At 40.4% G+C, this 60,948-nt stretch overlaps 2 protein-coding genes across 3 annotated transcripts; both read right to left on the bottom strand.

Moving 5' to 3' along the window:
- Positions 1-772: 772 nt before the first annotated feature.
- CAV1 (caveolin 1) lies at positions 773-36,416 on the bottom strand. 2 transcript variants are annotated; one of them, XM_063309473.1, is made up of 3 exons: positions 36,294-36,416; positions 34,349-34,513; positions 773-4,772 (listed from the first exon to the last, which is right to left on the bottom strand). In XM_063309473.1, the coding sequence occupies exons 1-3, from the start codon at positions 36,321-36,323 to the stop codon at positions 4,431-4,433; spliced, it is 537 nt and encodes a 178-aa protein (XP_063165543.1). In that variant the 5' UTR covers positions 36,324-36,416; the 3' UTR covers positions 773-4,430. The 2 variants fall into 2 exon arrangements, with proteins under 2 accessions (XP_063165543.1, XP_063165544.1); XM_063309474.1 differs by lacking the exon at positions 36,294-36,416 and adding an exon at positions 35,954-36,229.
- A 6,826-nt stretch (positions 36,417-43,242) lies between these two features.
- CAV2 (caveolin 2) lies at positions 43,243-54,998 on the bottom strand. The gene is made up of 3 exons (XM_063309478.1): positions 54,785-54,998; positions 54,084-54,271; positions 43,243-45,555 (listed from the first exon to the last, which is right to left on the bottom strand). The coding sequence occupies exons 1-3, from the start codon at positions 54,935-54,937 to the stop codon at positions 45,405-45,407; spliced, it is 492 nt and encodes a 163-aa protein (XP_063165548.1). The 5' UTR covers positions 54,938-54,998; the 3' UTR covers positions 43,243-45,404.
- Between the last annotated feature and the right edge of the window lie 5,950 nt (positions 54,999-60,948).

Genomic DNA, 60,948 nt, shown 5'->3' with positions numbered 1-60,948 from the left:
CCCTTCTGTCAACACCAACTGGAACTGGCCACAGAGGGAGGAAAACCACTGTAATATGGTGCCCCCTACCCCAAACCAGCCATTCCAGAGAGATATCATGTTGATGGTATTGAAAGCTGCTGAAAGATCAAGAAGCACAAGGATGCATGTACTTCCTCTATCCTGGCTCTGCCACAGCTTAACAACTGCAACCAGTGCTGTCACTGTACTGTACTCCAGTCTGAAACCCAACTGAAATGGGTCCAGATAGTTTGTTTCCTTCAAGTGTCTTGCAGAGCATCAGTACTAAAGAGGAGGTCAGGCAGTATTTTCTAAATATGGCAATTATTATGCAAGAAATGTCTGCGGCAATCATTATGCAAGAAGGAGCATAACTTATTCTCTAAATTCCCGATGTCTTGATTAGCCCCAAAAGATTGGGAATTTGAGCCACTGTCCTAAGTCATGATGTGATTTGGTGGTTTTAGCTTAGTGTGTTGTATGAAATCAGCAATTGTGGTTTAGAAGCCATGGTCTATGGGTTAGTGTTGTGTCAGTCAGATAACTGTGGCTTATTCAGTAAACCATAGCTAAACAGACCATGGCTTAGTGCAGTGTGTGAACCTGGTCATTCTTCATCAAAGTGTGAACACAGTCAATCTGCATACGTATACAAGGTGTGACAAACTACTATATGGAGGCTGCAGTGAACAGACTTAGTTTCTCGAAACTATCTGAAAGCTTGTACTAATGACTAGAATTTTTTTAAAGAGAAGAATGATTCAGGCCAGTGTTTGTATTAAAACAGCTTTTATTGTGCAGACTGTAGCCTTGGCTATTGAACATGCAGAATAAAAAAAATGTCAGTTACATCTTATAAGCATATGTGAATATCTTGGATCAACAATGTTATTTGCTTTGGGGTGCACTTTCTGAATACAACATTCTAGGCAATATATTTCAAAGTGTTCTTTTTAATTATATAAAACTAATATATATCTTGTTTACATTCCCAGCAAAAGTGTGTTGTTGCTGTATTGCAACATATATAGATATATATCTAAATAGTATATCTCATTTATATACATTATAAAAATTATGGCCAGACCAGTGTTTGTTTTAAATGCAAAAGGAAAACATATAAAGTTATTAGATTTCAAAAACTGGTGTTCCAAACATGAAAGAAGCACTGTTATAAAATGTCTACTTGTAGTGTTTAGAGTTACTGAAAACTGATTGAAATTTTATAGAGATTTGCTCCTGAGTAAAACTGATATTTGTGGGCAGTACTCTATGTTAATTTCTTGGCCAACTAAGTTTATGCAACCTTGCATTTATTGAGTGAACTGTATATAACTACATTCTCATTACTTCACATGATTTCAAGCTGATCTCAGTGGTCTGAACTACATATCCAACCACACCTTTTTCCCTGTAATGAAATGAATACATTTTATATTAACCATTTTTGAGCAAAATATGTGATTAAACACCACTACTGCTATATCCCTTACCAGCCTTCTACAGCTTGATGTCCTCCTCAGCTGTTGGATTTCAGTTCCCATGATTCCTTACCAGCATTCTAGTGGTTGGAATTTATGGGAAGTAGAGTTCAAAACATGTATAGGGTACCAGTTTGGGAAAGGCCATTCCACACCCCATAAAGTTTAGTTGGGAGGTAAACCGTGTTAAGTGTAGAGTACACACTAGAAAGAACTGACAAAAGCATTGGGAGATCAGATGTAAATGAAATGATAGGACACTTTTGCTAGGAAAATGGGAAGTGGGCCTGCTGTGCTCACTATTTGTTCCCTTGACTGAATCACTGTTGCCAACAGCTACTGCTAGTAAATTAATGTGATTTTTAAAAAAGTAATCCAATGGATAGGATAGAATTCTGTCACTTATGAAGCCAAAATTGTATTGCAGTCCAAATATATAAATGAATGCAATCATTGTCAGAATTGCATTTCTCAAGCAATAAAATGTTAGTCAAATGCAGTTGAATGTACTTCTTATACTGTACAAGATAAAGACATCCTGAAGTTCAGCTTGACATGTCCATACATTTTTCTTGACAATAATGTGGTATGTAATTGTTCTCTTCTGGGATGTTTTTCAGCTTCCCAGTTTAGTATTCTACTATACTATTAGTATAGCAGACTGATAAAAGGAAATGTGATTCTACACCTGTATCTGCTGCAGCAATTGTCTATTGTGAAATCAAATGCTCATCATTTTATTCAAAAGAATGGGCTGCTATGATCTTGTATCAATGCACTTGGCTATGAAAGATCAGTCTAATCAGCTAAGGCTATCTTAGTAGAAATGTAATTTAATGAAAGACGCCAAAGCCAATCTTAATAAATCCCAGGTTTGCAAGATGCAAGTTGTTTATTACCCAAGTAATTCTGGTGAAATTTTAGTCTCAATTACCATGGTGACATCCCATTCAGGACTGGTCCTATCATACAGCAGGATGAAGCGGCAAGGAGACATGAGTTGGTTTTTATTTTTATTTTACAGTGATGGCTTTAGGAGGGTGAAGGGGAAGAGAATAGCCATCTGAGCTCCAGTTTAGATAGCAACACGTTTTGGATCAGCGCTTGCTTCCCTCGGTTGACTAAGACCCACCTCTTAGTGAATATGCTTAGGTTTGCACTGAAAAACAGAAAGGTTGAAGCAATCAGATGATTTAAAAAACTAGCCAGGGCATTATTATTAATTATGCTTGAGCTGTACCTGGAAGCTATTCTAGATACTCAAGATCCAAGTAAGCCCTCCCTGTAACTAGTTTCTAACAAAAGCACAGCAGGCTTTGAAATTCCTCAGTTTATATTTAAGGAAACTCACCCTGGTTAATAGCTATTTAAAAAGCAACAGATTCATGCAAAACCAATGAATCTATTCTCTCACTGCATTGTCACTGTGGTGACAGTAAAGATTCTATACTACAGTATGAAATAATGCTATAAATGCTTTATTTCTGTATCTTTTGGTCAGTTTTATGCACTTTAGGCTCCTTGAGTTATGTACAGCTCAGTCTAGAAGGGGTCAAAATGGTGAATCATAACACAGTGCCGCCAAAACCACTTGTATGGATGATTAGGGTGAAGTTAGCAATGCATAAACAGGACTAGCAGCCCTGCTGAACTTGGCTGATAAGGAGTCTTAAAGCCGCCCCTCGTACGAAACAGCCAAATCACTCTTACAAACCCAGTTTCTGGTTGGCATGATTCGACACTATCTGTACATACCTTGATATGTACTTTTAAGAGAACAATTACTCCCTTTGTAATAAGTTTGGCTTACACTAATTAGAACATCTGTTCATAAGAACATTGCTAAAAAAATTAAGCACAACAGTGTCCTTGTTATTTTAATCTAGGGATAAATTAACATGCAATATGGGCAGCGCCATAAGGATTTTCTTGATAGAAGCTTTTGCGGAAACTAAATCCAAACCTATTCCTACCTTGACTTTTGATTTGTATATGGAAATTTTTAGAAGTTATTGTTCGGAGATAAAACAAAATTGTGTTGCAGTTCTAGGAAGCTCTTTGTCCTTTCTAGTTAAGAAGATCTCAAGGGGAAGGGGCAGTTCTCTGCATCAGGCTTCACATGCAAGTGTCATCAGGGTTTCATAAATTATTCAGTGAAAGAAAGCATTAAGGTCACCTTCTGTTCTCTCTTAGTGACATATAATAAAGACATTATATACTGTATGTATTGTAATCCAAATAATATCTCAGGGGGAACAACAAAATAAGACAGAAGCAGCACAAGTAGCTTTTTGTGGCCATGAATTGTTGAGTTGAAAGCTTTGTCTTTCTAAAGACATTTGATCTCTTTTTCTCAGCACATACGTTACAGTAGTTATTTCTTGAAATCTGTGGGTGGCAATTAGACATGGTCACTACAGAAAAGCACTACAGTCAACTGACAATACATCTATAAAAGGAACATTCTGTTGACATCTGCCAGCTTGTTGTCTTGTCCATAATGCTGCGGTAGCTTTTACACCTCTTTTGCTCGCAGTAAAAGGAAGAGCAGTGTAATAGTGCTGGAAAGCGTACTTGCAGTTCTGCATTATAATCATTGTGAGTTTAACGTGCAACAAATGAATGGAAGGGGTAAGCAGAACATGAGTCAGTTCATCAAAGGGTCAGCAAAACGACAGGCAGGTAGAATGGGAGAGCAGCTATTTAATTTGTTTGTGTTTGTTTAATGCAAATTGACTTTCCTCCTGAAAAGAGTGAATAGCATAAATCCAGGAGGGATTAAGTAGCAAAGAAAGTTAAGAAAGCAATTCTTTGCTGCATTCAAGTTGGCTGTTTTGTTGAGTGATGCTGTTACGTGCCGGTCACTTCATTCATTTATGGCAGCCTTGAGAGTGGCACCAAAAAATGAGGGAGGGGGAAGACTCATTCTTCAGCTCCTTGAAATGTCATTTACACTTCCTTCCGTACTGTTGCTCTGATAGAGCTCAGCATTTTGCCAACAGACTCATAGAATGGGTCACAGAAGGTATGGATACAGATAGAATAAACTCGGCCAATGCACTGGATCTCAATTAGGTAGCTTCTGATGCAAGGCACCACAGCCCAGATGTGGAGGAATGACAAAATGGCAAAATAAATGCCCCAGATAAGAGCCATGGGAATGCCAAAGATTGCAGACAATAAGCGATAAAACCAGTATTTTGTCACAGTGAAGGTGGTGAAACTGGCCTTCCAGATCCCATCGAAACTGTGGGTTCCTGCAGGTTCGGCAATCACATCTTCAAAGTCAATCTATAGACAAAAGATTACATAAGTTAGAATGAAACTCATAACAGATGCTCAGACACATGCACTTTTAAGCCACAATCAGGGATGTCCACAAAGGGAGGCCAAAAAGGTCAAAGATCAAAGTCCCACCCCTTTTTTATGTGTGTTGCATAATCTGGACGTTTTTCAACTCTCCTGAGGATGCCCCTGGCCACAAGCTAAATAAATGGACAAACATTTCAGTGCCATATATGAAAAAGAAAGCCACATGCCATACTCCCTTTCAAATCTTCTGTCTTCCACACCACAATTTTTACTTACATCCTAAATGCTGATTACATTTACATCTTCTGTAGCATGAAAAGCAACAGAGCAATCGCGAGTCAGTCACAGCCTTTTTACACTTGAAATGCTAAAGGGATAGAACTGTAGTAGAAAGATCAAACTAGTAAGTTCAGTCATGCCTTTCAGCAAAATTTCCATGCACTACATCAACAGTGAAAAAGAGTGTGAATAGAGTGCCACACAGCTTAGAGTTTCTGCACAGGCAGATCCTCCACTGACACCTTACTAAGCTTAAGTGAGCATGTGCACTCTGTGCATTGTGGAGCTTTTGGAATGCTTCTGAAGATGAAGACTTGCTGCATTTATGAAGGCATCCTGAATCTCAGTATCAGCAGGAGCTGAAACAGTTCCACTCAAAGCGGCTGCATTTTGTTTCATAGTTGAACCAAGATGCACATGGATTTTGAATACAAGCTACCTCAGGCATTTTGAACAAGCAGGGTTTTACACACAAACACCCAGAGGTATACAGGCCTCATATTCTTAGGCCTGAAAACCACCCATCTACACTACCACCTCCTTATCTGGATTAGCTTTAGTTTCTTGACCATACCCCAGTCCAACACAGCCTCCAGGCACCTGTCAGGAAGCTGCACAGCTTCTCTGATTCAGGTGGGAAGGAGAGAAAGAAGAGCAGAGGTTCATCAGTGTGCTGATGACTTGGAATTTCAAATCTCTAGATGACCATCCAACCCCTTTCAGAAACTTTGTTATTGTTTTAGCATTATTTCTGGAAGTAATGTAATGCATAAAAATAATCTAAATATCTTGTGTGATTCATCCTTTTATTGTGGAAGTATTAATTTGTTCCTATATGAAATGCTGGATCTTGCTTTAAAAGATATACATGTAATTTGACTATTAAGAAGAAATAGTCAATTTCTTTCTAAGTCCATTTCTTAAAACAATTTGGAAGCTTGATATTGCTATCCAATGAAAGAGAAAAATGTTATCCAAGGAAGTACATATTTCATTATTTTTGAATGAAATGCCAAAATATCCAGGAAGTTTGTCATAACATTTCCAAAAAGAAAATTAACAGAAACATGTTGAGACAAAAAAGCACCTCTATGCATCACATGACCATGTCTTTGATATAATCCACAGCACAGGATATTTATTGCAGTCAAAATAACCAAATAATAGAGGTATGTCAAGTCCACAGGAAAAATGTAACAGAGAGTCTTGGATTTAATAAGCTATACACTGAATATGTGCACAACAGACCTTCTGAGAGACTTTTCAAATAAAGTTTCTCAGACTCCTGAGAAACAGCTACTGACAGCTGGGGAACCTACTGGAATTAAACAAGACAATACAGTATCAGCAGTTTGGGAAAGATGACTATTTTCATAATCTATTATTCTTGGTCAAGCATCTGGAATTCACCAGGTTGTTGTACTGTTCTTTAGTAGTAGTATAATATGTCACATATATCTGAAACATGCTTTATTGCTTCACAGTGGATACAACCTTCTACATAGAGCGTTTTCTATATGTTCATTGGTAAAACTGAGAAAATTCAGAACTGAGGATATCAGGTACTTTGGCAGTAGATTCATGTGACAACTTCCCATATCTTAGGTGTCCACTGGCAATATTTTATTTTTCTTCAGGAGGATAGGAGGATTCAAAATGGATCCTGACATGTAGGATTATGGTGTCTGATAGCCATTTTTCAAAAATCAAATATGCTTCAATTAAATCTGCCAGTATGATATCACCCTGAAATTAGAAAGTGTGTTAAACTACCTATAAGCCTAAATTTCTTCTCAGTAATTAGAAAGCAGAAGCTGACAAGTAACTTCATATATGGAGATTCTTCAGCTTTATACTGTATAACTTTTCTTATCAGGCCGAGCAATATCAAGTCACAAACAGAATGCATTGTCCTGCACACCACATGGATGAGAGTGTCTCTGCCTATAGATAATGTTTGTCAGGCTACCAACCAGTAACTCTTGCATAGCTGAGTGTTTTCCTTTATAGTAAATTTTATTAAGTTTCAAAGAAAGAATAAAAACTACAATAAAAAGAAAAAAACTACGAAAAAAGAAAAAAAACTAAAAAAGTGCAGAAACACAAGAGAAGAAGATTTTTTAAATTTCCAAGATGTGGTTTCCAACTTTTAACAGCACGGATATACAAAGTTTCCATAATCAACCTCTTACTCTATACTAAACCAAAACACCACATTATTTCTATATATCATTGCCCTTTAACACATAATAAAAATCACTACAGTAAGTACAGTTACTCCTCCCCCTTATATTAAAATAAAGAATTTTTTTAATAAACTTCCTAAACATCTTTCTCCCCTCCAAAAGATAAAACATGTTTAATTATTCCCTTCCTACCACTATTCTATACATTTCTGTCTACTATAATAAAAATCAAATTAAAAGGCACATAAGTTGTCAGCTATTATACTTAACGGTATAACAATTTTAATAAGCCCAATCTTAATAAACACAAAATCTTAATAAACACAAAAAACAAAGCCAATTCAAAACAGTAAGTCCAAATCTTTACAGGCAAATAACATCAGTCAAATCCTTAAAGCAAACCAAATAAACATTCTTCAACCCTTATCCCACTTCACAATAAACCAGAGCAGTTACATGTTCCCAAGACAGGCACAGAGCTTTCTTCTTAAGAAAATCAAGCCCAGCTGCCCCCCTCCAAAATTCCATGTTCTTTTCATGGCATTCCAGCAGATCGACTCTATTTATGGCTTGCAGATCACTCTCTCCCCTAGATTTCTCCAACTCCATTATCCAATCTTCATACAGCATCTTGACAGAAATCCCAATCTCAGTCTTAAAAGAAACCTTTCTATTGCTCTTAAGATTCCTCAATTTCATCCACCACATCCCCAACCTGATGGCGCATTTTAGCTCTCATATTTTCCACACTGTCCTGGATATCTTGCATAACGGTTTGAAAAAGCCAAAAGATATTTGTTTGAAGCCCTGATGAAGGTCAGAAAGGATATGTTTGAAATCCTCCATGTCTCACAGTTGATTATGGCACCCCCTAGGAACTTAACCAGCAAAAGTCTAAGATATGGAAGAGCTCCAAAGTGTGTTTACACAAAGTGAGAGTTAGATAGCAGACAGTTTTCAAGGGAAAGTGAAGACAGAAAGCTGAAGGTTCAAATCAGCCGATTCAACATATAGGAAAATGCTAATATATTCAAATTTAATACAAAAATAATAAAAGGAAGACATTTATTCAATCTTTGAAATTTCCTTTGGAAGGAAAACAAAATCCAAAACTTTAAAAAAACTTTAAAAAGTAATCCCAGAAATAACATTAAGCACCAAGAGACCAGCTTCTCCTTGCTGTAAAAAGCCTCTCTTGGGTTACATATACTGTACTTAAAACACACACACACACACAAATTGGTGATTTAGAAATGGGGTGGCCAGTCTTAGCGTCCCTTTAAGGCTACAGCATGGCTTGGAAATAGTGATATCCCTGCCTCCTGGGTACTCTTACCAGTCAAAAGCAAAACACGATCTTCTGGCTCCATGCTATCATTTCGGAGGACAAATAGGATAATTCCAAGTATCCTCCTTAATCTGGAGAATGTTTGGACTTCAGGAAAGCCTTCATAAGCCCCCCAAAAGTTGCTGCGCTGTCCACTCCACCCGCTGAGCCAGCGGACACAGCCGTTCAGTCTGCCATTCCCACCAGAAGCCCTTACACAGCTGAGTGTTGCAGGCAGGATTTTCTCTAGCAAATGTTTTCAGAAACCCTCTGTTTGGAATTTATGCATCTCATAAAGAATGACCCCAAATAACCTGAAGAACTGAAAGGAAGCAAATATGGCTGATGTGTTCTGGAATAATTTATCTGCTTTATCACTTCTCTTTAAACAATGTTTCCTGGAGAAGTATTTTTTATAGAAGGCTGATTAGTCAATAACAAATTAAAATACATATATGAATTTTAAAATTATTTCATAACATTATTATTAGTTTGTGTTTCTTTTCTCTTTACAAATAAAAATCGGTGAAAAAAATTCTAGTTCGTAGAACCTCACTTAATTGGAAGGAGGAATGTTACTGAAAGAGAAACATACCTGCAACTAATTAATATCCTAGATCTCCATAAAGCACTAGGGAAAAACTCTCTTTGCTCAGGTTCTAGAAAATAATTTCCACTCAAAATAGACATAATCCTAAACTAAGTACATCAATGAGTTACTTGCTGTAATTCAATTTCCTATGATCTATGTCAATTCAGTGTTAATCCCCATTGTCTTTAGCAGACCTTTTCCCAAGTAAATGGATATAGGATCACAAAATGGAAAACACCAAAACCAGTAAAATTAGTAAGGACAGGAGGAAACCTTTCCTACCCATAAACTACCAGAAGTCTCCAGCCACCAACATATTGTACCATCACTGATAAAGAATACAAGGTGGCAATGTGTATGACTGAACTTGCTTTATTTAGAGTGATTAAGATAATAGGTTTCTATATTCTGTGACCTTTTTAGTAATGGCCCATGTTCCTTAAAGATCTTACGAGTAGATTGTTAATGAATGTTGTAATATTTCTTGTAGGAATGCTGGGTGTTGTGTTTCTACTGAATTGTGACCCTGGGTAATGGCTGAGGAGACAAATACCAGACCCTAGATCTGGCATTTCGTTGGACAAAAGTATGAAGGTCATCCTATTGTCATGATAAAGTTTAGTTAACTGAGAAATGTTTATACATTGTGTTGCTGGTAGATAAATGTGGGCAGAGAAGACCTGTTGAGATGTGGAGGTGTTCATGTCTTCTGGTTGAGGTTGCCCCATGTTATCTCAGCATTGGCCTTTTCTCTGTCAGCCATAAATTAATTATTCACAACATCTTTGTGACACCTTTATATCCTCCCCTTTCTATATATTGGTTGTTCTCTGAAATATTTGGGGCTCTCACCACCTTTGGCTGGGGGCCTGGTGATACCTGCTTTGCATGTAAATCTCTAACGAAGTTTCTTAAAGGTGGGAGATTTTACAACACTCTCGACATTTTTGAAAATTTTAAACTTTTTGAAACATTTTGAAAAATGTAAAACGAATGTAAGGGACACACTGCTTTGCTGGCAAGAGTGATTCGACTTCTTTCTGTGCTGCATGTCCAAGGAAAAATGTACTCCAGCAAAGGATTTCCCCTGGCAATCTGGTGCTGAAAAGATTATACTTTAAGATGAATCATAAATGAGAATGAAAACTTTGATGTAGTACACTAGTTTATAAAACACTTTGATTAATTTAAAAGATACGTCTTGAACCACAGTCTGGATGGATTTGTTTTTTCAGTAAAAATGGTCCTTTCTTGATAGGTTTGACATTACTTAGGTTCAAGTGGACTATTGAACAGTGCTGAATTTGGCCAAAAAGACTGTTTAGGGCTGCATTATGAAAAATCCATTACTTGTGTGGGGAAAATCAAACAAACCAGACTTCTTTGGTAAAAGATGATGGTTTCACAAAGAAATCCTATGATTTAAGTTTTTTAATGTGGTGATTTAGCATAGTTGGAGATACACTGGGTACATATTTTTATGGATAAAATCTCAGCCATGCAGCTTTTCTATGGCCAGGGCTCTGGTCCCAGTGTTTCAAAATGCCACGTAAGTGATAATACACTGTATAAATAAATATTTGCCTGTACTAGGTAATAAAAATAGAAACTTCCATCTCTATCTTCCAAATATCTTGCATTATCAGAATAAGTAATCCACCTGTTAAATAGCTCCTTAACTAGTTTGAAAAATGGTCAATCTTCAACTGGCATGATAAACATGAAAAAACCTTTACCTTTGTATCATTATTGATCTCAAAAAACTTCATTGACCTGCTTGACATTAGCTGTATTTAAGTATTTAAATCTAATTCTTGTTTTAAAGTACTAACATACAGCGGCAAGGCTAAGACTAAATTACTTCTAATAGCTAAGTCTAGTAAGCATAAGGCACCAATGTGCTATTCAAGGCTGTGTGTGTGTTAAAAGAGAGAGAGAGAATGCTTTAGAAAATTTTTTGTTAAACACTGTATCGATTACTTTGTGCTATAAATTTTGTGGTAGTGACATATCCTTGGTCTTAGGAATCTACAAAGGCAATTGTAGCTAATTACATTCCAGGTTATAGGCTGACCTCAATAAATGTTGATCATTATTGCTAAGAGATAGATAAGGCCCTGAAAATGCTTTATCTAACATCAGGTGAGGCCTATTTGCATTCCCTCCCCGCAAATTATGGCATCATAATAGCATCATAATTCATTTCGAAGGACAAGGCAAAGACAGTTATTCAAGAAGTTCCCGTGTCATTCTCATTGTCTGCATCACAACATTCTGATGAAAGCTGAATGACCTGTCATTGATCCGTAGTGCACATACGATAAAGTCTTTGGGGGATGAGAAATTAAAATTAAAATAAGCAGGAGAATGTTGCCAGCAGAGACCTTCTTTACCTCAGTATTATCCAAACATTTAGCAGAATAAAGCATTTCTGATCTAAACAGCTGGATAAGGCTTCCAAGATTTTGGACAGCATATTTTGAGCTGGAAATCCCAGCTGTCTTTGATTTATATCAACAAAACAACACTAGACTGAAGGGATGAAATGCTAAAACTCTTGTAATTCTATTACAACTATTCTATAATTATACTTTTAACTTGGTTATTAGGTTTTCGTAGATAACACTGTTTTTTTTGTACATTTAATTCTTCTTTCCTTTGAGTACTTCAAAATAGTCTGTATGGTTCTTTCCCTCTTTTTTTATTATCCCAACAATGCTATGAGGAAAAATGAAGACAGAGAGTGGCCGTGTTCACACATTGTGCTAACATAGCTTGTTTTACCAGAGGAAGTTAACTGGGCTAACCATACTAAGCAAAAATCAAACAACCACATTATAGTTTAGTGTTAGGTTTGATCCCAATTCATAAATGCCCAAGGTCACCCAGGAAATCCTGCAGTTGAGTAAGGATTTGAACCAACATCTCCCTGGTCTACTGTGATAAGCTCTTCAATTTGGGGTCTTCCATGTATTATCAGTTTCATAGCCAGCATGATGATGGTGGGACCAGAGTCCAATAATCACTAGAAGATGTTAAGATTGAGGGAGGCTGTTTTAACAACTTCATCACAGAAATACAGTATATTTTTTCCTAATAGTTTTCTCAGTTCAACTCACCGGATTTGCCAATATCTATTCATAATTTATTTATGATACATGCTGTTTAAGCTCATAAATGGGCAGACTCCTACCCTTTAAAATGTAAAGAACATTTTCTAGTTTCTGCAGGAACTTCTGCAGACTCAGGGCATGTTATGAAGTGACCCTGACATTTAAAATGCTAATGGTACTGTAGTAAATCATAGGAAGAAAATAAAATACACTTTGACTAAACCAATAAGCTTTGTAAAAACCATTTGTTTGGGGCAAAAGGTTTTAAGCTGCAACAGCTTCTCTTCTTCATTTGCAACCCACTTCCTGATCTCATTGCTTCTTTGTTTCCTACTATTCAATCTGGATGTTATTTTTTACAGTGCCTTTTGTTCATTTCTGCTATAAGAAATGCTAAAAGCTAGTTTTGCATTTGGGTCATGATTTACCTTTTTTTAAAATCGATGCTGTGAATTCTGGTATTTTAATCAGGGCAAACATGAGCATTCTCGCATGAAAATTGAGGTTTAGACCCTCAGCCAAGAATTGTGTGTGGAAAACAGGGACTTGGTGCAAAAACAGGTTTCCAGCCAAACAGATAACATACTGGAGGCAGTGCCTGTCACCAAACTAGAAGGTTAGCGGAATGTCTTTGGCTATGCATAATTCTGTCACAAAGATCACCAGCTTTCCTTGAAGAAGATCAATTAGCAAGGCATTTTGACTGGCAGTATACAGTTTCAGCGATCACACTGAAGTGCACACTACCAAATAGATGAGATACATTATCCCTCGTGAAGTGTCATATGATGGACAGCAACTTACTTATTTATCAGCAGCATTTGTAGATCATCAACTCTGCAAAGATTCCTGCTTGCATCAAAAAACAAAAAAACCATGAAACAATAAGTAATTTATAGCATCCAGCATCCGTATGGGTGCCACCACCCAGTTAAATACAGGTAGTCCTCAACTTATGACGGCAATTGGGACTGGAATTTCCATTGCTAAGTAACACTCTCTAGGATCCACGGACAGCATTATCTGATCCAAGGCCATTGTCACTCTCTCACTCCAAGTGGTGACTTAAGTCTTAGTCGAATCAAGCATCAGAGTCTCAGGAACAACCAGTGGTTCCCTCTGAAAGCCAATCATATCCATTAAGCACATGGGGTGGACCTATGAAATGGGTCCTTCTTCCCTGTGGCAGGGAGCAGCTACAGAGAACTCCCAAACTACCAAGTGATCTGACCATGACAATAACTGATATTAACTAATGATAACATCCACCAACTCTAGAACATGAGGTCCATGGTTGCCATGGTGGCCATGAATTCCTGAGTCACCTCTGACTCTGCATGCAGGGAAGGCAAATTGAAGTCCCCCAGTACCATAAATCTGGGGAATTCCACTACCAACCAGCCACAGCATGAAGCAGTTCAGGTAGGAAAGACACTATGCAGCAGGGAGGCTGAGACAATAGCTGCAATCCCATCTGATCTGATCCCTTCACAGAGTCTCACATCCAGTTATTTGAAGAGCAGTGCCTCTGAAACCACTCTCAAATGAGTATAGCCACACCCCACCTTCCTGGGAATGCAGCTGATGCCACATTCAAAACAAAGATGGGCTGGAACCCCCTTTGTGCTCATCTAGGTCTTGATGATGTGCATCAAGTCAGCCCTCTCATCCATTGTTAAGACCTGAATGACGGGGGCTTTATTATAGGCTGTCTTGGCATTCAGGAGTAGTAGCCAAAAGCCCATGTCACTGAGGATCCAATGACTGGGCACTGGAATAGTGCCCAGAGGCTGGAATGTGGAATCCATATTAGCACAGAGACAGCAGATCCACAAATACTTCTCTAACCCCCTTATCTCCATCTCTGAAAGTAAAAGTTAAAAAATATTTTGTTGTTGTTTTCTGATACCCAGAATAAATTGACTGAGACGTCTGCCTTGTTTTGCCCCAGGTAAATGTGCCAGAAAAACTTTCCCATTCTATAACATAAAGCTGCCATATGCAATTTCCTATAAGAAAAGTTTGGGTAAATTCCTGTTATTTGGAAAAGAACGTATGGGTATTCCTCTGTAACATCCACTTCCATCTAAATGGAGGGCAAAAAGAGATAGGTAGTCCTCGACTTACGACCATTCATTTACCAATCGTTTGAAGTTCCGATGGCTCTGAAAAAGTGACTTATGACCGGTCCTCACACTTATGACCATCACAGCATCCCCACAGTCATGTGATCAAAATTGGGGCACATATTTATGATGGTTGCAGTGTCCCAGGGTCATGTGATGGCCATCTGCAACCTTCCCAGCTGGCTTCTGACAAGCAAAATCAATGGGGAAAGTGGGATTCAGTTAATGGCCACGTAATTCACTTAACAACTGTGGTGATTTGCTTAACAACCATAGCAAAAAAGGTCTTAAACTGGGCATGGCCACATGATGCTTCACTTAATAGCTGCATCACTTAGCGACTGAAGTTCTTGTCCCAACTGTGGTCGTAAGTTGAGGACTACCTGTAAGGAGAATGACTGAGCCAAATTTGAGAGCTATTTCCAAAGCATTAAAAAAAATCAAAATACATATTTTCCAGAAAGCATGTTTAACGTATTTCTGGAATTGGCTGAAGATACTTCTATAAAAGTAGAGTGGAATACCACCATGAATATTTTTTGCCCCCTCCCCACCAGTATGACACTTACATAAGTTGACCTCATCAGATGAAGTACACAGAAACAAAACTGACTATACTGTTGGTATAAGAAAGTGAAGAGCTCAGTTATAACAGCAAAGTTGTGGCCAGGGTCTGAGTGTAGAAGAGATCACAAAGTTCTCGTGTGCAAGTCTCAAGCCAAGCTAAGACAGAAAAATAAAGTCAACCAGTTTCCACTTTATGATCTTGCACATATACCCACCATTTTCAAGGACAACATCAGGAATCACTCTGAACTCCTGAACCTCATTGACAGAGAACCAGAGGAACTGTACAATGTAATCAAAGAAGGATGAATGTGAAAAGAGACTGTCAAAGACCCAGAAACAGAAGAAATCAAACTGGATGTCAGAATAAATGGTGGAAATTGCCAAGAAGAGAAGCAAAAAGCCAAGAAAGACAAAGGAATTTTAGCACAGACTTTCAGAGCGTTGTTAGAAGAGACAAGAAGTAGTATTACAACTTCCGTAAAAGCATCAAAGATAGAAACAAACATGGAAAAACAAGAAAACTCTTCCAAAAGATCTCTGAACTCAGAAGGTGGTTCCAACTTCAAACTGGTAGGTAGAAGATGCCAATGGATAGATAACAGATTCAAAAAAATTCAAACAAAGATGGAAGAAGTATATTGAAATTCTGTACAGTAGAGATGTCAACATCCAAGATAACTTAGAAGACGTTCCATAGTTACAAGAACCTCTTGTACTAGAAAATGAAATTACATCAGCACTCCAGGCACTACCAAGTTAGAAGGCTACAGGAATGGATGGAATATCCACCAAAATCTGGCAAGCAACAGAAGAAGAATCAGTAAAGGTTCTAATCAAACTATGCCAGCAAATCTGAAGAATGATACAATGCCCTACAGATTGGAATCTATATACCATACCAAAGAAAGAAGGCTTAACAGTGTGCAAAGTATCACACAATAACCTTAATTTCATATGCTAGAAGAATAATGCTTAGTATCATCCAACACGTATTGAACCCTACATGGAAAAATAGCTGCTAAATATTCAAGCTGGGTTTAGGGAACATTATTATAAAGGACATTATTGCTGATGCATACTGGATAACTGAGAAGGTTAAAAAAAAAAAAGTCAACATGTGCTTCATTGATTATAGAAAGGCCTTTGACTGTTTGACCATATCAACTGTAAGGTGTCCTTAGGAAGATGGGAACCCCAGAACATCTCATTGTCCTCATGTGAAACCTATACATAGAATTGAAAGTCACAGCCCAGATTGAACAGGGTGAAACAGACTGGCCCTACGGGAGGCTACAGTGGAAGAAGATAGCATAGTTTTAAAACTGGAGGAAGAAACATCAGTAACCTGCACTATGCTGATGATACTACCTGATAGCTGAAAATGCAGATGATCTGCAAGCTCTAGCAATAAAAGTCATGGAGCATAGTGACTACGATTAAATATAAAAAAGATCAAATTAATAACAGGTACAGCAAACAACCTTTAAATTGAGAGTTAAGATACTGAAGTGGTGGATAGCTTCTGCCTTTAAGATTGATTAACAGTGAAGGAATTGGCAGTCAAGAAATACGCCTATAAGACTAGCACTTAAAGGGTAGCAATGAAGGCCTTGGAAAAGATATTCAGATGATGTGATATATCTATACCTACAAAGATCAGAATAGGGCAGACACTTGTTTTCCTCATGACATTCTATAGAAGTCAATGTTGAATTTTGCAGAAGCACAATAGAAAGAATATTGACTCTTTTGGATGTCCATGTTGGAGAGATCCTTGAGAATACATGGATAGCCAAGAAAACAAACAGATCATAGAGCAAATCATTCTAGAGTTCTCAATCAAGGCACGAATGATCTGGCTGAAATTATCTTATCTTGGACATATTATACAAAAATTTAGCTTCCTTGTGAAGTCCATGTAGCTGGGAAATGTGAAGGGAAAAACAAGAGGATGATGAACTTGATTATAGTGGCGATGGGTACACGTTTGGAAGACCTGAAGAAGCAGATTGGGAACAGTTTATTGTGGAGAAGGTCTGTCTGTGAAGTCTCAAAGAGTCAACACTGACTTGATGACATATAATCATCTTAAGCCCTAGTAAATTTGGCTAATGGAAGTTAACCTATCTTAAGCCTCCCAATCTTATATCTACTTATCTTGGAATAATACCATTTTACCTTTTGGGCCGTCTTTGAGAAAACAACAAAGGTTACCTAACGTTATACTAACGTTATTAAACTATGTAATAAGCAGTGCTGATGATTAAGAGTTCCTGTTCAAAGAGCTGATACTCTTAATAAATGAGTAGCTTCAATCTTTACTGACATGATCACCTACATTGTTTAAATGTTTATTTTTGTGTGTGTAGGTGTGTAAGTTTACATTTTTTATTGCCATGAAAACCTGACACAAGCTGGTTGTTTTTGGAAATCATAGAAATCGGTCAGGTCCAGGGCAGCGTTCTTGCATGGTTAATGTCCCAAACTGTACAGCTGAAAACAGATAAGAGTATCACAATAGAAAAAGATTGTTATCGTACTCATGTTCCCATACAGCCCAATTTCCTTTTGTGACAATTAAAATGGATAAAATAGGCATTGCTCACAAAATGGTCATGAGTGACTCATAAAAGTCTTGACTTGAGGAGAGGGAGCTACCAAATATACAATGCTGCCAAACAGTTGGTGTATTTTGCCAGTTCAAAAGGGGCAAAAAGGACACTGGATTCATCCATAAATTCTGAGATGATGATGGTGATGATGATGACAATGGCATTAAAATATTAGGAGAACCTTGCAGGTTAGACCTAACCAGTAAACAATTTGTAGTGAATTGCAAAAAGCTACAGAAGGATTTCAGAAAAAGTAATGGAGCTAGCAAAAGTTTTTCTGACCAGCACTTTTCCACTTCCTTTGGAATATACATGTAACCCGCAGACTTCCGAACATTCACTCCACTTATCAAAGAAACATTGCAGTTGAAGAGGAAAACTATGATAGGTCAACTGACCACATGGCTGCAGGAAATAATGTTCAGGACAATTATGTGGGTTTGATTGTGTCTAAAACATTTAGTGCTACAACTACATGATCAAGCTAATTTGGCAGGCAAATATTATTGAGCCTTGTAAATCCCTATACAAAACCCCTCACAATATGTACCTCTGTGTGTGTGTGTGTCTGTATATATACATACAGCATGTACACATTTAGACATAAATACATCTCTCCCTCCCTCTCTCCAAGTCATACCAAGTCAGCCATATTGCATGGTAATTCAGTGGCCAACAAAGAAGGCCAGAGGCTGTTTGAATTCTCTGTCTTTTAGAAGTGGATCTGAAGTTGTACAGACACCTGTCAGTATCAGGAAGTTGGAGCTGTGCCAGGAACTGATTCAAGGGAACAAGACAGAAAGAATATGCCAAGGCCATGAAAATCTTTTTGCAAAAGGAAGCCTTGTGTACCCTTTCTGAGTGGGTGGATCCAGTTGACATAATATTTACTAATAGGAAGACATGCAGGCTGAAGTTTTACAAGCTCAGCACACGGAGCAGCCACACCTAAATATTCTTGATCCTAGTTATAGTGGGTCCTGGCAATGGTTTTATTCATCTGATACTGGCTGCAATGGCACATTACACTGAGGAGGATTTTTAAACCAAGATTTGTTGAGTGAGCCATACTGGTCTAATTTGCACATAACACTGCTTAGCCATATGGATACAGGTATGCACATCACACTAAGCTAAAAAGGAACAAACCATAATACTGAGCTGGATTTTGGAAGGTCACAGTAGAGAAGATGGATTATCCTACTCCAAGATCCAGTTTTCTCTCTCTGATTTTCATTACTTGAATCTTTCTTTGCTGAGGTATGATTTATTGTTAAAATGAAGGTTAGAGCACCACCATAGACATCAACATCTCCCAGAAATGTTTTACAGACAGCTTGTTACATCACCAATCTTTTTCTAGTCCTGTTAATCCCATTTCTACAAAGAAAGAGACTATTTGCCTCATTTGATGGGCAGTGTTAAATTAGAAACAAGCACAGCTGTCATAAACACATTACAAGAAGATCCTAGATGCACACTTGAGCATAGGGCTTAATTCAGGGGGAATATGTCAGTATGTTCTTTCACTTATTTTCTTCTGCAAACAAAGTAAGTAAGTAAATCTTCTTCCAACTGAGTTTGATGCCTGGTGACTTCATGGACAAGCCCATGTAGTTTCTTAGCAACAGTACAGAAGCAAGTTGCCACTGCTTTCTTCCAGGATAATTTGTTTGACTCTTCAGCCTAGCCTAAAGCCCTGAAATTTGTAATCCAAGGACTAACCAGGTCCAGCCCTGCTCCTTTTTTTGAGACCAGCCAAAGTTGGCTGTGTGCTGCCATTTCAAGGATGCATCATCCAGCTTAAATGTGCCTGCTGCAAATGTTTGCTTTTGCCATACAGTCTGCACAAACACGAAGAAAAGAACATGCAGATCTTCAACTCCTTTCACGTCCTTTAAAAATCTTTGCTTACGTAGGGAGCAGACTGACTAAAGAATGCGGCACTTTCACCCTTAGCTGTGATGGCATCTTTCTCTTTCCTATTTGAGGAACTGACCTTATCAGTCCCCACTTCGTTGAAAATTAAGCAAGTGCACCAGATATAAACAGAGCTGTGGACCATTTTCATCTCTCATGTAATTCTTACCAAACCCATACAGTTCTACATCCTGGATGCATTTGGCCTTCACTCAAGCTAAGTCTGGAGTTTAAAGCTGTGAACAGAAATGTACTGAAAGGGAGAGCAAAGTGAAGTACTGTACACTGCTTGGCATAGTGTCCTGAAACTTTTAAATTAGTATGCTTATCTCTTTTTTCTCTGATATCAGAAAATCATGTGGTAATGGTTCTTGATTTAACCATGCATAGAATAAGTCCAAATACGAAATCCCTTCAGTCAGACACGTGCTGCCCTCCTTTCATATATTGTTTCTCTACCCTTTGGAAGAATACCTATTTATATCTGTGAATTAGAAGAGCCTGGAATATGTACTCATAGTCTGTGCATTTTGAGATCATACCTATTTGGCCTGCCCTACACACATTCGACATCTGGCTGCGAGAGCTGGACCATAAGGAAGGCTGAGCGAAGGAAGATCGATGCTTTGGAACTGTGATGTTGGAGGAAAATTCTGAGAGTGCCTTGGACTGCAAGAAGATCAAACCAGTCCATCCTCCAGGAAATAAAGCCAGACTGCTCACCTGAGGGAATGATATTAAAGGCAAAACTGAAGTACTTTGCCCACATAATGAGAAGACAGGACACCCTGGAGAAGATGCTGGTGCTAGGGAGAGTGGAGGGCAAAAGGAAGAGGGGCCGACCAAGGGCAAGGTGGATGGATGATATTCTAGAGGTGACGGAGTCGTCCCTGGGGGAGCTGGGGGTGTTGACGACCAACAGGAAGCTCTGGCGTGGGCTGGTCCATGAAGTCACAAAGAGTCAGAAGCGACTGAACAAATAAACAACAACAACACACACATTCCACAGACCTTTCAGTTATCTCTGTCTATGGGAGTTTGAGTGAGATCGGTGAGTCTGCATTTTTGCAAGATGCCAGACAGAACGTACAGAAAGGGAATGGAAATTTACATATTCCCTCACTCCCAGGGTTGAATGAGAGCGCAGGCACAGCGTATGTATTTTCATCCACACAACTCAGAATCCTGATTGTGTGAGATTACTGATTTCACAGAGAAACAGGAGTGCCCCTTTGCTGGAAAGTCTAACAGACATGTTGAGGCAGAAGGTAGAGTCCACCATTCTGATCCCTCTCCTTGTGTTTATTGAGCATGTGGAAAGGGACATATGAAGTGGCTACGTTCTACTGAATTCACAAGATCTGTTCAATGTGGAGGGCAGCAGGCATAGTCCAATTATTCACTGTACATGCCATATGCATGAACAGGATTAGATAGATGACTGTCATATTTTGAAAAATCTATTGTAACAATTTTCTAGTATGAACTTAATGCTAGACTGTCAGCAGCTCCCTCAAGCCAAATAGATGATGCTTATGCTTCTTATCTTCTCTGCTACCTCCATAGCTATTAAGCTTGGTGGATTTTTCCCTCCATGCTCCATACATAAAGGTGCTAATAAAGAGTGTTATTGGGGGTGGGGGGGAGAGCTGGATTCATCAGTAACAACTACCAGTGTTTTAATTCAGTATTCTGGCACGGCTCATGCAGCAAATGCTACTTTCCAGGATGTGCTGCTAAGGTAAGAGATGGATGCCATAATGAAGTGGAAAAAATATTTTTCACGAGATAGGTTGAGTAATTTTGTATACCTGCAAACGTATTTTCCTTGATCCAATAATATGGGTTCCATAGGCTGAACAACTGCATGCCAAAAAAGACACTTCTGGGGACTGCCTTGAGTGTGCCATTGGTTTTGTTCAGTAAATTGATCTTCTGAATTTTCAGCACAGGATTTAAACATAGTGAAGCTGTTACTATAGCAAATCGACATGTAATTATGTTTATAATTATATATGTACATAACTATGTTACAATGACTTATGGGCACTGGTTTTAAAAATATGTAAACCCTTTGCATAAGGGTTTGATTATATTGGGGAAAAAGTTAATAAGCAGCATGAGTCTTTATTCAGAATAAACATAATTGCTTTATTTCATGAAACCCACGCTAGATAAAATCCTGAGTTTTATATCAGTGGGTATTTGAGTAAAACACACAGACCTGAGAAATGATAAAGCTGGCCTCTGAATCAAGTCAAACACATCAGTATCTACTTCCTTCAAATTTAGCTAACTCCATAGCCTGATCATATCTTTGAAAGCTAAAGATAAAACTATATCCAGACATGAGCAAGTAACTTCTCAATACACTTACACATATACACAGACTCCTAAAATACTGTTCAGTTGAAAATAGTATGTGATATCAGGAAGCGAAAATACAATAGCAAGGCAAATCCTATGTACATACATCAGAATGAGAGCAGATGGAAGGTTAGGAACAGGAGGGCAAATGTAGGGGATGATTTCTGCTCCACATCATCTCCCAGCCAGAGTTTCTCCTCCATTCACAAGAATTGCCAACAGATGACCACCCTTACAGACAAACTGTGGAAGACAGTTTTGGGTGTGCATGATCTAAACTTTATGTATTTACATTATAACTTACTCCAGAAAAAAAAGGCTGCTGGTATCCAGTGAAATCCTATGCGTGTTTACTCAAGGGACAGTCTGATTAAATTCAATGGACTTAGTTCTGAAGTACTAACACAAGACTTCAGCCTTAGTAAATGACCATCAAGGAAAGGATTAAGCACCCCTACCTCATGCCACTTCCTATTTTTACCCCTAAAGCATTTAGGGTTTTTAAAAAATGGTGTACTAGTTAAGGAGCTGGACTAGAAACCAGGAGACCGTAAGTTCTGGTCATCTCTTAAGAATGAAAGCTGGCTGGGTAACTTTGGGCCAGTCACTCATTCTCAGCCCAATCCACCTCACAGGGCTGTTGTCGTGGGGTAAATAGGAGGGAGGAGCATTATATATGCCACCTTGAGTTGTACAAAACGATGATGGGATATAAATCTAATTAATAATATAATAATTATAAACATCAGTGTTGTTGGCTTAGAGCCATATACAAGGGATGAGACATCTCTGAGTTCTACCATTAAAATCAAGGCTTTAGCATACAGGAGCCTGACTGGGGGGGGAGGGGGAATGTCTCTCACATCAGGATTATACCTCATGTTTGCTGCTAGTTATGCCCCTTCAATCACAGCGCAGTATTCCAGCATTGGCCCAATGCAAGCAGCAAAAAATAATAAACAAACAAACAAGCGCCTGCTTTACAACTATGGGAAACTACATTTTCCCCACCCCATGCTGCTGTGTCAGATGGAATGCGCATTCCAGCATGTTTCTCCAGTGCAGTTGTTTTTCACTGGAAACACTGCCTGTCTGCCACATTCCTGCCTCCCCAACTCATGTTTCTTAGGCATATGTGTGGTCTGTGACCATAATAAAGAGTTGATTTGATTTGATTTTCATTCAGTCAGCAGTAGCAAGAACCTGAAAGTGTTCATGATCTGCAGTAGATGAGGACAAAGTGAAGGAAAAGCAGGTTGGATTTACAGTGCACTGCAAAGGGCTTGAACGGGTTGCGGTGTGGCAGATGCGTTTTCTCAGCCCATCTGTAAGGCCAGAGTTACAGCAATCCAACTAAGGTAGGATTTTCCAAGAGATTATCCTGAGGAAATGCCCATCGATTAAATGCAAAGGCTAACGTTGCAGGGACACGCCCATCAGTAATTCTAAAGGTAACTTTAGCACAGTAGCGTAACAAATTTCATCGATTCCAGAAGCCAACATACCCAGCTGGGGCTGGCAAGAGTTTGTTAATCTCCAAACTAAGAATCTGGACTATGTCTAATCCTGATGAGAGTTAAATACCAGACTGTGGAAGAAGTTGCTCAAGTGGATGACTTGAATAACAGAACTGCACTTGTGCAATGGCTTAATGTTGCTGATCTTCAAAACAAATTGAGATTAGCAACACCAAGTCATTCCACGCATGTTTTTGAATGGCTTGATTGCTTCTGATCAAAACAAATGTGTAAGGTTCTTAGAACCTTATCCCAGACTTCTTTGGAAGTTAATATTAACCAACTGCAGAGGCATTTATTCTGCAGTAAGTATGCGCTTTCATGCATAGGATTATAGCTTTAGTTTAGAAACAACTAAGAGGAAAAAAGTTATAGACAGCCATGAGTAGGAGTTGGCAAAGGGCACACACATATACAAGGGCCCCTTTCTCTCAGCCGCACCCTTTCGAGCGGCAGCATAATTTGACTGGCTGTGCTCAAGCAGGCTGAAAACAATAATCCGTTAGTGCATCTGTGGCAATATTTACTGATTCAGAGAAAGGCCATGAGTGGGTGTAAAGAGAGGCTGCACTTGAGGAAGGAACAGAAAAGCCCTGGAAAAAAAAGATGAATGCATCAAACCTAACATATAGACTTATGTGCTAAACTCCACAGCTGTTTTATGCATGGATGGAGGCAAGTAGACTCTGTGTAATGACATTTTTCCAACGATTCTCTCTCTGTCGTGTACTCTTTACATGTTTCATGCTACAATTTTAAGTTTTTTTTAAAAAAAATATTTCCCCCTGTTTCTCATTAGATCATGTCTGTTTTAGATTTCTGATTTTAAATAGTGGCTTTCAGCTCTTCATTGGGAACTATAAACTTCAGACAAAAATAAACAAATATTCATTCCCTCCAATTCTAAAGGCACTTGTGTGAGTCCTAGGGGCTGTATAATATGATTATATAAGACACATAAAAAGCAAAGCTGCTATGCTGATTTGTAAGGAAAATCCACTATCAACAGAATGTTTCTGGGGGACTAACCATCATCTTATAACCAAGCAAGTTTTTAATTTCTCCTAGAGCTTTGAACAGCAGAGGAAAAGTTCTCAGCAGGAGCTGCAAGGGAGAAGTGTAGTATGAAGGTGACAGAAGAAAGTGCAAAAGCTGGGTTGCAGTTAAACCTCAAAAAAAAAACCAAGATTACGGCAACCAGCTTGATTGATAACTGGTAAACAGAGAGAGAAAACATAGAGGCAGTGACAGACTTTGTATTTCTAGGCGCAAAGATTACTGTAGATGCTGACTGAAGCCAGGAAATCAGAAGACGTTTAATTTTTGGGAGGAGAGCAACGACAAATCTGATAAAATAGTTAAGAGCAGAGACATCACACTGACATCAAAGGTCCGCATAGTTAAAGTAATGGTATTCCCAGTAGTAACATATGGCTGCGAGAGCTGGACCATAAGGAAGGCTGAGAGAAGGAAGATAGATGCTTTGGAACTGTGGTGTTGGAGGAAAATTCTGAGAGTGCCTTGGACTGCAAGAAAATCAAACCAGTTCATACTCCAGGAAATAAAGCCAGACTGCTCACTTGAGGGAATGATATTAAAGGCAAAGCTGAAGTACTTTGGCCACATAATGAGAAGACAGGATACCCTGGAGAAGATGCTGATGCTAGGGAGAGTGGAAGGCAAAAGGAAGAAGGGCCGACCAAGGGCAAGATGGATGGACGATATCCTAGAGGTGACAGACTCGACCTTGGGGAAGCTGGGGGTGGCGACAACCAACAGGAAGCTCTGGCATGGGCTGGTCCATGAAGTCACGAAGAGACAGAAGCGAATGAATGAATAAACAACAAGAAGTGTGAAGTGGCTGAAGATTTCTTCCACCGACTGATCAGATACCTTCTCCTAACCCGTCAGCCAGATCATTCCAAAAGTTGCTTAAAATTAACAGCCTTTCCTGCCCTCTGTCTCAGGTTTCAGATATTTACAGGTAGCTGCCTTTGACCCTGGATTCCATTTGGGCTATATTGAGCTATCACAGCCTAGTTTTGTTTTTTTGCTATGGCTTCCACTATTTTGATACAGGGAACAAAATGATGGCATAAATCCTACAATAGCCCCAGCATAATATTGAAAAGAACCTCTCAATTCCCCCAAACAGGAAGAAAATAAAAGATAATGGACCCACTCATTTGCATGATCACCCCATCAACTGTTCCCTCCAGAAATGCTAATTGTGGCTTCTGGTCACCAAAACTTTGCCCAATCCTGGTTTAATGAGGACTGTAACAATCCAGATGACCACTAGATGGCAGCCAAGAGAAACAGAAAATCCTAACTCCACTACCACTGAATGGATGTCTGGATTTTTATAGCTCAGATATGGTAGCTTAGTTTAACACAATGTCTAGCCTGGGTCAGTGATTTTACCATAACTAGCTCAGAGGATCTTCTGACTTGCTTTTAAGTGTGTTAGTAATTGTTGGCACACTGTGACCTAAACTTCATATCCAAAATCCATACAATCTATATAGAGGATGCAAATCAAAACCTTTTTTAGTTTTTGTAAACACCCACTGCTCTTCACAGATTGCAAGTCAGTTAGTTTTTGAAACAATACTGAAGTCATCTGAAGAACTGCTTACCTATTTTACTTTGCATGAATTATTCTTCTATTAGATATTGGAGGGCCAAAGAGATATAGGCAGCGTCAGCAACCCAACATACAGCCATTGTCCACGCAAACTAGCATCATTTATCCAGCAACATGGAATTTAGTTCCTTCTGGGACTTCCATCTGTGTGGTTGGGACTTTCTGCCTTGGAAATGTCTCTGTCCCCTTTGGCATGAAGTTTATGCACTTGGCACACTGGGCACCCGTAAATAATGAACGAGTACATAACATTATGAGGCATTTTTTGAAACAATACCGAAGCCATGTAAAGAACTGCTTACAGGGCAGATTCCTTGCTCTTTGCTTAATCATCTGTCCATGTTTGGCTTTGCTTTTTTGACACTATGTAGGTGTTGGCAGAATGTAAAAGCCCTAAACAAATGGCTATAGTGCACAGCATCTAACACAAACCAAATAATTGGAATAAACCATGGATCCTATACATGCAAAAATGTGATTTTGAAGAGTGTAAATCAATTAACAGTAGCTATACTTTTATATCTTCTATTAATTAATCTAGAAAACTGACTAAGCCTACATATTCTTCATTACTAGATCTCTCATTTCCCCCTGTATGCATACAATGAAACCTGGAAACACCTCTTCTCTTCAACAAGCCTACTTGTATGGCAAAAGGCCTGGCACCTGTACCAGGCATCTTTAAGAAAATGTTGGAGCATAAGCACCCAACTGGACACATTATTGACACTGGCCGTGGGCCACTGGTAGCAGTCAGGTAGGTGTGGGACTGCTATTTCATAATTCTCACCGTGCTGTATGGCATTTGTTATGATTTTACTCTAGAGTATTATAGGAAATCAAGCACGGTGGCCCGGGGTCACTCATGCGATGTGGTGCGCTGAGTCCCTTCAAAACAATGAATACAGAAAATAGATTTTGAATACAGAGCATAATAATCACTTTATAATGATAAATACTCCAAAAGTGCTTCCATGAAATAAAACCCTTTTTATTTTCCATTGCCACAGAAACTAGGACCAGAAATAATACGTATGAGTTATACTTTCTTAACTTTCATTTAAACATAAGAAAGAAAAAAAATCTTCATGGTAAGATCCACATAACAATGGAACAGTGTACCTATGGAAGATGTGGGTTATCCATCTCTGGAGGTTTTTAAGAAGAGCCTGAATAGCCACTTCTTCAGGAAGCTCTAATTGGTTCTCCTGCGCATTGCAGAAGGCTGAATTTGTTCTACATTACTATTGAAACCCAAACACCATTTCCTAAGTTACAGCATGAGCTAAGCTATGACTGGCTGAATAAAGGAATGGTAGCATCTGCTGGTAGGGGACCTGGGAGAGCAAATAATGTTACAGGCATCATGATGTCATCTTGCAAAGGACAGAAATTATATACTTGCATCATTTATTGTCATGACACTGTGATATGCATGTCATTATGTTAACAACTTTGGGGCTTATAATAGATGCCTATGAAGGGAACATGAAGAATTAACCGACAGGAATGCCTTCAGAAGTTGTCCTTGCCCTTTAACTGGGTTGAAAACAAAATGCATATTTTGGGGGGAGGGGGGAGGTGCTGAATGATTGTCACATCTGCCACACCAGCAAGAAACCATAAAATGTGGTGGATCCAACACTGAAGGAAACTAAGAAGACCATTAGAAGAGAAGTGAGGGCCTGCTCCTGACAGAGGTATTTCTGTACCTCGAAGGTCCATGTTTATTTAAACAAGTGTAGTTGTAAAAAAACAGGACAAGGACACAGGTAGAAACTTCTCACAAAAAAAGAATTATGCCTTTCAAGTCAATGAGATATGTGACAATTGTTAGGACGTTCTTTTCTTTAAAATCATTTATTTTAGAAATGTCACTTAGCATAGTTACCAATCCCATGCATGCTTACTTAAAAGTAGAACTCAGTAATTCCAAGAAAATTTCATTCTAGATAAATGGGTATATTTGCTGCAAATTACTTGACACGCATTCAGTTAATCGGCTATGGGCCACCACACCCAGCTAACCTTGTCTGGGCTTGAAAGCTAAGCAGGATTGGGTCTGGTCAGTTACAGCATGAGCTAAGCCATTATAGTATGAATTTTAAAAAAAGGCATCTGCTGGTAGGATAGGAGACAACCATAAAATACCATAGCTGTGAGTAGACTGAGAAACTGAAATACATTTGAAAAGAAAGCAAATTGCCTTGGTACTCTTCAGGACCTTGACAGGGAAGTATTTTCTCTGTCCTTCACAGAGACAGAAAGTATCTACTGGTGTTCCAAACTCTTGCAGTTCAAAAGTAACATTTAGTTCATTATCCCTGTTAGACTGGGCAGAAAGTAAGTCTGCAACCACTTGTAGATCTTTGGTGATCTGTTCTGTATCAGCAAGGATTTCTGATCTTCAGTTTTTAACAGTAACAGCAATGTAATTTTCTCTTCCCAACAGCAGCAACTAAAGAATGCGAATCAAGTAAAGGAAGCTGTAACCAAGTTTTTTTAAAAAAAGAAATGTGGTAAAGGTGTAAATTTAGTTCAGTTCAACAAATTCTGAAGAGATCCAGAATTTAATTCTATATGGGCATCTTTTGCACCAGACTCTGGCCAGAAGGTCTAAGGATTCTAGGAAAAGTCAAAGTACAGCCTGCAAATCTTATGTCTATCCACAATTCATCAACTGCTTGTGTAGAACCAGCTGCATTGCCATGTGTGTGTATGTCAAAATCAGCAAGATGGCAAACATAGCTTTAGGATACAAGCTGTGCCTTTCTTAATCCATGTGCAAACATGGCAGGCCTTGTATTTCTGTCCAACATCTTGCTGATGTTGAAGTTTCCCTTGCCCCCTGGATGCCATGGCGTAGAATGGCAACTTTCAACTTGGATGCAGAACTTTATCACAAATTAGGTCTGTCCCCTAGTCACTGCAATCTAAAATACGCTGTGCATAACATTGCCCAGTTTATACCTGTAATTTGGACCTGACTCTAAAATATCCGTGAAGGGGATAAAAGAGTTGCTGGCTGTTTTATCTGAATGAAAGAACAGCAGCAAATTCAATGATCTTCACCTTTTTTTACCTAAAGAAAATGCTGCAACCTCCCACCCCCCCAATATGATTTTAAGAATTTTAAAAACAAGACACCAGTTGAAACTATACTTTTAAAATGCCTCACCAGCAGCATGTAGGTACACAGAGATGGGGGGGGGGGCTTTTGTGTTTAATGGGTCCATAATCTGAATCTGTTTACAGCATTCCCACTTTCCTTTAGGACACTGGATATAACTGACATCTTTAATATCTCCCTCAAGGAATGTTTGCAAACGTTTCCTCTAAAATATGCATTTTTGCCCTTATTTTTCTTTCTTGGGAGCTGCTTCCTATTCCCACTAGGATCCGGCTCTCTCTGTTTGGTTATGTTGTTAGAGAGCAAATGCAGATTCCATCCAGCCTTCTTTATATAGTATCACTGACCCTTAGAAGATTTTCTTGCTTTGCAAACTTCAGTTGCTCTGCAGCACAAGCTAGGAAGTTATGTTCTCTGAATTCCCCAAACACTCCCCTTCTTCCCAAGCCTATTTTCATTCCCCCAACTTAAAAAAAAAAAGAAGTAATGTTAGAGTGTTAAGCTACTTTCTCATGCATTATTCTGCATGAAATCTTAACTTCAACTATCTATTGGGGGACAATGTTGCCTCATGGTGAGAAACCCAAATCCAATTCAGTGTGTTGTTACTAAAAAGAAAGTCTCTCAGTATCTGTTGGTGCTTAGTTCCACCTAAGAGTATACTGGAATACAGCCTTAGATTCAAGTCCTATCTCTCATTCTTGTTTTTCAATGGCTGAAATGAGAATATTTGACTTGTAGGGAGAATTCTGCTGAATGATTGTTGGGCTTGGAAGAAGTACCTACACGGTAGTGACTAGTGGAAGGGTCTAGAGTAGAAGGCCCTTTGGCCTCTTCTAACAATGATTCTCTGGTGGCGAAAGAAAGGGAATGTTGCCCATCCTTCTCCAAAAGGTTAAGAACTAATGGAAATATAGAGGAGAAATGTGACAAGGCTCACTTTAGTGTAACACTATAGCAGTGTTTCTCAACCTTGGCAACTTTAAGCTGTGTGGACTTCAACTCCCAGAATCCCCCAGCCATCATGCTTGCTGGGGGATTCTGGGAGTTGAAGTCCACACAGCTTAAAGTTGCCAAAATTGAGAAACACTGTACTATAGAATGCAGATATAGAAGACAGTGTTGATTGCCCACTTGGCAATCAACTAAAAGAAAATCCGTGACAGAATCTCAGAAAAGTGGGTTGTGGCAGTAGGAAACATCTGACGTGCAGAAACATTCAAATATACAATCTCCAATATGTGCTTCAAACCAGTTCACTGAACCACTTGCACTATGGAAGGAAATATTTGAATTAGCTCTGAGGCTAAATAAATGTAATAATGCAAGTAAAACATTGTGAACAAACTGAATGATATAATTTCCTTTCAGGATATGAACTAGCTTAAGAACTAGTTCAAGCCAATGAAATACGAGCATGCCAGATTTTCGAATCTCTGTTGAAAAAAAAAATCTACCTTGAAAGCTCTAGTCACATATCCCAAATATATGGCATCTGATTATTCAGCTGTAATGGAAACACATTCCATACATACCCAGGCATCAGGGGTATCTGCAGGGGTGGGTCAAAAAACTCAAGATGGAGGTCACAGTTGTGCAATCCAAGCCCCAACCTTTTAGTACATGTGTTGATGTGACATGCATGTGAAATACGGTGGAGCTGCAATCATGTGGTCATGACCACCATCTGATTTTTTTGACCTCCTCACAGAAGCTACTGTCCATATATTCTTGTCCTATTACAAATCACATGAAATTTTTATAAAGCTAAGTAAAACACAAATAATTACAGTCAACTTGAGCCCCCCTCAATTTCACTAAAAGGTCTTCACAGAAACTTGGAAATTAGAATCCAGAAGCACAAATTCAGTTGCTCACCAGCCTAAAAAAGACCTGCTTTTTCCATGGATATCAACCTTCCTCAGAAAGGCTGGAGAAACCTTGCCTACTCCAATATTCCAACAACAGTGTAAACTCATGTTTTCCCTCATAGAACTTCCACCAGGCAGCACTTCTCTGTAACATGGGCTTCTCTCTCTTACAAATAGGTTTCAGCACTGAGGACTCTCTAAAGCCTTAACTGAGACCTCCAAATCCTTCCCAAATTTGCCACCAAATGGTAATTGCTCATATGGAAAAAGGTGAAAAATATTTAAGACACTGAGAGAAATCACATTAGCTATATTTAATCAGTTTCATCTGGTTTTAATTAATTACATTAAATCAAACCATTTTTGTTCTAGCCTTTCCCCCTTTTTGGCCTGCTCTTCAGAGTACAGTCTCTGGCATTCCACTGAAAAGCCAAGTACAACTTTTAGCTGTTGCTAAAATCTCTCTGTTTTAAATCAAGTACACTGCAGAAGGACAGGCTTCCTGAACTCAACAAGACTTCAGCTATACCTCCGTTGTCTTCAATGGTCACATCCCCAAACACAAATACCCACAGTTCTCTTTGATAGTCCCCAACAGAGCCAGTCCCCAACTGAGCCAGATCTGTTGGAATGGACAAAGTCTGACTACCAAGGTGAGATCCAAAAGAGCCCTTCTACCCACTCATTTACTGCAATAGTTTTCCTTTTTCTTCAGGCATGTTTAACTGGAAGAGGAATCTACAGGCGGGGTCTGGCCTGATGAAGCTGGAAATGGCTCTTTGGCAAAATGTCTTGCATGAAATCCAGGCCAATAAAATGGAGGCAGGGCAGGGCAGGTTGAACCTGCAACACCATATGGCAGTATAGAGTCCTCTCTGCAAGATTCCAGCCAGGCCCTTTCCAGCCATCATTAATGCATTGCCCCAGGGCTGGCCTGGACATTATTGTAGGCATATTGTAGGTACATTGGCTTATTCAGGCAGCAGAGGAGAAAAAGTGAGGAAGAAGAACAGATTGGAGTCAACCCCTGTCCTTATCCTCCTCCCTGTTTCTCTCTCCCCACACTGGGTGCTTACTGCTGAGCCAGGCAGCTGTTCTAGTGGCACCACTCCTTCGACCCACTCTACTAAGCAGAAATGTCTACTGCTGCCACTTTTAATGGGCAGTAGTATAGAACCACTTTTGGCAAACCCTGATTCCCTCATTGCTTTTATTCCCCCCCCCCCCCCGCCGCCGCTATTTTAGGTTGGTTTTGCCATTTTTTGTATTTCCTCAAGTCCTAATTCTGCCCCCACCCTGCCCAACCATACCTGATCTGTGATGCTACAGTGCCTGCATAGGCAGTGACCTTCAGCAATGAAGCTAGGAAATAGAGTAGAATAGTAATTTATTTATTTTCATCAACCATGAACCCACATGCTCATGTAACCTTTCACCTATTTTTCTCAGTTACAGAAATCTAGACCAACCCTTTATATTAACTTTAATCAGTTAGAGCACAAGTTTACAATTTTTTTCAAATTGCAGAACCTGGTGATCACCAAGAAACTTCCTGGAAACCCTGATCCACAGAATGGAGGCCATGGTGTTTTTTCACGGGAATACAAGCCCCACTCTTTCTGTTGTACTTAAAAAACGAAACTTGATGTGGATGTCGCTGACTGCATTTGACCGAATTTTTGAAAACTTTTGAAAAACTTTGAATTAGAGTACTAACACTATGCACCCAGAATTAACCGGTGAGACTTATTCTAAGACCAATCTGCATGCAACTGCATTCTAAATTTACTTGTACTGGGCAATGGTTCTGAACAAAATGTCACCACTGTTATATCTGCTTTCAATGTGAGGCCCAAAACTTATATGAGGCCTCTAAACCACCTCCAGAAGTTGCCACCAAATGGGAATTCTAAGTGTGAATAAGTGAAAGGTGCCTGGAGAATTACCGTATTACCTATATTTAGATTAATGTAATTCAAATTTTGTTTTTGTCCTGGCAGGCCCCGTCTACTTTATGGTCTGGCCTCCAGTGCACCTCTCAAAGTCCAAACATACTTCCTGACATCTCTGCTTTACATTATGTCTTTTTATCCTTTCAATAAGCATCATCTTTGAGCTGGCATTTCTTTCTGTGACAAAGAAAAAGTGGAATAAGGCTTCTAAAGTGGCACTCCACGTTTGCAGTTGTTGAAAATACCTGTCTATTTAAAAATAAATCTGCCCATTTCTATCATTTTAGAATTAAAAAATCCAAAGGAGATTAAACATTGCAGACCTACTCTTTTCCATTTGCTTAACATACCAGGGTATAACCATGGTTTGTCCCTCCTCCCCCTCTTTTTTTAACTCCTCCAATCTTCTGAAGGCAGGCTCTTGTGGGCAGTGTTATGTTTAATGAGAAAAATATTCAAATACATGTTTCCTGTTAGTCACACAACCTCCCAAACTTATTCTGGGCAGCAACTTGTTTTCTCTTCCATGATCAGATGTTGTAAAATAACACAATTCTAAGCATGGTTATTCAACAGTAAGCCCAGAGAAGTGAGTGTAGGATTAGAATTACAAGGTATAAAAAAATGAAAGAATCACATGGCATCTTGAATATAAACACATGTAGAACAACAAACACTTTTGTGGATGATAGCCACCAATTTTATATATGCTTTGTTTTCTCCAAAGTCAGATCTATTATGTTTAACAGAGTTGATTCCCAGATATGTGTGCCCAAAATAACTTTCCTCTTTAGGAGCCAAAAAATAAACAAACAAACAAACAAAAAACCCAAACCCTTTCCATAAGACCTACTGCTTTTCTTCGGTATGTTTCTTTAGTGATCCTTGACCTTTTCATAGTCTTAGCACTGTGGTCAGTTGCACTGTTCCCATTTTACAGGTGATCGACAAGTTATTGGATTATTAACTTGCTGGAAAACACACCATTCCCAAGCAGCTGGGTGCCTGCGCACAGCTTTTCCAGATGGTTATTTATGGAACAAGTCACACTTCAAAAAGTTAATAATAAACTCAAATAAATGTTCCATTAGGAAGGTAAACATTAAAAAGCTTCATTCCTGCAACAGAGTGCTTTCCCCTTTCTAAGCATGTTAATTGATCAAATCGACCATCAAGACTGAGTGACATTATCCAACCTTCTAGCCCTGGATGAAAGCCCGTGGTTAAGAAAGAAACTGTCATCAGTGTCCCTAGTTCGAGCCCTGCGCACCTTCCGCGGATTTTTCAACTCCCTCCATTCGCGCGCCGGGGGAGGGCGAGGGCAGAAACGAATTGGCGGCTCCTACCTTCACCACCTCGTCGTTGAGATGCTTGGGGTCCCGGTTAACCAGGTCGATTTCCTTGGTGTGGACGTCCTGGAACTCCTTCTCGCTAAGCTCCTCAGCCATGACCTTGTTGTTGGGCTTGTAGATGTTGCCTTGTTCCCGGATGGGCGCCGTGTAGAGAAAATCCTAGAGGGGGAAGCAGGAACGGGTGGGAAAGCGGTCAGTCCGCCGCGCCGCCCGAGCTGAGCGTTCCTGGGAAAGGCAGCGGGGGGGCGGGAAAAAGATTCGCGCGGCGATTCACAGCTGCTGGCTGAAGAGGGGAGCAAACCAAGCCCGGAGAAACTTCGTCCGGGCGATGTCCCCAGGGCTGGGCTTTTTAAGAAGTACCTCCACCACACCCCTCTGCGCCCCGTCCTGAGCCGCAATTCCTCCTCGCGCCGCCAGGGGGCCTCTATCGGCAGAAGCAGGGCGCAGGCGAGCTCCGCGGGACAGGGCGCAACTACCTCGCCCTTGAATTCCAGCGCTTCGAGGCTGCGGGCGCCGAAGTCGTGCACAAATGTCATCGCTGCCAGAATTACTCGCCCATCCCTCCGCGGGAGAGAATCAGCTGGAACTTCACAGATCCTTTGGTTAGCCGGAGGTTCCCGACTCCAATGCCCACGATATTTTGCGCGTCGCATGAGCCCCCCTTTGATAGAGTTGCTCCCGAGGAAACGCGGGTGCGTCGCCTAAAGCCTCCTTGTATGTTAGCTCTCAGATCAGCTACAACTATGGCTCCTTTGTATCACCCAGGCAGCGTCTGAGGGTGGCCTAAAAGCTCTTTGCCCGCCTCACCTGAGCGTCCCCAAGCAATTAGGGTGGGTGGGAAGGAGACCACGCAGCGATGATTAAAAGTGCAACGTCGGACAGTTAAGGACCCTGATTTCCCCACAGGCAAGTTTGGGAGGAAGAGGGAGAAAGCTACCCATTCATTACTATTAAATCATAGAATGATGAACGAGAGTTCAAAAGATTTAATTTGAAGTAAAGTGACTTTGACAATGAAAAGTGAAGTTTTCAGCCTTCTCCAACTTGGAGCCTGTCAAAAGTCTTGGCGCTCTAATACCCAGCACCCGGCCAGCGTGGCCACTGTATCTGGACTGGAGTACGTCGGAAAGGCAGCCTGGTTGATAGTTCCCAGGAATAAAATCGCCCTGGGAAAAGAAGACCTGCCTTGCCAACCTTCCTCCCTTTTTTAGGATGCACCTCAAATGAACGGGAAATCGTTTTTCCCTATGCTTGATCCGTTTACAGTATTAGAGAACTTCAAAGGAAAAAAAAATCAAGTCCCGAAACCTCAGTTGCCATGCACGAAAACTCTCGGGCGGAGGCCCAACCCAAGCCGCTTCGCTAAGGCAACCCCAACCTCGCGCCCCTCGCCTGGACGGGCGCAGCAGCCCTGCTCCGCCTAAGAGCGAAACTCTCCTCTACAGACTCGCGGCGGTTGGACTTGGGGGCAGCTTTCTCCAGAAAGCCTCTCTCCCGCCTTGACTGAACAACAACAACAACAACATGGGCTTGTGGGGGGTCACTGGGGTCCTGCATCCGAGCGGTTTTGCAGAGCGGCAAAGCCCCCCCAGGACTTACGCGCCGAGAGCCGTCTCCCTGCTGGCCTCGGGGTGGAAACGCTGGGGTTGGCGCGGTCCTCCGACTGCTGCGGGGCGAAAGAAACTGAGCAACCCATTCGGCGGTGGGGGGGGGGGAGCAAAGAGAAGTGCCCAGCCAAGGAGATCGGGTTACCGGCCACAACCGAGACGAATAACCTCCCCTTGCCCGGAAAAGTCCGGGCTTCCTCCCCTCTCGGGAAGGGGCTCCGAGGTGGAGGGAACTAGATAAGAGGCGAGCCAAGAGGGCTCGCGAGACGGCTGCGACAGGCACCGGCTGCCAGGAATGTCAAGCAGTTTAAAAAATGCTAAGCAGGTCCTACCTCCGAATCTACGTATTTGCTCCCAGACATGCTGTCTTGGGCTGGCTTGAGGCGCTGCAGAAATCTTCCTGAGGGGTGATTTGCAGGATCCGAAGAAGACCTGGCGCTGGCAGCACGCACAGTCCCCCCCCCCGCACCCGCACGCATGCACACGCACACACACACACACCGACGGCTGCCGAGTGGGAGGTACCTCCAAGTGGCCGCTCTGGCCGCCCGCCAGAGGCTCCTTCTGCTGCTAACTCGGAGGACAGAGTTGGTCGCTCTCGAGGCACATCCCCAAGGATGCGGGGGGGGGGGGGGGCGATAGTACACAGTGCAGGACACCCGCTGGACTGCCCCAACCACGTCCGACAGATCTCCCCCCCTCCCGCGCCTCTTTATTCCCTTGTGGAACCCGGAGGCGATGCCTGTGCTTTGGCAGTCCCGGCAACCCTGAAAGTCCACCCGCGCGCGCGCCGGCGGTACCTCTTGAGCGGCTCTGGAAAAGGGGGGGGAAAAAACCCCAAAACGGTCGCCTTGTTTGCAACAGCCCGTCCTCGGGGTTGCTGCCTTTCCTTAACGATTAAATAAATAAAAAAGAGAGAGAGAGAGAGTCCTCTACTCCTCTGCCTCCCCTCTCACTGGTAAAAGCCGTGATGCAAAAGTCACGGGGCTCCCTTGGGACTTCTGCCCCAAGACGAAGAACCAGGCGGAGTGGCAGAAACACTTGGCCGTCCAAGCCGTACCGAAGCTGAAAGTCATTACGGAGCTTCTGCCCGAAAAACCTCCGTGCTTTGGAAACTTGGAATTCTCTCCGAGCGACATGGGGACATTTGGTTCCCGGCTGCTACTTTTCAAAATGATTTTATTTGCTTGGGTTCTTTCCCACCCCAGCCCCGCAAACACACACACACACACACACACAATCTGCCTCCCGAATTAGTACTGTATGCATAACAGTATATTAAAGAGCTGGTTTGTTCTTCATCGTATTAAAATTAATAAAATATTTAAAATAAACTATTGGTGTAAGCTTAAACGGCAAAGCGGCGCCTACAAAGGTTTTACCACCTTTGTATTAGTGCATTAGTACTGGGTAGCACTTAAAGGGCAGATGGGGCTGGCCGGTAATGCGCAGGTATTTTAAAGGGCGTTAATGACAGAGAGAAGAGAAAGCCTGTGAACTGTTCTGCTCATACTGAAAGCATGGAATTCAGGGTGCGGTTGCTGGCAGAGAAATAAAAAGTGTAAGAAGGAGCTTCAAGAAAGCAGTCCAAGTACACAGAGACGTAGAAGAGGACAGTCAGGGCGCTGGGTCCAACCCTCCAGCTAAATGCTGGGATTCTAATCAAGCGTCTGGCTGTCCAGCCTATTGAGCTGAACAGTGATTTGGCGTTGCTTAGGATAAACAAGTTGCTCAGGATTCACTCATCCTACTGGCTTTAATGAGAGGTGAGCTGGTGTCAGGGTTAAAGGTATAGCGCTAAAAATGGGGAGACTGAATTCTATTCCTGCATGAAGCCAGCTGGGTGACTTTGGGGCCAGTCACTTCTCTCAGCCCCAGGAAAAAGACAGCGTCTGAAAAATGTTGCCAAGAAAACTGCATGGACATTCTTGTAGTCACCAGGAGTTAAAACTGAATAGAAATCTCACAACACACACACACACACACACACACACACACGTACACCTGACTTCAATGGTCTGCTCATAATAAGACTAACATTAGATCCCACTCCTTATTTTACATGTCCATTTCATTAGTTCAGTGTATTCCAGAAAAATAACTCCCATTCTTTAGAGGACCACTCCCTTTCCTATGTCCCATTGTTGGTATTTCAGATTCAGTGCTGCTGTTCTCTTTGTGTCGAGACTGAATCCAGTTAAGTGGATACAGGCAGACTGTGAATCGCAGTGTTTCCACAGTAGCCAACCTCAGTTGAACCCAGCCTTTGCTGGGCATACTCTTCCCACCCACCCCCAGAAGGATAAGGCTGCATAAATCATGGTTTGGATGAAAAAAAGCCAGAATCATGGGAACAGGGAGTAAACTGGGTTTGCTAAGCCATTCTGGTAAACTTTACATAACTTCTAAAGGCAGGTTCATAATTGAAGGGTTTTAGCGGAAGTAGCTATTGGAATTGTCCAGAGAACAGCCCTTTTATTTATAATAACTTGATCTCTTCCAGGCTCCCAGGCAGGAGAATTTTGCCGCACCTCAGATGCAAATATTCAGTAATAAATGCGGCAAAATCATTTATCGTAAGCATTTCAAGCCCTCTCTTCACAAGCTTTCCCATGGGCAAGGAAATGTCTTTTTTTTTCGAATGCCACTTGCTCCTTAGTTCACAGAGAACATCTGAAGCAGTGCTTTTCCTGAAGAACTTAATGGATCAGTGGAAACACATGGTGGTAGGCAAATCTTCATTTACCCTGATCTCAAGGGTAGATATTTATCTCAAGCCACTGAAGTTTCTGAGGTTCAAAACCAGCAATTCCTCTCCTCTCCTCGCATGCATTATAATTTGCATTAGACAAATTATTTTTGCCTAATTATTTACTATTTGCATTAGGCATGAAAATTATAGTGCAACCTGTCACTTCAGTAAATATTAATATTAGGCAGAACTTTTAAATTCTATGCAACTGGGTCTTTGTTTTTTGTTTTTTTGTAAGCACCATGCAGGATTGCAAGACATATTCAAGGAATGTTCCATGCTGGCACAGTTTATATTCAGTCAGATGAATTCCAGAACAGGCTAGGAGGACTTGTGTTGTCTGGTAGAGTGGACAGATGTAGCTGCTTAAACTCAGTTGTGGAGAATGGACATATACTGTAAGAAATAAGATGCAGATATTTGAAACAACTTGTGATAAATGAAATATATCACTAAGATCTAGGAAAGCAGTTGCTTTTCAATAATGCAGGTATGGTTGCATTAACCAACACTTATATCTAGAAGGCAGAGCAAATCCCCTTCTGAAAACAAAATGGCACCTTTTAGGTTCATTGTTTATGGAGCAGAACGGGCAACCTAATGTGAATTTAGCTTCCACATATCACTGTTCATGGGAATAGAATGCTCACTGGAGCAAATTTCAATTGTATGTCAAAATACAATGGCTGGAAGGCCTCCTTTGAAAGTGCATCCATTCTTTTCCACCAGTTATTTACTGAAGGAGAAACAATAGCTACATAACATGTCCTTGAAAAGCGAGTAAGACATGAGTAAGAGTATGAACTGCCCTTTCTTCGATGACTTGTGTTTTGGCTCCCAATATGATTGAACAATTGCTACAATATAGTGAGTCAGTCTCTGGGCGTCCTTTGCTACAGGTGTTGCACAGAGTCGTGAGATGCAGTTAGCAGAATGGTTTTGTCTACTAGATAAAAGAGTAGAGTCCTAAGATGCCATATTTGCTTCTTAGAAGGTAGTCCAGCAATAGTGATGAGGACCTAGGAATCTTGAAGAGAGAGTGGGGCAAACATCTTTGGTCAGGATCTTAGAAGAAGTCCTAATAGCATCTGCTACTAGATAGAGCCACAACAAGAAATAGCTTCTAGACGACCCTGTCTGGGCTTTGGAGATAGCAAAATTAGGCTTAGTTATGTTACATGGCAGAGTACCAAGCAATATCAGGATAGTAGGCTAGACCGGAAGTTCAAAGAATTTCTTGGAAAAAGACAGTAGCAAACCACTTCTGTTCCTCTCCCCCCATCCCCAATGCCATTCCTTCAACAGACAGGTATGGCTGATAAAATAATACTGAAGTAGAACAGAGAGAAATCCTGGAGCCATCCAGCAAGTAACTCACAAATATAAACATCACTTTAAAAAGGCTCAAATATGGATAAAAATTATGAAAGGCCTAGTGGCAAGGATGCAGTTTCCTGTTCTCTCGAGATGAGATGATAAAACTAGACCATGATATGCTGAAGCCTAAATTGAAAGCTCTACCCAGTGTTTTTCAAACATGATGACTTTAAGATGTATGGACTTCAACTCCCAGAATTCCCCAGCCAGCATGCTGGCTAGGGAATTCTGGGAACTGAAGTCCACAAATCTTAAAGTTGCCAAGGTTGAAAAACACTGCTCTAGCCAATGATGTCAAGATTTTCCATACTGGTATATAAGTACAGTGGCACAGAGGACCCTCCTGGCAACATTTTGTGGGAAACATCTTTCTTTATGTGCTTGTTAAATTTATATCCCACCTGTCCTTCAGGGGCTCTAGGCAGCATACATAGAACTCTATTTTTCCCATCCTTAACCTTGAACTTTGACAAAAAGAAACTTCATTAAGGATTTGTATGCTTTATGTGTCTTCCTTTCACCCCCAGCCAAAGCCAGCTCACTTGTAGTTTCCACTTCCTCCTTTGGGAGCACATGTGATGGTTATCTGCCCACCTCCTATTGGCCTCTTTCTGCAGCACTGCACGTACCCCCATCCCTCCAGCTGCTAAGCACTGCATCGTTTTTTCCCATCTGAGCTTCTGTAGAGGCAGGAAAGGAAGGAAGGAGAAACAGCACTATGACAACGATATTGACCCAGAGTTCTCCCCACCACAGCAGCAGAGGCATCCAAGCGAGGAGGACAATGGCTCAAGAAACTCAAGAGAAGGCCCATGACCATGTGATCAAAGCCCCACCTCTTTATATATGCATTTCCTATGCATGGGCTTTGATTGCACAATCATAAACACTGTCTTGAGGTTTTTTTTTTAACCTCCCTCTGCCGACACCCCTGGCACGTTGTTAGAGCTATGGTGCCCATTGATATGGAGAGCAGTTTGCTTTTGATCCTTCCATGGAGAGGACGAAGGGGGACACACATGCATCACAAGGATGATGGGTGTGTAGGGAAAAGGAGAGAAGAGGAATGGAGGCATTTTCATCAGCCACCCTCCCTTTCCACAAAGGAGGGTGCTGGCGTGTGCTTACACTGCCAATCCAGTTATTCTAAACAGTGTTCACTTTTACTTGCTACTGTTAAACTCTACCAGGTCACCTAGTTGCATAGGAGATCTGGAGGGAAGCGATGATACCAGGTTCCTTGTGTGGCATGTTGGCAAGTGTGTCAGTAGATGGTGAGGGGAAGGGGGCAGCAGCACTGGCTCAGTGAAAATACCCTCCTGCTTCAGCCAGTACTGCCCAACCTGTGCAACCAGTTGTCTTTGCTGACAGAGCGAATTTACACTGGCATATTATGTACCCCCTCATGGCCTGGAAGACAGCATGTTAAACCAGCAGCCTAGATTTGTCCAGATCTCTTTCCATTGCCACCATGCTGTAGGAAAGTGTCATTCTCAGTGATGTTTCAGGGAACCAAGCGACTTGGGAATCTGTGACTCTCCAGGTACATCTCCCACCATTCCTTATCACAGTCTCTGCTAGATGCAGCTGCTAGAATTGTAGTTTAGCGACATTCAGAGGGCCGTGAGTTGAAGTGATACCAACATTTGCCTTTTTAGATGTTTTTTTTTCACTTTGGCTTTCCTTAAAGGGCTGACATCTCATTTTATCTCATTCTGTGACAGACATCAGTTTGAGAGAAAAGGACTATTCTGAAGACATGCCACCATTTCCCAAATTATTATCTCAGAAAACAGAGGTGATTTGCATTATTTGAACACACTGAGAGGATGTGTAGGTTATATATTCACTGTTGTAAAAATATGACTTCAGTTGATGTCTGCTTTGTAGAATATAATATATAAAGCAGTTAATGACAATGTTATATTCTCACTAGAAGGGATTTAGAAAACACAAAGTACTTCACATCTCATGCCTGTATTAGACTTGGAGGTCAAATTCAATCTCATTGATTTTCCAAAGCCTTTTGAAACATTCTGCAGTTTTTGGTTTTGCAGTGTATGAAAATCAGACCTTGCGGTACACTGCTTCCATAGTGATACCCACACCAATTTCTTTTTTCTAGAATGGTAGTCCTTCTGCCTAGCCATTCTTGCTCAGGCACCAACTTGATGTGTCATGAAAGGCGGGGATAAATCACTTAACGTGTTACTATATTCTTTTATTCCCAAGGAGTGGTATTTGGGGGATTCAGGTGCCAACAGACTTGGGTGCTAGCAAGTTTGATTTGTACATGCAGGTGTAATGTGAGCATTTGCAAAACAAGGTGCCGTTGGCCAACGCTGTGCTTTTATCATCAGCCAGTTGACTAAGTGCAACACTTGCAAAGCAGATGTCAAGTGTAAGGAAGAGGACTACTATAACCTAGGACTGGACTAGGCCTGGCCCAGGACACCAAGCTGCCTGAAGGAGAGAACATACCATGTTCCGAGCATGGGACCCGACTGCCCAGGCATCTAGATTCTTGTTTCTTCAACATGGCACTAAGCCACAGATCAACACACTTGGCAAACAGGCCAGCTGTGTGGCATGCACTGGCCTGTCATACCATGCCTCACTGCTTCTTTCTACCAACCTTTTCCCACTAGATTCTGCTATCTGCTTTCTAGGAGAGCCAGTCCTGCAAAGCTGGTCTACGTGTGCAGGGGAATAAGCCTTGGTGTGATACAACAGAAGATGCAATTTCAGTCTTCAGGCAGAGAAATTTACATTTATAAGTATTTACCTTATATTCTTGTAAATAAAGGTAGAGGTGGGTGCTTTGAAGCACTGCCAACTTTCCATTTAATTTGCTGTTTTTTTTTTAAGTGAGGTGTAAAAGGGTACCTGACAGGTGCCCAGATTTCCATAGACATTTTGGCATGGGTGGCCATGGGCATTAGATTGTTTATCCATGGTTTAATGTAACTTTGTTAAAAGTCAGTCCACTTGGGAATTGAATTGACATGCCTATTATTCAATGTTGGTCTACAACTATAATAAACTTTAACTAAATACATGTCTATTTCTTCTTTGCAAGAGAACATCCTTCTGTCAGTGAAGTATTTATTGTGAGAAGTGCAGTATTAATATCCAACCATAAAAACAGAAAATTTTGAATGTTATATTAACCACTTTAATAAAAAATAATCTTTAAAATGCACACTATAGAACCTTTTGCATAGGTTGTTTGAAGCATTAAAGTGAAATTACAGGAGGTCTTTGGTATGTTTTGAATTGTACCTGTGCATTTCAATTAATGTTTTATATAACCAAATCAAAGGCCCATTGATTAACGCATATAATTGAATACATTTGGATTTAAAATTTCATTGCCTCTACTCCAGATATAGTCATGCACTCAGAAGTGCTGCTGTTGTTTGTGCACATGAATATTGCACAAAGCAGGAGCGTAGATTGTAGATTGAGAATCCTCACATCCTAGGGTAGAAAGGAGCATTCACACATTTCCGAGCTCTGAGGTAGGTAGCACCCACCTCTATATGGGATGCTTGGTTCCCCAGGAACAGGAAGTGCTGTTGGTGTAGAAGACAATTTCAGTGGATTTCCTTCTCTTTCTATCTCATGCACATGAAATTGTCTTTCCATGCAAGGCAGATCGCTGGAACAGACAACTGGCTGAAGCAGCCCATGTTTTTCGAATAACCGTTTGGCAAGATCGTAAGAATAATGCTCCAAGGTAACCCCTTACTTTATCATTTACATACAAACACAATATATACAAAAAGTCAAAAGTTTCATTAAATATAGCATAAAGATTCCCTCCCCAATCAACATCTCATTTAAAGAGTGAATTTTGGAAGCTTTTTTTTAGTTCTTCTGATACTTAGGAATATGCACTGCAGTGGGCAATACAGAAAATACTCAGCCAGTATCCTTTATCTGTTCAGCTTTGTGTCAACTTGCTATACAGCTCTTTGGATCCACAACTTTTACAGAACTTTAGAAACCCTCAAGGCCTGTAAAAATGCACCCCTACACCCTCCCTGCCTCATGAGGCAAAATACTTGGTTACTCAACCCAGAGCCCTACATGCTACTCTAATTCATATAAATCCTGCAAGCTTTTCCATTGAGATTCATGTGAATGACAAAAAATGGTTGCATGGGTCCCTCTATTAGGGAATCTCACTTGGAGCTCATTTGTATGGCTGATGCTGAGTACTGCCAGCATCGGAACTGGAATTTTCATGATCTGGGGCTGGAACTTATAATTAGTGACTCAAGGATATGTGTATATACGTTCTAAAATGCTTTCAAGCATAAAAAGGTCCCCCCCAAAAAAGGTCCCTGTGGCTTGCAGCAATACTAAACTTCTCAAATGGCTATGCCCACATGTTTTTGCTTGTTTCATGGTACAGACATTTCTGACCTGCTGCTCTCTAAGCAATCATCCAAAGCTCACCCTTCAGTACTCACTGAGAAGATCAAATATCAAAAACATGTGCCCATAGATTCTACCAGGTTTTAAGATCATATTATGTTGGAAATCCATGGATTTCGGAAACTGTCAGTACTTGGAATAAGAATTTTACTAAGACATTGGTTCCCAAATCTGGGTATCTTACCCAAAATTAGGTAAAAGTGGTTTTTTTTGTGGGGGGGGTAATGACACACGAACCCATTACTCAATCACAACAGGGACATTTAAATTGACTTAAAGTGTTTTACCTCCATCGGGTAAAAAGGACTTTCTGGTAAGTGGTTTGGGGTAATGAAGGAAAAAGTTTGGGAAGCACTGTACTAAGGGGTTATACAATACAAAAAGCCGATAGATTCTACAGAGAGTTAGCTGTTGCGTGGCTGGAAATGCTGACCAGATGAGGAACATCTTCAGAAGTAATCATTTGCATTCTGGAGGCATTCAATGTCAATAAATAGGCCACATCTATTGGTAGTATGACTTCCAGGAAATTTGAGCAATACAATAAATGAACATTTGATTGATACACTGCATGATGACCTCCCTTAGTTATCCATAACACATTTGTGGAAACCAAACAATGAAAGTACCATTACCTTAAGGTGTTGCTAAATATCACTTGTTATTTCTTAGTTACAATATAGGCTAGTATCTTCCCTGTCCCCAAAGTGAGCTTTTTTTCCCCATATAAAGTGCAACCCAGCTGAAGGGGGGGAAAGTCAGCCATTTAAACAGCAGTAGCTTTGGAATGAATGTTTAAGTGTCTCTGTATTATACTAATAAGGAGAATTTAATAGCATTTAAGACTAAAATATCATTGGTTCCAAAGACTTCACTCTTGGTCAAGATGTATGTTGATTCCCGAAAAGCACCGTCCCATGCTGCGACAGACTGGTGCAATGAAAACCTCTGTCATACTCTTCCAGACAGCTTGCACAGATGGCAAGATCAAAAGGCAAGACCTTATGAATGGCACCACAACCCTAGACAGGAAAATGAGACAGGTTAGCAATCATTTCTTAAACTTCATCATCTTTTTGAGGGACTAGGTTTGACACATCCTGAATAAGACACTATTTCAGTATATCAGCAGCAAGATGGAATTGGCCTTACTGTAGATGTACAAATGCCCACCAAATCTTCTGATTAGCTTAGAAGCACCTGTGTTGCAATTTTTATGCAATGCATATTTACTCAAACATTATCATATTTCAATCACATTAAGGGGGATCTGATTATACAGTAAGATACTGACAACTGTCTCCCTGATGTTCATAATCAAAACAAATCCTATTCACATACACTGCCTTGGTGTAATAAAAATTAACATATTTTTACAAGCATGAGAAGTTATAGATAGGACAGTTAAGATGCATTGGCCAGATTCATTCCTTATGCTCAGCTATCATATAGTACATTTCATTTTTAGCTTTATGTGTTATGTAAACCTAGGTACCATAACTGTAAAACATGGTTTACCACATAGTATGATATGGAAATCCAGTAACTGTACTGTAGTTTATTCAATAAGCCATGGCTTAAAATCACAACTGTATGATGGATAAACCCAGATATTGTTTGGATTTAGTCCGCCATCATACTGACACGTAATTTGAATGAACACCATAGAACATTTTGGGTCTCATTTTTAGTAAATATATGAAGGATTGTGTAACTTGTTTTGCTTTTGAGTGCTCTTTATTATTTTGTCATTTGTACTTTGGTTGTATGACAATGAAACAATGCTTTCTAATCATGTTAGAAAGGAAAAAAAAGGCTCCCCTGGGTTCAGTGATGTTTACTTGGGCTACCAGATTGGCCACAAAATTCTGATGATCACTAGAAAAAAAGGGAGTTTTCTGTATTTCTTTCCTCCCAGCTCATGGTTGTCTAGATATTTGCAGCCCTGATCTGGTAGGTCTATATTTATTCCCAATTCCAGTTAGGTCTCAATTAACAGGATTACAATTTTAGATATTTGTAGAACTACATCTAATAAAGAAATCACCCCCCCTTTTTTTTTCTACCTAAAGAGCGTATGCCAAATGTCCAAGAGAAAATTTTTACTGCTCCCAGTTTGCCAGCCAGAGTTATTCTCACATCATAGCAAACGCTAGCTATCGTCTTGCTATGATCCATATATTCACACAACTTTCTTGCTCAAATCTAAAAACAAAGCTACAGCATATTAGAAAATATATAAAAAACATAGGGATTGTTTCAACTGTATGGTAGCACAAAATATATACAGTATTTCAAAAAAACTGACTACTAAAAACTTTTGTTGTTGTTGAAACTTGACTGGACTCAAATGCAAGCCTAATTATGCTTAACAGAAACAGCATTGACACTATCAGGGTCTGACACTGTCCTCCTTTCATTTGCTTGCTGAAACAGCAAAGAATGTAGATCCTTACTAGAGAATAAATATCACTGCATTGCAGTTTGGTACATGCTATATACCTGGAAAACTTAAGCCTTAAACTTGTATTTAAAACTTCTTTAGCTAAGGATTGAAGGAAACTCACCCAGTGCTATAAAACTTGTCTATCCAAAGGTTCCTAATAGCTGAAAAGCAGTTAACAAGCAATTTCCAAAAGTGATTAGAAAAGGAAGTATGTGAACCCAGTGTCCTTTTGAAGGCAGTAACCATGGTTTGAGCAAAAAGATGGCTATTCCCTTGTCTCCCAGAGCTTTAAACCCACTGGAGACTGCTGTCTTGCGCATTTATGGGCAATCTCAAGTCCTCTCCTTGTCTGGAGAGGAATTACAAAGAGCTGGTCTACTCTCCGGCTCTTTATTCCACAATGGTCATCGGCTCCACTTTTAGTGGGTCTGTCTTCACCATTTCTTCCCCCAAATTTTTCTTTTGGAATGAACAGCAAAAAGGTGATTAGAACTTTGATTTTGGAAACTTACAGATGGACCTAAGGGTCCAGATGGATTTGAAATAAGATTTTGGAATTAATTATAAGAATCCTTCCCATGGGAAAATGCTTTTGTTTTGAATTCTCTTTAAAAAAAATGATAGGAGACTTTGAAGGTTATACACACCACAGGGAACCAGAAGGAACTAAAGATTATGGTTAAAGGAAAAGAACACCTAAATTTGACTTACTAATACAGAAAGAAGCAAAATATTTAACATTGAACATACTGAAGGATATTTTTGAACAATGGACCCAGAAATTAATTTTAAGGGTGTTTGCTTCTATAGATAGACTGACATGATTGAGACTGATCTGAAAGTGGATTTAAAAGTGAGAGGCTACAAGAATGATATGGAAGAAGATGGTACACTGGACATACAAAAGAAATCAACTGATGTCATAATAATTAAAAGGGATATACAAATAACAAACCAAGACAGTGACCTGGATAATTTTCCTATATTGGATTTACAAGAGACTTGTTAAAGCTTTGAAGAATTCTGTGAGAAGGGACAAAGGAAAAATGAAAAAGAAAGCGTTCTGGGACATTATTTGAAGGGACTAAGGAACATTAAAAATAAAAGGAATATAAAATTGATTTATTTGATCAAGGCTAAAATACTGTAGATATGTTGTTATCTCTGGTAATCTTTAATGGACTTTTGCTGATAGGTCTGAACAATGAGGCTTTAAGGATTTGTTTATAGAAGAGAGATGGGATATGGGAAGAAGAGATCATTTGTTGTATTTTAAGAGAAGGTGATAAGTTACTAAAATTGGTTATACTTGTTGTGATGAAGGGGGAAGTCACTTCTTTATATGTTTCTTTTCTTTTTCTTTACTATATTCTTACTTTTTTTATTTTCTATTTTTCTTTCCTGAACTTTCTATTTTTCCTTTATATTCTTTTCTTTTTCTTTTTTAGTTTGTATTAGTTTTTATCTTTTTAATTGTAACTTTTAATAAAATTACTATTAAAAAAAAGAAAATGGATGCTTCTTTCATACATGTTGATTCCATGAGCAACATTCTAAATTATTGATAATGATTGACTGGGGAAGATACTTTGCATCCAGTGCTTTCCAATTGTGTTGGACTAATGCCTGTAACTCTGCAGGCAGTATGACTACTGCAGGCATCGCAATGTGGCAAGCTGGAACGATAGCACGATTTCTTCATCCTTTTCAGAAAACAAATGGGAAAATTCAGTCTGAGTTTTGAAGGTGGGTATTTTTTCAAGGGGTGCAATGGGTACAAGTCTTAAGATTCCCATTTTCCTCTTTTAATTCCTGGCATGCAAAAAAAAAGCCCAAAACTTTAGCTCTCTATAGTTTGCCCCCACAATTGGGGCCCGGGGCTTGCATGGGCCTGCCCATGCTTGTCCTAAGCCATATCTATGAGTAAAGAAACATAAAGTTTGCTAATACTGGAGTCTTCCATAGATAATCCTGAGCCTCTTGGAGTAGTTTTAGTGCCCTATTTTCATTTACAGTACATATTAACGTTAGTTATTTGTGGCCTTCCATTTAAAAACAATATCCCAATTTCTGCCGAGCTTCTTTGATGGATTTTTGAATCTGACCAGCAAAGTGACTGATCATAAACTTGTGTTACCTTCTGCATGGCTACACTGGCAATCCATACAAGTGATGAAGATCTAGGACATTTTTTTCAATCCTCACAAGAAACAAGAATAAAATAAGTCTGCAGTGAATTGCATGCAGTAAAATTCTTGTTTACATTTTAGTAGTTCAAGGTCTCCATCTTATCCCTATAATTACAGGGAGAATTTGGCATCTGTTACTGGAGACATTGATAATGAATCAATAGATCACATCATTACAGCCAAGCATATACCACAAGGATCTATTTTAAAGGGTATGTAAATATTCATACAGGACATGTAATGTACGTCTTGACATTTTTTCCTAAATTTAAGTCTGCAGCCAAAGAAAAGGAGAAAGATCCATTCAGGCAACAAAAGAATGCAGAACGGCAACTTTTCTAGATTGTGCCTGCAAACGGCTCATTCAAAGGGTGGTTGGTACTGGCACGGGTTCAGACTGTTCTTTTATGCCGAACAGGTAATGTAACTACAGCCACCAGTATAACAAAACCTGCAAAAGGGTAAGATATGTTAAAGGTCCAAGTTAAACTGAAATAGAAACCATAGCTTTTAAAAAACAAATTACTGTGGGGGGGGAGGAGCCAAAAAAAAATACTGTATTCCCATTATTGTGGTTTCTTAAAAAATTCTTCAATTCCCCTCCAACCCTGATGAAATTATTTTTGTGCAGGCTCTTAATTCAGTCCATAGTGAGATGAAGCACTCTGCCCTCCAACGTGTGTATGCAACTGTTTCTCTTCTCCAGAGTGTTCTGGGTGCAGAAGGAATGTCAGGTCAAGTTCTTCTGTGAATTTTTGGCAGGCTAACAGTATAACAACTCCTCTCTGTTGGCACTTCAGCAATGCTTCCTGAATGGTGGTTTCAGAAAGGCTTCCCAACACAGGGTGGAATTCTACTTTCCAGCACATATTGTCTTGGAGCAGGTTAATAATACTGTAAAGTCCCTGTTTTGAAGGTGAAGAAACAAAACATGGCACTAGAACTGCACTTGCTTATGAAACTGCATGAGGCAAGGTGTAAGCATGGGTGTGAGTGTATGTCCGTGAGTGTAATCAAACTATCCACAAACTAGAGTTGCTTTGGCTTTTCCCCAAAGGACACTGGGAGTGTTTGAGAGGAATTCACTACCCTGCCCTCAAAACAAGCAACAGTTGCACACTCCTTAATCAAAGGGATTCCACAGGAAGACAGAACAATGGTCCCACGTGTCCATTCACCTGACTTCACCTTCAGATTTTTGAGCAAGCATTGCTGGAATGGGAAATCACCCTCCAGGGGAGCCCTAAAGTGAAAATCAGGAGAGTAAAACAGTGAAATGACCTTAAATGCTCTACTTCTATGGGCAGGGGTTGTGATGGCAGACTTAATTGATGCAGCCTTTTCACCTTCCCAAGGGAATTCAGTGCAGTGGATTCTCTTATTTTTTATACTAAATAAATAGGATGTAGATTGGGACCACCAATATGAAGAGAGAGGATCTTGCTGCTTCATTTTCAAATTTCTCTCTCCTGCAAGGGAATTTAAAATTTGGGGATGGGGAGAGGACAGGTTCAAAAATGAAGCAGTTCTAGAGTGGGAATCCACATGCTTATTTCAGAATTAGATAAAAACAAAACTAAGAGGATCATAGCGCATTATATCATCAATGTAAGACAGGCTGTAGCACCTATCTGATCTTGAAAAAGCTAAGCAGGGTCAGACCAGTTAGTACTTGAAGGGGAGACCACTAGAAACATCCTAACAGTAGGCTAGACTGAGAAGTTGAAAAAATATCCCATTCCAGAGGAAGGCAGTGGAAAAACCTTCATCCTGGTTGCCAAGAAAACAACACTGACATATTCATGACAACACCATGAGTCAACTCATGTTTCAAGACGGGAGATTTTAGACTGATTTTAGTTTTTGTTAGTATTTTCAACATTAAGTCAAGGAAGACACTGAGATTTTCATTACATGATACCTTTTTGGCACCCACAATCCACAATGACTGAAGAGAGAGAAAGCATTTCTAGGTGGTAGTGTCCCACTTGTGAATTTTCCTCTCCAGAGTGACCTCCATAGTTCCAGCAACACTTTTGAGATTTGTCAGTATATCTGTCCATACCATATTTTGTCTGTCTCTGTGTATGTGAGAGATAGAGATGCTGGTGGTTGTGCATTATCCCTATATTTTATAATGCTACTGGCAGAGTCCTGTAGAATGAGTACTGACTTATCTTTTCCTACTAGCAATCACTACACATGGGCAGACATCCTGTTGCTCTTGCATAACCACAAATGATGGATCCCTGAATATTGCTGTCTTTTCATCACTTTGACCAAATCTTTGAGGCTGCCCATGTGGAGTTTGCAGCAATGCATGTCAGTTTTGGGGAAGAGGTAACGCTGGGTATTTTCCTTTCTTACACTCTCTGAACAACTGCTTCTGAAAGCCTTCTTTAAACATCTACTTCCTTTCAAAGGTACCACGCAGGTTTTTTGCTAGTCAATGAAAATTTGAAGCATGTTGACTGGAGGGCATGAGAGGGAAGTTCAACAGGTTGGAACCAAGTTGAGGAATGCTGGGCTACACCAGTGTTTTGATTAGAATAAGGCACCTCCATGTGGTTTTAGTTCCATAAAACAAAGAGAGGTAATATAATTCCAAGAACTAGCAGTCAAGAACTTGGTAACAATGGGATGGGCCACTGCTCCGCTAAGAACTCATAGGATGCTGCCAAGTATCACCTTTTTCCAGTGATCATAGAATTTTTGTAGGTAACAGCCGTAGCAGATCAACTTGCTTGACAGTCTACAATTTATGAATGGATTATAGCTAAATTGTAGCACAAAAAGCGCGAAACAGACCTAGAGACAGTCTTTTCTGAATGATAAAAACCTCATTTACAAAATGTTTCCACTTCCTGGTTTACTGAATACATCACTTTTGAAAGAAGCTAATATCCTGAATGCAGTCTTGGAAGGGTTTACACAAATGCTCACAATGCCGAAAACCACTTTTCTATATTACTACCTTATATGGAGATACATGTTCAATCGGATAATTTACAGTCATTGTTAAAATGCAGGGATTCAATAAACACTAAAAAAGTACTCTGCAATGATTCCTTTTGACAGTATTGTCATTGTCATGCATATTGCAACAAATAACACACACACACTTTTTCTGTGTCTCTCACACACATACACACTGAGAAGTCTGGGGCTCATAGATGACAAACTCATGCCACAATCAACTTACCTTATGGCTTCTGGAAAGATACCTCTTTGCCTCAGAAACATATCTGAATATGGGAATAACAGTGACATTCCTTAAGGGGATGGGGTGGTCTACACATATTGTTAAGGAAGGAAGCAAACAAACAAAAAGTGTTTGTGACCCAGGGCTTAAGTAAGCTTTCTGGGAAATAGTGGAACCATTATGTTTAAAAGAACATGGTCTGGTCCACACATGTGTGCTCATCACCTGAAGACTCTAGTTGAAAGAATGTGTATGTGCAAATAGCCATCAAGAATACCACCCTCAATATAGCAGCAAGACTTTTATATGCACAGAGATGGAAAGAACCACAAATTCCTACAGTGGAAGAATGGACGATTAAATAGATGGAACTGGCCCAAATGGCAAAGTTAACAGCGTTGATAAGAGAAAATACTGTGTCTGGATTTGTTGCTATTTGGCAACCACTTTTAGACTATTTGCTTGTGTTAGAAAAAAATGAAGTTGTGATTTTGGGTTTTAACGATTAAATGTTTTGATTTGATAGAAATAATGTTACTAAGGTTTCCCTAATGGTAAGAGATTACATTTGTAAATGCGTTCATATCTGTACTGGAGAAGGTCGGAAGTCACTTTCTGTTTCTGTTTTCTGTCTGTTTTGCACTTTTATATTTTGTATTTTTTTTAGTCCTCTACTCCATCTTTTCTATATTCTATCTTTTGTATTTTAACTTTATTCTGAAAATTTATAAAGTTCTATAAAAAAAAAGAATGCCACCCTCAATGATATCTCAAATACAATGCTTCTTAACAGAGCACATGTGCACATCAACCATCATATGGCAAAATCAAAGGAGGCACACACATGTATGAACTTGGCCTAAGTAAAACCACAACTACAATAATGCCAAAAAGACTAACTTTAAAGCCTTTTGCATATTAGGGCTGCAGTTCTATGGTCCTGAAGCAACATCTAAGATACTACAGAACTGATCTGAGTACCTCCTCCAAGGTCAAAAAAAGAGCTCCCACCTCTTCGGTGGAGAAAAATTTAATATGGGATCCTGCCCTGTGCTTAGGCCTCTGCAGATTTTTATTTGTTGATTTAATTAATGTTTTGAGGTTGGGAAATCCCGCTCTCACAAAATCCTCCCCAAGGATATGGTTGGGATTAGGCAATCCTGCCTTTCTTCCATGTGTCGGGGCAGAGAATGGCACGAGACCTGGTCTAAATATATTCTCCCAGCAAGCAGTGGAAGATAAAGTTGTGTTTGTTTCAAAGAAAGAAAAAAAAAAGAAACCAACCAACCAACCAACCAGCCAGGAAATAGATGCAACCTGCCCCCCTCCCCAAACATTTCTAGGTTTTCTCTTTTGGCCTTCCAGTCTGCAGCCAGCAGGGCACAGGGTAAATTGGTACTCTGTGATGCTAAAGTCCATCCTGTGGGTATTCTTTGTGCATATTAAGCCAGTGTTTCTTAACCTTGGCAACTTTTAAAATGTGCAGACTTCAACTCCCAGAATGGCTGGCTGGGGAATTCTGGGAGTTGAAGTCCACACATCTTAAAGTTGCCAAAGTTGAGAAACACTGTATTAAGCATATCAACTTGGCTGCAAGCCTGCTACCTGCCAAATAAATCACCCTAAAATTACTACTTGCAAGGGAAACATTTGGGATCACAAGAAAGTCCTGGTTAGATTTTTCCCTTTACTTGCACAGTGAGAAGGTCTTACCAGATGTGCAGGCAGCTGAGCACAGCAAAGAGAATCCCTGCAACCAGGGCCAACGGAACCGCCAGGACCAGCGTCAGGAGCTTATATATCAGATATTTGCTGATCTCAAAGAGAGCATGGCTGCAGACCCAGACTTTGTCGAAGGAGTGAGTGGATGCAGGCTCCGCGATCACATCCTCAAACCCCAGCTGGAAGGGAGAGAAACAAGCAGGAGCAACCCAAATAAGCTTGTGTTCTGAAATGCAAAGGATGGCGGGAGGAGGGGGGGGCGGGGAAGCGCACCAGGCAGCAGTGACAACCTGTTGCTTTTGTTACTGTTCTGACAGCCGGATTTAGAGTTTCGTGAATTCATAAAACGGGCACAATCGAGAACTTAGAAATTCCCTATGAACCTAAATAAACTGGTTTCCCCTCCTTTCCTTTCCACAAACACGTGCAAAACACACACACACACACAGACACGAGCGACCGAGCGAGGAAACAGGTACCCAACACGAACAGAGCAGAGGAATTCTCACGGGCTGGAATCGGGAGGAGAAAAACCTACGCCCTAAATTCGCCTTAAACGGCCTAAAGGGAAAACACTGCCCTCCCTCAAAGGGGGCCCGGCGGCGGCAGTCAAAGCTGCGGGCGGGGCAAGGGTGAGGAAGGGGGTCCGCCGCGGGCCGCCAGCATCTGCGCGGGGATCGGGGCAGCCTCACCTTCAGGTGGCTGTTCAGCCCGTGTGGGTCCCGATCGGGCGCCTCTTCCGGATTCTTCTGCGTATCCGACGGCGCGGGGCTGCTGCTGCTGCGGTTGAAGCCGTCTTCGTCCATGAAGATTTTGGTGTCCGCGTTCTCCTTCTCCAGCCCCATGGCGGCTCGCGCGGGCAGCCCGGGTCAGGCGCGGAGCGATTCCTCCTGGGATGTGGCCGGGGACTCCGTCCCCTCCCCCACGTCTCGGAGCCCCCCTCCTCCGCCCCCGGCTCCCGCGCGAGGGTGCAGCTGCGGGGAGGAAGCGGAGCCCGGACAACGCCCCGGAGGACCCCCCACCAGCCGCGCCCTCCCCGCGGCGAGTTCTGCTTGCGCCGCTGCCGCAAACCGGTTGTGCGGCTCAGGCGGGGTGAGGAGAGAGCTGTAGCGCCCGGTGAAAGCGGCAGATGTACGCTCGTGGCAGCCGCGCATGCTCAGAGAGGCAGCCTCTAAGTTTTGACAGCTAGCTTTCCTAACCGTGGGGCAAGTCCCCGCTGCCCCTTGGCTTACATTACCCGAGGAGTCCTATCTATAACGTTAATACAGTATATAAGGTAGAATTTTCTTCCTTGTTTTTTCCTTTCCCCCCATTTTCTCCTCCCTCCCTCCACTTTTTTTCCTGGTTTTTATTATTTTTATCTTTATGAATGGTTTAGTTTAGCTTAGTTTTGTTATTACTGTATGCATCTTGGTATTTTGCTTATATTTCTGTCCTTTTTAAAAATAAAGCATAAAAACAAAACAAGCACAAAACAAGCACTCCAAAAGGCAAGAGTCCAGCCCAGACACAGTGGCTCCTGATCGCTCAAGGCCCTGCCTTTGCTTGTAGAAGCGCAGTTTCAATTTTAGCTTCTCCAAGTAACGGGATAGTAGGGGTTATAAAGACTATAAGAGAAAACTCAGTATGTGGTTAGAGGCACTCTTGCGATCCACAGGATTCAGGGCCAAATTGTACTATTTAAGAGCCAAAAAATAAGGGGGATGGGGTTATCTAGTTCAAAACTTGTACTACAAGCACTCAGCTCACAATAATGCAATATCATTTCATATGTATGTCAGGGGTTACAATGGAAAAGTATTATTTCAGTTGTATAATTCCCTAAATTGCATCATGGGCCAGTTGGGGAGGGAGGGGGTGTTCACCGTTTTTTGTCTGTGTGTGTTTTACTTAACATATTGCCCAGTGACTCTCTCCTCCCTGCTTTTGAAATAAAATAAACAACTTTTTTCATAGGTTCAAATAAAGTACATTTTTGACTCTAATAGACCAATATAGCTGCAAAGATTTCAACAGTGGGTCCTTTCGTTTTAAATGTCTATTTCTCTGATCTTTTTCATTGTCATTTCATGTATATTCTACCCCATAGTCATTTATCCTGCAGGTTCGCATTGGTTAGGCAATAGCGACATGTCTTGACGTTCTTGCCCATAGAAGAACACCACTTATTTAGCCAATGCAGTGTGTGAACCAGATGCAACCCTAAACATATTTACCATATTGTAAATTGCGGTGGCAAGTTTAGGCAAGATTATTTTACATCTCAGTGAAACAGTGTTCAGAATATTTAAAATAATGGCTGTAAAAGTGGATCACTGAGAAAGAGGGAGATGAAGAGGAGAGATGTTTCAAACTAGATGCTGCCATGAGTTGGCATAAAATTGGCAGCATAAAATTTGATAAATAAATACATAAATTTTGAGAAGGTTGCTAAGAGTTTTAGGGACTGCAAGAAGAACTAGCCAGTCCTGGATCAAATATGCCTACTCCTTTGAGGTTATGATCAGGAAACACAAATTCATATATGTGATATGAGTGAAGGATGAACTAGAAGAAGTGATTGTGCTTAGCAAGGTTGAAGGAAGTAGAAGAAAGGAAAAACAAAGTAGATGGGATCAAAAGGATCACAGATATTACTAGAATGTCTGTGGAAGAGTTTATGATAAAGATGGTCCAGACTGTGACTAGTAGGTCACTGGACCTGACTCCCTATCTAAATTGAACTGAACTCTGCAAAGTTTAATACTGAGTAGACATGTCAAGAATTTTGCTTTATCTCACAGAATGTAAACAATAGATCTTACTTCTGTATGACTGCTGGTGAATTCTATGTGAGAGTCAGCTTAAGTGATTAATTGATTATGTGTTATAAAGTCGGTGTGCACTCTTGACAACCACATACATAATCTTCTCCAGGATGATTGGACCTCAACCTGGCACCCTCAATTGTTGTAATTGAGTCCAACCACCTCACTGCTGGTTGTCCTCTGCTCTTTCTTTCCACCTTTCCCAGCATTAAAGACTTCTTAAGAGAACTGGATCTTCACATAATGTGTCCAAAATATCATGAGTCTGGTGCCTTGAGTGAGAACTCTGGATTGAGTTGCATTATAATCCATTGGCTTTTTTTCTTTCTTGGCTTCTCCAACACATACACTGCTATCCTGCCAAGAGCTAGTCCGTGATCTATGTCTTGCCTATTGGTTCCTTTACTGTTGATAGTCAAAGCTAAAAGGTAGGAGCTATCCACTACTTCAATACCTTGTTAGTTCAAGGCTCTTTGCTGTACCTGTTGTCATTAGTTTGGTCTTCTTTATACTTAATCACATTTTTATGTGCTTTTTGATTTTCATTACTAAAGTTTGCAGATCATTTGCATTTTTGGCTATCAGAGTAATGCCATCAGCATAGTGCATGTGATTGATGTTTTTTCCTCCAGTTTTAAAACTACACTCCCTCAATATATATTCAGCATCCAGGTTGTATAACTAAGGGGAGAATATACAATCTTGTCTTGTTTCTTGGTTGATCTGAAACCAATCTGTTTCACCACGGTTTGTATGGACTCTGGTTTGCTGTGCTGTGTATAGTTTCACATGAGGACAATGCGATATTCTGGGATTACCATATTCCTAAGAACATTCTATCAAAGGCCTATCTATAATTAATGAAGCACATATTGACTTCTTTTTGGTATTCTTTGACTTTCTGAATTATCCAGTGTGCATCAGCAATAATGCCTCTTGATCCTCAGCTTTTTCCAAAGCCATCTTCAAAATGTGGCATCTTCTTTTCTGTGTAAGGTTCTAAACTTAATTGGGTGAACTTTAAGCATTATTTTACTATCATGTGAAATTAAAGATATTGTGCAATACTCTGCATACTCTGTTAAGTCTTCCTTGGCATTCGTATGTAGACTGACTTCTTCCAATCTGTTGGCCACTGTCTCTTTCTCCAGACTTGCTAGCATAGTTGATTAGAACCTTTACTGATTCTTCTTCTGTTGCTTGCCAGATTTCTATGGATATTCTATCAATTTCTGTACCCTTATAGTTTTGTAATGACTGAATTGCTAATCTAAATTTCATCTAATATTACAAGTTCTTGTAAATAAAGAACATCTTCTAAGGTATCTTGGATGTTGACATCTCTACTGTACAGAATTTCATTATGCTCCTTCCACCTTCATCTGATCTTCTTGGAATCAGTTACTATCTGTCACTTTAAGTAAATAGTGCAGTTTACTCCTTTCTTGCTTGCTTCACCAGGAAAGAAGGAAAAAAAAGCAGCTTATTTATGTTTTTTTAAATGCCCAATGGGTATTAGAAAGAAAGATATTGTATGTACTGGTGATGTATAAGCTCATTTTATGGCAATTCACACAATTACACCAAACTGTGTTTTCACCTATTGTTCTGGATAATTCTTCCTCTTTGGGGCTTTTGGCACTTAATCCCAAATTCTTCCTTTACAAATAAGAAAAACAGTTTTCTTTAAAAAATATTAACAACCTTATTTGACTTGTAGGTTGTATAAGGGTGGAAAGTAGACAAGTCAGCACTAGTCAAAAGCTAAACAATGGGGAACTACACTGAAAATGGTATCATTCATTCATTTATCTTTTGATCCATAAATAGAGGATGTTCCTGTTTAATCTGCAAGACGCAGACTTCTGTATTTCATACACAAAAACAGCTATCTTCCCTAAACATAAAAAGGATTCTTCATATTTCTCAGCTGGTAAAGGTTTAGGGTTACATTTTGTTTTTGTAGGAAGGATTTCCCTAACAGAAACTGGTCATAAGCCAGTTGTACAGCGAGGCAGCTGCCGAGTCATCATTTCTTCAACCCAAAAAATAAAACAAAAAGCAAAGTACCCTTCTCTTTGGAAATCATGATAATTCGTATTATGTACGGATAAGTATATCTTTGACCAACTCACAACTGATGTATCAGTGGAGGTGGTGGGGCCCCATCCTTTTTAGTCATGAATAATACTCTGTTCAGGCTTACTTGGATGAAACATTTTCTCAGTGTACCATAGAGGGGATGTGCTGAACAGCCTTGCAGAGTCTTAGTTTCGTCATGTATATGAAACACGTTCAACATCCTAGTGTACTGCACCCACACATGTGTGTGCACAAGCACTCCACTTGACCTGGAGCACCTTGAAACTCTGGTATACCTATCGTTGTAGCCACCTAGTGCCCTCCATGCCCACTGTCTACTCTGCTTTCAAAATTTGTTAAAGATCATTTAGTGAAAGTTGGCATGCTGCAAAGCAAAACTGTACTTTCCAGAACATGTTTACTTGCAGGACAGAGCTCCTGTGTTCCACAGTAGGTCCCACAGGCATTCCTAGGAACAAACCAACCAACCCCAAAACAAAAAAATCATCTGTGTGGCACCCTAGGACTTTGTAAATTTGCCCACCAGCTGAGAAAAAGACAAAAGCAAATAGGGACTTGTTAGTGAAGATGCCTGAATGCTAGAGTTCTTGGCAGGGAGCTCTCTCACAAACTGGTGTTTCATGACAGACTAACCCCCCTTGGGCAGTTTGTGAATGGGAAGTTTCACTCCTCTTCAGCAGCCTACCCCTTGCTCTTAAGATGCTAAAGGTGCTCACTAGCCCCAAAGGTTGAGGGCCCTAGGTTATTACACGCATTCAGTACAGAAAAGCACCCCTGGTACATAGAGATCAGATCACTGTTTCTCAACCTTGGCAACTTGAGGGTGTGTGGACTTCAATTCCCAGAATTCCCCAGCCAGAATGCTGGCTGGGGAATTCTGGGAGTTGAAGTCCACACACCCTCAAGTTGCCAAGGCTGAGAAACACTGGATTAGACCATCAGCCTGCAGACAAGAATTATCCTTTTTTTCATTAATTATGTATCAACTGCTTTGGGATTATCTTTGGCTGAAGAGCAGAAGAAAAATGCTTCAAGCAGACAAGTTACTATATCAATATTAAAAGGCAATGTACTATACAGACAGAGCCGAAACTCTGGGTTCTGTGCAAGATTTTCTAAACTACAGGTCTAGTAATCTGAGAGGTGAGCAATTGTGTTATTTCATTAAACTGGGATTAGGATGGTTTGATGTTAAAAGTGTAGCAGTGAGCCTGGCAGTTGGGTTCAAGGATTGTAGTTGGTTTGCTTTCAAAGTACATTTCTGGAAGAAATGTGTGCAAATGCAAATTACCATCTCTCCTTTTAATACATTTATTCTGATGAAGTGTGCCTCTTTATAGAGGAAACACAAATTTTAAAAAATCTACTCCATTACAATAACTATCTCTTTCTCCCCTGATGCTTACAAATATGTGCTGTTCCCATTATTGCCCAGAGCAGAAAACTTCTGCAAAAAGGGATGCAAAAACTTTTATTATGATTTTCCCTCCACCCAGCAGTGCCTGCACTCATTTTTCTGCATCACATGTAGCACTCCCATATCTCAGTTTTAGCTTGCTCTTGGATGTGAATAGATGATAGGTCAATAAGATACATGATGCAGTCAGGCAGCAAAAGGAGGCTGCAGTTTTGAAAAGAATTATAGAAGAAAGTCTGCTTTCTTTCTTTCTTTTTCCCTCACCACTTGTTTTTCCAGCTGCTTTTCCTCAGAACTGGGTTGGGGAATTGGGGATTTGTGGGGAGTGAAGGTTGAGGGATGTCTATCTTGTTTGGTTGTGTCCCTTTTAGCCTAGTCCCCCTTGAAGCCAATTTAGTGGCCTGCTAGAACCACTGAATTGGAGCAGAGCTTATAACACAGCTGAGGAGCTGGCACAGAAAAAGTTTATCTTTAAAATAGCTTCAGTGAGCATGCCAGAGAAACACAGGTTATGGATTTACACATTCAG

Source organism: Candoia aspera, chromosome 7 (genome assembly GCF_035149785.1).
Source record: "Candoia aspera isolate rCanAsp1 chromosome 7, rCanAsp1.hap2, whole genome shotgun sequence".
Classification (NCBI taxonomy): Eukaryota; Metazoa; Chordata; class Lepidosauria; order Squamata; family Boidae; genus Candoia; species Candoia aspera.
Note: the sequence above shows the minus strand (reverse complement) of the source record. Positions and strands in the feature narration are given on the sequence as shown.

Coding starts and splice junctions, on each gene's coding strand:
- CAV1 (XM_063309473.1), bottom strand. CDS start 36,323: ATGTCTGGGAGCAAATACGTAGATTCGGAG. Junction 34,514..36,293: donor GCAAATACGTAGATTCGGAG/GTAGGACCTGCT, acceptor TTCCCCCTCTAG/GATTTTCTCTACACGGCGCC. Junction 4,773..34,348: donor TCAACGACGAGGTGGTGAAG/GTAGGAGCCGCC, acceptor TTTTGTCTATAG/ATTGACTTTGAAGATGTGAT.
- CAV2 (XM_063309478.1), bottom strand. CDS start 54,937: ATGGGGCTGGAGAAGGAGAACGCGGACACCAAAATCTTCATGGACGAA. Junction 54,272..54,784: donor GGCTGAACAGCCACCTGAAG/GTGAGGCTGCCC, acceptor TCTCCCTTCCAG/CTGGGGTTTGAGGATGTGAT. Junction 45,556..54,083: donor CTCAGCTGCCTGCACATCTG/GTAAGACCTTCT, acceptor TTTCCTGTCTAG/GGTTGTGGTGCCATTCATAA.